Raw genomic sequence first — 53,977 nt, 5'->3', positions numbered from 1 at the left:
GCGCGGCACTGAGCGAAATAGATTGTTCAGAAGTTTCCATACAACTATTTATATAATCCAGTTAAAGATACGTCCCATACCGTATCCCGAATAAACAAACATGTCATTACAGATAATTATCCAAACAAGAAATTCCGTTCCGACAACTCAGATTCAAATATTATTACAGCAATTGTTTATCTGCTTCTAGACCCCTATTCTGTTGACTTTCTGGCTGTAATGCCAGAGGACAAGATCTACAGACAACTATGCCCCAGACGCTTGTTCTCGGCAGACAACTATTTGTTGGGGGCTTCTAGAAACTTATTCTAGCCTCGCTTTCCTAGCAAATAAGCATCCTAATTACCTGTCACATACGTTAAAATAAAGTCAATACATAAAATGTAAAGGTGAGCATACAAGTTTGATAATAGCATATAGAGTTCGAATAGTTTACGCATAACCAACACGTACACAGCGGAAAACGAAGCATGTTAATTATCGACATGGACCTATCGATACCAATGACTGCGGGTTGACCGTCCGAGACGGTTCGCAATACATGATTACCACCGTAATCCATGCAAGTAATTGTCCTTAACAACCCCCGTGTGAACGGGTGCTGAGTCCAAACTATAGTACTACGTCGTTAAGGCAGGTAGACAACATTCCACGTGTAAACACAATCAACAAGCATTCATTAAGTCACGTATTACATGCATATTGGTTAGCGGTCAATAGTTTGAGTAGTGTAATCATTTGTGTTTTGATATAAGCAACGTATGTAACACCCAAAAGTGCTAAGAGCAAAAAGGGATCGAGTATACTCACAGTGATTGATTATGGATTGAAGGGAGCGCTGAGAGTAGGGTTAGCCTGAATAGTTCGATAGCACAACAATGAGTAACGTGGAAAATAAGACAAGTGTGAATGGATCGAATAGGCTGGTCGATCGAACGGCAGGTTCGATCGAACGGTCTGTTCGATCGGCTGGTATATCCGATTGGATAGTCCTGTTCGATCGGCTGGTAGGCTCGATCGGCTGGGCCATTCGAGTGGATTGTTTCTTCCTCTAGTGTGTTTGTGTTTGAGGTTTTGAACTTTTGAAGTTTTCGTTGTAGTATATGAGAACATAAAAATGTCCTTACCTTTCAGGTCGATCGATCGAACGGTCCGTTCGATCGGCCGGCTTAATCGATCGGCTGGGAACCTTAGAGTGATGCTCAACAGGATGTCGCTTGATTGAACGGACAGTTCGATCGGCTGGCATTCCATACTACGAACGAGTTGTAAAAACGATTAAGTGTTGAAGCATAGTATCTCATGATCCGAAGAGTAATGTTTACCAATCGAGTAGCGTATTCGATCGAACATCACTTCGTCTATAGCATACTTCATAAAATTCGAAAAGTGTGGGACCATGTGCTAGCCGATCGGCTGGCATGTCCGATCGGCTGGGCTGTTCGAATAGCCTAGCCGTTCGGCCAGCAAGTCTGACCTGGTCGGCCTTTCGTCTAACTCTTGGCTGTTTAATTACTTGTCGTCATATCGAGGTAGTTTTGATAACGAGTTGAACTATGATATCCTCCGTTCCTACTCGTTTCTTCGACTCGGACAGGAATCACCCAAGTCCGGCCGGTGAACGGTTCGGAACGTCGGTTTAGAGTTTAACCCATCGTCGGTGAACCTAGTAGATAGAATCCGAATCTTGAACCTCTTAACTGTTAGAATGATCAGTTAGCCGGTTCAAGCTCCGTTTCTACCGGTTTTAAGGTTTTGAGTGTAAAAGGTTGAAGAAAGTTGGAAATTGTTCATAAAATGTTAAGATTTGTAAGAATCTTAGTTTGTTTATGTGGAAATCGGTCAGATCTAAGCTATTCACGGTTGAATGAGGCCAAAGTTTGGTGTTCTTTAAGAACACCATGATGACATCACCCAAGAACACTTGGATCTTGGTGATTTCACGGTTAGAAATCGAGTTTTGAAAGATAGAAAGGTGTAGAATCATGTAGTGATAAAAAACGTACAAGAATTAGAGTGAAAACTTACCGGAGTTGAGAGAAATCTGAGAAAAGGTGAAGAAGAAGGCTGGTTCGGTCAGAGCTTTCCAAAAATGGAAAGTGTGACAATGACAGCCCTATTTATAGGCTCCAAAAGAGGAAAGTGGCAGCCGATCGGCCAGGAGCTCCGATCGAATGGGCTGCTCGATCGGCTAGGAAGATGCTAGCCGATCGGCCGGCCTGTTCGATCAGGATGCCTCCTGTTCGATCCGCGACCCATTTTGAGTATTTCGCGACGATTTTCAATGTTTCGATTTCGATGGACGATGATGCGAATACGATAGAGTTCCTAGTCAAATTACTTTCAGTCCCAGCTACCATATCTAACATACAATCTTCTATAAGTCACGTTTCGATGTCGGTTTTGATTGAGTTTGATTGCTTTTCGAGTTTCGATTCGATTTTCAATTGATTCGCTTGAATACCATACCAAACATATAAATAAACACGCACAAGTAACACGTAAGGCACACACACACGTAATACAATACCAGGGTTCACATAATTCGAGTCTCGAGTTTGATGAATCGATTAGCTTGATTATTGATTGATTAACTTTATCGCATTGTTACTTCCTACTATTCACAGTCGTATATCGGTCGTATTGATTGAACATTCGATCTTTTCATAAGACAACACTTACTCCACATAATACAAAAAGGTAAAAAAAACCTTAACAGTCAAAGAAGTCAAAGTTGACTTGGACTTTGACTTTGACATTCGAAAACACGGGGTGTTACAATAGTTACCACGCCAGCATCAAGGCTGCTCCGTGGTGTTCACAACATCTTTCATGTCTCGAATCTGAAAAAGTGTTTATCAGGTGTGACCCTCATTGTTCCTTTCAAGGAACTCACTATCGATGAAAAGTTGAGCTTCTTCGAGGAACCGGTGGAAATTATGGATCGGGAAATGAAGACTCTTAAACGAACCAAGATGCCTATTGTTCGAGTTCGTTGGAACTCCCATTGTGGCCCAGAGTTCACTTGGGAATGTGAGGACCAGATGAAACGTAAGTACCCCAGTTGTTTAAGAAAAGGAGTCCAGTACTGAAGCTACTTCGGAATTTCGGGATGAAATTCCAAACCAACAGGGGGATGATGTGATACCCTAGGAAAACGTATAACACAATTAGCTTCCTCAGTGAGTACGTGCTAAATTTCGGGACGAAATTTCATTCAACTTGTGGATGATGTGACAACCCGTAAAGGACTATTTTTCACAGCAGTAAAAGCTGCATTTTTTCTGCAGAAAATTTATGTTACGCTTTTCGTCATAACTTGTAAACTGGATAGAGTTAGGTGGTGAATTTTGTACAGAAGCGGGGCACGGATGTTGCCGAAAATCTCAAACTTGAATTTCACCAATCGGGCTGACGATGATTTTTAAATGAATTGTTCCGTGGACTGCAGTCAGAAAGTGACGAATTTGACTGCAGCCCAGTAAATGATTTTTATTAAATAATCGGTAATGAAGTAGGTTCCGAGATTTTTACACAAGGTGACGTGCACTACTTAGAACGTTCTGCAAATTATTTAGAATTTTTGGAATAAGATAACTATTTTATAAAAATACCCGAATACAGCTCAGTTCTGGACGTAAGAGCTGAAACATTATCAGTTGTTATTTGCGTATCTAAATGTTGTTTATGCTATCTGATAATGATCCAACTTGTTTAATGTCAACGAAAGTGTTATGTGAAGTATTGTGTGCTTGACCATGAGTAAGTTATACTTATAGGTGGAATATGTATATGTGCGTAAATTGTCAAAGTGAGTGCATGGTGTGACAACCGGTAATTTACGGCTCCTAATGACGCGCAAAACGAGGATTAGAACGATAATGAATAGTGTTTAATTCTCATATAAATTTTTGTTGAAAACCAACTTTGTAATCATAATAACGTATTTTTGTATCGTAAGTTAAGATTGCGAGTGCCGGTAACAATTTTGTAGAAAAAAAAAGAGAGTTGTACTAAACTAACATATATTATTTTATATATGTCGTAAACTATACGAGTATCGACACCATATTGGTACGTACCGTGACGAACCAAACTGATTTCGACTGAACAACATCGGTGCTGGCCATAGTAGTCTGGTTATTGGCACTTGTTTTATGGTTTTCGATTGATTTAAAGTAGGTATCTATATCCTTTTGACATATCACGACTTCATTTTTTTTAGTTCTCATTTTATAACGAATGAAGAAACGAACTGAAATGATTCCATAATATTATATGGTCTTGAACTTTATAATATTATTTCAAACTTAAATATTATGTAAGGCCATATTCTCCTTCATGACTCATGAGACATATTTCATACAAACACACTTGTACTTGTACTGTATTATTATTTGCACTATACAACCCAAATACAATTTCCTCTATTGTACTCCTATTGGCCGAATTAATTACAACATATTCATAATCACCGTCTTTTTTTTTTCTTTGGATAACTCTTATACACAATGTACCCATGAGCTTTCTAATCAAATAAATGCATAAGACACTGAATTGTTTAATCAAAAGCACTTCCTTTGACCCCCTTCTACACGTTATCATCATCACTTCACAAGCTTTCATGCACACAGGTCATTATTGTATTAAACAAATAGAAACCCCATGCCCCATCCCTTTCTACGGTTTCACCAAACCGAACAACCACCTTTTAACCAAAGTTTAAGTTTAAGTGGTTAGTGTTGCTTACAACTCATCCATTCTTTACCCCTGTAAATACTACACTACAAAACAAACCCACACCCTCATTTCCCTACCAACATCATCAGCCGACACCCCTCTTTATCTCATCTCTCTCTAAACTACGACCACCGGAGTAATGTCCGGTCGCCGCACACCCTAACTCCTCCGCCCTCATCCACACACACCCGTTTCTCTCTCCCACCCGATCGCGGGTTTTGTTACCGGCGAACACCCAACCCAACCCACACACCAGCACCGGCTCTCTACCTCCCTCGTTTTCCGGCGACGATACACAGTGGCGAGTGGCGAGAAGACAGAATTCAGAGAAGAGAGAGAGAGAGAGACCGAGGAAAGAGTTTGAAGGCGAAAAACGCCGTTTTCGGCGACGATCTGCCGACGGTTACGGCGGCGGTAGTGCTCTGATTTGACAAAAATTCACGGTAAACCTCGTCCCCCGTTCTCTTCGTCTCCTGTTCTGTTTTTGATGAGGATACGTCCCCTGGCCGGACCGAATCATCGCCATAAGCAAGAACCGAACCGCGATACGGACAAAACCGGACCTCGCATCATAAGACAGGACGAACGCTATAATGGTCCGGTTTAACTAACTGGGTCCCACTCCCATAACTGCCATGATAGCGACTGGTCCGACCCTAACTAACTCGCCACATCAGCACACCCAAAAGCTATAAATACCCCGCCAAGGTCTCCAGCAAGGGGTAATCGTTATTCTCTCTCTCCCTGACTTATTTCCTCCTCACAAATACTTATTCTCACGCCCGAGCTTGGTCACAGAGAGGCCCCCCTCCCTGTGACGAGGCTAACGGCGTGCTTGTCTCTTGTGATCTTGCAGGTCTCTTGTTGGATCATCTGAAGTTCTACTCTGGCCAGTCCGTACCAACTGGTTTCTGAGTCTTCAGTGGCGCCATCCCCTCGAATTCACATAATTCATTTCGTTGTTCTCATTTTTTCGAAGTAATGGCAGAATTACCAACAGTAGTCTCCACCAGTCCTTTCCCATCTTACAATGATATATGGGAAGGAAATGCTAATTCCACAATCGCCTCAGCAGCCCCGACAGGCTCCACATCGGCTTCTACAGCTGCAAATGTTGTGGGTGGAAGTTCTGTCGCCACACTGTCCGTCACTGCTCCAGTCGTCACGCCACTACCGAGTTTCGACAACGCTTTCCTCTTAAGGAACGCTGATCTGTTGCGACAGTTACAGCAGCAACAGCAAAGAGATGAGATGCTGCAAAGTCTCCGAACAAACTTGTTTACCAGTGCTTACTCAGGGGGAAACCCTGTCTCCATCGGTCCTTTTGCTTCTGGATCTCTGGTAAGTTCTATGATCTCTACTTCTGTACCACATGTTACACAATTCTCATCCGTAACAAGTGCTCCGATGAATAACGGTCTAAACGACCTGTTTCTCCAGGGATCTCTGGGATTAAACCCCCAAGACCAAGAGTTGCTCATGCCATATCATCCCACGTCTATGACGTCGCAGTCAAAGTTCACGCTACGGATTGTCAATGCTCCACTCCCAGCTAAGCTGAAGATGCCTCCCACGTTAAAATTTTACGACGGTACGTCCGACCCGGACGACCACATGTTCGCATTTGCCGGAGCAGCTAAGGTCGAGCAATGGCCAATGCCGGCTTGGTGTCTTATGTTCGCCCAAACTCTCACCGGATCGGCTAGAGTTTGGTTCGATGGGTTGCCGGAGGGGTCGATCGATCACTTCGAGGACTTCCGACGTATATTCTTGCAAAACTTTTGTCAGCAGCGTCGCTGCAAAAAAGATATTACTGAGGTACACCACATCAAGCGCCGCGACGGAGAGTCCGTAGAAGATTTCATAGACCGTTTCAACCGAGAAAGTATGCAGATAAGTGGAGCAGTAGACCAGCTCCGAGTATCGGGTTTCTGTCGTGGTGTACGGAACAATCAATTGGTGGAAAAACTTCACGAAGATCTCCCAAAGACCATGGAGACGCTCATGGAACGGGCTCGAGCTTTTGTTCGAGGGAAGAGTGCCTGCGGCCAACCGAACGAAGCAACTGCTAGGAGCTCCAAAGCCCGAACCACGTCATGGAGACGGAACGCATCGCCACCAAAAGATAGGAGCAGTAATTGGAACAGAAACCGTGGTCCGTATCAAAAATCTGATCGAAGCAGTTTCCGAACAGGAAACGTGCGATTCAACAGTTTCTCTGAATTATCAAAATCACCGAGCGAAATTCTCAGCACGGAAAACACTCGATTTCCTACGCCATCAAAGCAACGGCCTACCTCAGATAAGCACTCCAAGAAATATTGTGAATACCACCGCGACAAAGGCCATACAACCGATGAATGTTGGGCTTTAAAGCAAGAAATCGAAAAGGCCGTCCGATCCGGTAAACTCTCACATCTTGTAAAGGAAGTAAAAGATGGAAAGAAGCCAGCAACAGTGGTTGACAATCCGAACACCGAACCAGGAATCAATATGATCCGGTCAGTAGAACCGAGAGGAGTTAAACGATCGAACCAACATATGGCAGCATGGATGCGTCAGCCGATGTATTTTCCTCCGGTCGATCCCGAAGATGCTCGGGACGGACCGATCACAATTTCAGCTGTTGTCGCCGGGCACATGGTCCGACGTATTTACGTAGATGGGGGAAGCGCCTTCGAGATCATGTATATCCAGTGTTTCCAACAGCTGAATCCCCAAACAAAAAGGAAGCTGATCGAAGTATCTACCCCATTGATAAGCTTTTCAGGAGAAGTAGTCCGTCCGATAGGACAAATTACTCTTCCAACCACATTCAAAGAAGGTAGCAAAAGTCGGACGGTGCCACTAACCTTCCTTGTTGTTCGAACTCATTCTTCTCACAACATAATACTTGGGCGCCCCGGATTGCGAGCTCTAGGAGCAATCAGTTCGACAATACACGGAGCTATTAAGTTCCCTACCGAAGCCGGAGTCGCAACCATCTGTTCAGAGTCGAATTCATTGGTCGCCGAAGTAAGACATACAGCCGAAACGAGCTCTAAGAAGTCTGAAGTACCTACCGAGCTATGGGCAATCAACCCAGACTTCCCCGAACAACAAGTGGCTATCGGGGCTCAGCTCCCAAAACGAACAAAGAAACTTTTATGGGAATTGCTAAGTAACTCGATAGATGTCTTTGCGTGGCAGCATTCTGATATGCAGGGAGTCCCCAGATCGATGGCACAACATCACCTGAATGTAAAAGATTCAGTCAAGCCAATAGCACAAAGAAAGAGACACATGGCACCGGATCGAGCAAAAGCCATAGCAAAAGATGTTAAAAGTCTCCTAGACGCGGGAATCATTCGGGAGGTTCGGTATCAAACATGGGTATCAAACCCCGTGATGGTACAGAAAAAAGATAACTCATGGAGAATGTGCATCGACTTCACCGATCTAAACAATGCGTGCCCAAAAGATTGTTTCCCTCTCCCAGAGATCGATGAGAAGATCGACTCCGTTGCAACATTCAGGCTAAAATGTTTTTTGGACGCTTACAAAGGCTATCACCAAATACAAATGGCGGTCGAAGATGAGGATAAGACGGCCTTCGTCACCAATGAAGGGGTGTTTTGTTTCAAAAAGATGCCGTTCGGCTTGAAAAACGCCGGTGCTACGTACCAGCGCCTGATGAACAAAGCTTTTAAGGACCAGATCGAACGAAACGTAGAGGTGTACGTCGATGACATCGTGATAAAAAGCCATGATGAGGCCGCCATGCTGAAAGATATACTCGAAACATTTACTCGGCTCCGAAGCATTAACATGAAGTTGAATCCGAAAAAATGTACATTCGGGGTGGAAGAAGGCAAGTTCCTCGGGGTCATGGTTGGGTCAAAAGGCTTACGAGCCAACCCCGACAAAATTGACGCCGTTCTTACAATGAAGCCCCCGACGTCAGTTAAAGAAATTCAGTCCTTAAACGGACGATTAGCTGCTCTCCATCGCTTTTTATCAAAAGCTGCAGACCGATCGCTCCCATTCATGGACGTTCTCAGAAAAAGCTTTAGATCGGAGTTTAAATGGACGGGAGAGGCCGCGCGAGCTTTTGAAGAACTTAAAGAATGTTTGGGCACCTTGCCAACCCTCACCGTACCAGAAGAAGACGAAGTATTAACGGTGTATTTAGCTGCATCATTCGGAGCCATCAGCGCGGTATTAGTTGCTCACCGAACGGGGAAACAAATCCCCATTTACTATGTAAGCCGAACGTTGAAGGATTACGAAACAAGATACTCAAACTTGGAAAAATTAGCCTTGGCCTTAGTCCATGCTTCAAGAAGGCTTCGTCGATATTTTCAGGCCCATCCAATCGAGGTACGAACGGACCAAAGAATCCAACACGTTCTCAGACGACCCGAGGTCTCAGGCCGAATGGCGAAGTGGGCAATTGAGTTGGGCGCATTCAACATTACCTTCCGAACCAAAGGTCCGTTAAAAGGACAGGTGATAGCTGATTTTTTGGTCGAAATACCGGAAGAGAAAGAAACTGAGGGGGCAGGTAAAGCTCCGGAGAAGCCATGGTCTTTATATACCGATGGTGCCTCTAGTGCCGAAGGGTCAGGAGCGGGCCTAATTCTCACCGACCCAGACGGAACGGATGTAACGTATGCGCTCCGGCTAGAATTCAAAAGTTCCAACAACGAGGCCGAATATGAAGCTCTCCTGGCCGGCCTACGCCTAGCACAAAAAGTCGGAGCCAAGAATGTTGTGGCCCATGTAGACTCGCTGCTCGTAGCAAATCAGGTAAATGGAGAGTACGAAGCGAGGGAGCCAAACATGATCGAATATCTCGAGCAAGTAAGGCAAGCAATGGCTTTGTTCGAAGCATGTAGGGTCGAACATATCCCCCGAAGCAAAAACAAAAAAGCGGATGCACTAAGCAAGTTGGCATCAGTGTCATTCAGCCACTTGGCCAAAGAAGTAAGAGTGGAAGTTTTAGCTACACCGTCAATCGCAGCTCCGCAAGTAATGCAAGTTGAAGTTCCATCACAAACATGGATGACGCCAATAATTAATTATTTGGTGCATGATGTTCTGCCAACTGACAAAGCGGAAGCAAGAAAGGTCCAGATCAACTCCCTCCAGTATCAGATGCAGGAAGGAGGCTTATACCGAAAGACCTTTCTCGGACCATTGCTAAAGTGTCTGGATCCGGAGCAAGCTAGTTACATCATACGGGAAATACACTATGGCATCTGCGGTATCCATGCCGGGCCCAAAATGATCGTAACAAAGGTAAAAAGCGCAGGGTATTACTGGCCCGGAATGCACGAAAGCGCCGTGAAAGAGCTCCAGCAATGTGACGAATGTCAGAGGCACGCACCTATCAGTCTCCGAGCTAAAAATGAAATGATTCCAGTAACCGCCGCCTGGCCCTTTCAAAAATGGGGCGTCGATATAGTCGGACCTTTCCCGAGATCGAGCGGAAGTGCACAATACCTGTTGGTTGCAGTGGATTATTTTACTAAGTGGGTAGAAGCTCGTCCATTCACAACCATCTCCGGCTATAACGTGACACGATTTTTCTGGGAACAAATAGTATGCCGATTCGGCCTGCCGCTCTACATCATAAGCGACAATGCAAAACAATTCGCGGAAAATCCCTTCAAACGGTGGTGTGAAAGTTTAAAAATCAACCAAGTTTTCTCCTCGGTTGCTCACCCCCAGGGCAACGGGCAGGTGGAGCAGATTAATCGTCGCATCGTTGATGGCATAAAAAGAAGGTTAGGACAGGAAGGAAAAGGCTGGGCGGATGAATTACCGAACGTCTTGTGGGCGCACCGAACATTGCACAAAACTAGCAACGGTGAAACACCGTTCAGCCTGACCTACGGAACTGAAGCAGTGATTCCGGCCGAGATTGGACTCCCAAATCAAAGGCACAAGAATTGGGAAGAAAACGAACGCGAACTCCGATCCAACCTTGACCTACTGGAAGAGCGCCGAAACATAGCCGCAATCAAAGAGGCTCGGTACAAGGAAAAAATCGAGAAGTATTACAATGCACGGGCTAAAATCTACAAGTTTAAAGTCGGAGACTACGTGCTCCGAAACAACGACGCAAGTCGCGTCGAAGCCCCCGGCAAACTTACCCCAAAGTGGGAGGGGCCATACCGAGTCAAGGAAGCCAGTGAGAAGGGCTCGTATGTGCTAGAAAAGCTTGACGGAACCCCAGTGCCTCGAACATGGAATGGGGTACACTTAAAAAAGTGCTTCATGTAAGCAACCAGCTACGGCTGAGGAAGATCGCTAATTTACATTTTAGTATTTCCAAATTTCAATATGTAAATCGGGAGGGCATACCCCGATAATTTGTTACTTCCTTTTGTAATCGGGATGTTTTTTCCCCGAATTAATGAATAAAGCGATCTATATCTTTATAAACATAAAGGTAGCATACATACAAGTTCGAACAAAAATTCTAAACGTGCACGAACGGGCCACGACCCATGCCTCGCGCTGATCGAGAAGGCTTAAATAGTTAAAAAGAAAATTGAAATCTATTGAGCAGGTGAAGCACTTCATCTGGTGCGATCACCAAGATTAAAGGTATACAGCAAAGGTTTGGACGCAAACCGATGCTAAGTAACTGAGTTAAAAATAAAAGATTTAACACAAAAATAGTTATACATCTTTGATTGAACGATCAAATGTACTTCAGGCAAAGCAAACTGATGAGACACATTGTACGGTTACAAAAAAAAAAGAAACAACATTAAACATGAGCTATATTATCATCATCTCCAACAATGGGAAGTTTACTTCTTTGTTGAATAACCGATAGGGGCTCATCTAATAAGTCAGCCACCTTGTCGAGAACAGAGATATTAAGCTCATCGAAAGCTTTCACCGCAGCGTCTAGGGCACTCTGAGCTCCAGCATCATAACCTGGAACCTCTTCCGCAGAGCCAACTAGATTCTGCGCGGCCTTAAAACCCTGTTTTATCCCCTCATTCGCCCCAACTGCATTAACACTGTTGACAAGATCAGAAACCACCTTCTCTAATTCGGGGCTCTGATGCACCAGCTTAACAACCCATGCGACCCCATCTGTCAGAAACCATTGCTTGGTAAGTTTCAGCTCCGACAGTTCCGCGTATGCTTCAATTATATCACGCTCGCACCGGATCAACATTCCTCTAGCTTCATCAATTGTTGTCTTGTGCGATTCGATCTCCCTGTCGCGAGCTCTCTCAATTTCGCCTTTAGCTGCAAAGGAACGACGTTCAAAAGGATCAACAATGACAATATAAGAAGAAGAAGAAAGAAGCAAAGATCATGAACATACCATCAGATAAACGGTGGTAGTCAGCCAGAAGTTGGTCATGAGACGCCTGCATTTCTTTAAGCTCGGCTGCATGCTTCATCTCTACACCGGTTAACTTTTTCTCCAAATCATCAACTTTCGACTTAAAAATCTCCAAATCCTGAAGAGCTTTATCTCGAGCCTCGTAAGCGGCCGCAGCCGACGCTTGGGACGACTTGTTAACCTCCTTGGCCTCTAAATTTTGTTCTTTCAAACGATCAACCTGAGCTCGAAGAGAATTCAATTCCTGTTTCGTTTTCGAACGGATGTTATCTTCTTTTTCCAAGTTAGCAACCTCACGTCGAAGCTTGTTGCAATTTGACTCCGATTCAATCCAACGTTTATACGTTTCCACCACCAATGAGTTAGACTGTGCCTGATTCACCATAAGGGCGTTTCCAAGTTCCGGGCCACTCATCTTTCGATAATGAGAGTGTTCTGCTGGAGTCCCAAAATGGAACAGTGCCATCTTCGCCGATAAAGCGTCCACTATCCGATCCTTGTTCGCCAACGACCACTCCGGGATATACTTCTCCAATGCCCTAGCCGAATCCATATCCTCAATGCCGCCCGAACCTAACTCCCGTGATAAGAAAACAGCTTCAGTGTTAAACCATAAAGGGGACGAAGAGGCACTGTCCCCACCATCAACAGGTTTGGGACTCGGCCTTGACACGTTAGAGGCAACCCCCGTGGTAAACTTACCCGAAGGAGACGGTTCGATTCTTTTAGGATCGGAGGTACGAACATCAGTAACAACTTTAATGCCTCCTCCTCCAAAGGACAATGGACTAGACGGAATGTTTTGCGGATGGTCCCTGGGGGTACGACCCTCATGAAGATGAGCATCCAAATTTTCTAACACACCCCCAGCAGCAGAAAACCCAGTAACTTGGTCATCATCATCATCCAGAGTAATAGTTTTAAGATCTAACTTCGTTTTCTTCTGTTTAAGCTTCGGACCAGATTTAGACGAAGCCCTCTTCCTTTTTAAAGTAATATGAGGCTCCCCACCTTCATTTTCATCCTCCTCATCACCATCGTCGCCCCCCTCCAAGTTCTCGGCACGCTCTCCTTCGTCTCCCACCGATAAATGAATTCCTTCATCCTCAATTATAAACTTAGAGCCCGATCCTTTTGACCCGATCGAAGCACCTCCTTTTCCTTTACCCTCACCGCTGCCAGTTGCCGTCACAATCTGAGCCGCAGTAACATTCCCTATTGGAGCCGAAGGGTTCGGGCCCGCACTCCCTTGGACGTTTAAACCTCCTCGATCATCCAGAGCTTCCGGCTCCCGAATCTGATAAAGATTATCGTTCACCACGGTTAGATACGGATGATCGCTCTTCGGTGTCCTCGTAGCGCGAAGCTCAAGCTCTTTGGAGTCAAAGGACTTCAACCTTAACGCCTCTCTCAAACCCATAACTGCAAAAAAGATAAACAAGCAGCATACAAAGTTCGGTACGGTGTATATATATAAAAAAAAAAAAAAAAAAAAAAATTTTGAGAGACGCGGCAAGTGCCACGACCAAAAAGTAAGAAGCGTGACTAACCCTCTCCGTCCCACCTAAGGGTAGGATACCACGCCAGCTCGGACCAAATCGTGCTGATCCGTCCCATAACAAGAATGTGTTCCGGATAACTTTGAATGCGACCTGCTTCCTTAATCAAGGCTGCATATAAGGTCCTATTAAAATCGAAGTCCTTAGGGAGAGAAGACGGGAGTTTCATCTTCTTAGTCCTCCAAACCATGAACTCCGGAACGCATCGGTCATCAACGTAGAAGAATCGTTCTTTCCAGTCCTTTATACTAGTAGTAATCCATGTATAGCAGCAGGAGTCCTTATCTCTGACCTCAAAGGTATACCAGTTACCGGACCGATTCAACTTGTAAAAAGCCCGGAACACATCCAAGTCCGGTTCGGATCCTAAGCCACGACAAGACAGCTCAAAATGACACACCTTGGCAAGGCCAAAAGGGTTCATCTGAGTAATATGCACCTCGTGAAACGTGAGAACCCCGACCAAGAACTTCGTCAGAGGGAGGCGGTAGTTACAATAATCAAATAAGCGCGTGTACACCCCAATCTTCCCCGGAGGAAACGGAAAAATAGGGTTATCCTTTTTAGGGAGGACAGGGTGCAGAGATGCAGGGATTGCATACCTTTCTATATACCAATCTAAACCATTTTTAGTTAAAGTATTAAAACAACCGGACAGGTTGTTTTTCGACGCCATAGTAGAAAGAAGCTAACCTGTATTTGTAGACCGCCCGTTCTCGGAGAAGAAAAGGTAAAGAAGATGAGGAAGATAAAGAGTAAAAAGAAAAAAGAAGTGAAAAGGTAAAAAACAGATTATTCTGCCCCCTTTATATAGGGATAAAGAAACCGACTTCGAACCACCAATCAGGTGGCGACACGTCATGATGGATGACACCCATCAGCCATCACATCAGGCGGGAAAAGTAAAAACGACCGTCGGTTACCCAACTATGGTCACCGCCTTGAAATTCAAAATTCAAAAAAAAAGAAAAAGCGACAAAACCGGAGACGTTTAAACCGCCAAGATAACACTGCTATAGTTCGAAGCTGTTATCTAAGAAACACCACGAACTAGGGGGACTTGATGAGGATACGTCCCCTGGCCGGACCGAATCATCGCCATAAGCAAGAACCGAACCGCGATACGGACAAAACCGGACCTCGCATCATAAGACAGGACGAACGCTATAATGGTCCGGTTTAACTAACTGGGTCCCACTCCCATAACTGCCATGATAGCGACTGGTCCGACCCTAACTAACTCGCCACATCAGCACACCCAAAAGCTATAAATACCCCGCCAAGGTCTCCAGCAAGGGGTAATCGTTATTCTCTCTCTCCCTGACTTATTTCCTCCTCACAAATACTTATTCTCACGCCCGAGCTTGGTCACAGAGAGGCCCCCCCTCCCTGTGACGAGGCTAACGGCGTGCTTGTCTCTTGTGATCTTGCAGGTCTCTTGTTGGATCATCTGAAGTTCTACTCTGGCCAGTCCGTACCAACTGGTTTCTGAGTCTTCAGTTTTGATGACAAAAGATGATGATTATTGCTGATTTTTGTTGAAGATTATAACTTGGTGGCTGAGATTGATAAGGGTGTGCAGTTTTAATTCCAGTTGGTTCAGAAATTGCGGCTCGGGAGCATCGGTTCGGCTCAACGGTTAACCGGTCAAGTCATGGGTCTCGGTTCAGTTCAGATGTCGGTTCTGATCTTGTATATTTCGGTTCAGATTTTGGGTGCGGTTCCAAGACGGTCAACAGCTGGTCAACAGTCGGAATTTTGGGGTTCGGGTCAACTGTAGTTCGGGTTTGTTTCGACTCGAGTTATGTTTGGTTCGGTCCAAGCTGGTCAATAGAAGGCTCGGTGCAGTTTCGGGTCTCGATTCGGCTCGGTCATTTAGTCAACGGTCAGATTTGGTGCTTGGCCAACTTCAGTCAACAGACAGTCAACGGTCAACTGTCGGGTCAACAAGCAGTTAACACACGACCCGGTAAAGTTTAACGACGCGAAATTAACGTAGATTTTTATAGATTTTGGACTTTATATAGTTAAACGCGACCGAGCTCGACCCGTTTCGTTTTGGTATTAGTTTACATTTATTATTACTTGACGAAACTATATATATTTGATTACATTGCATTGGATTATTGGTTGAATTTTGAAAAAATATAGCGACACTTAGATGTCGGGATCGTCCAAAAACAGAGGAAACTCTGTCCGATTTTCATAAAAATCCAAAACCCGAAACGTATTTTATTCCAACGACACTTATCAAAAAGTTGAGTTTTTTTTCTTATCAGATAAAGTATAAAGTGTATTCCTCATTTTGGCGATGTTTACTAGTTAACGAAAACTCATACGAAATTAATGTTACTATGTTTATTTTAGACGTGTAAGTTTATAAAATAAAAATAATTGTTTATATTTATTTCAACGCCGTTACCTCGTGTTATTTTATAAAATAAATATAATCGTCTATATTTATTTCGAACGTCGGAATTCTAGATTTATATACTTCAAACATTTAATATTCGAAAATCTTATAAAATAAATATAGTTAATTATATTTATTTCAATCGTCTAGAATATGAATCTATTTTTATAAAATGAGTATAGTCGATTATATTCATTTCAAACGTCGAGTTTCCGAATATATATATGTTGATCTATTTATTTATTTCCATCCTACGAAAACTACAACGGTATATTACCGTATCATATACGACACAACAAGACACGCCCTTATCCGTATACGTATTTCTATTCGCGACAACTACCATGACTTTGTAAAAATATTTATATTTATATATATAAATATATGTATTCTAAATCACTCAAAAACTAAGTCGTTCTCGAGACTTGGTATCTGTCCCGCTTAATGGGATCAAATAACCATAAATTGGTTATTTCAAAACCAAGACGATAACACTATACTAGAATCGTTTAGTTAACGATTCGGTAGAGCTCGGACACGTAGTTTAGCTACGTCGTTTATTTAGTAACTTATAAGTATTCCTTCGTAGGAATGTTAGAGGTTGCATGCTAGCACGTTCACGTTCTTGGAACGACATCACAGAAATCACTTTTAGCTAGCTTTGCACAAGGATATCAAGGTGAGTTCATAACCCCCACTTTTTACTGTTTTACATTTTTATAAATGTTTTCGGGGGTGGAAAGACATGCAAAGTTTTGCAAAGTTAAACTATATTTCGATGAACGAAAACTCACATTTCTAAACCAATTTGAAATTAAATTTCAACAAACTCGAATGGTTTACGAACAATTTATACAAACATACCGGTTTTACAAAACGTGCATGATTTTCATGACTAGTGACAGGAATGTCCTAGTTACTACAACGGGACTGGGTTGTTCTGCGTACGAACAACGAGACAACCCAATGGGTTTATGTCCCCCTTTTTCTTTTGAAATACATATTAACTAGGGTATGATTAAGCTATGGAATGAACTCTTGGATCACGTGCGAATAGGCGCTAACTTAGGCACCATTAATCCTTTTAAGGACCACGGAACAGGGGGTAGATCTATCGGGTACGGGCGAGCCCCACTCACGGTCCTTGTGCGGCCACTTAGAGTGCTTTTGTGTCCCTGTCGAAGTGAATCGACACTTAAATCGTCTACCGGGTTGAGTGCTTCCTATGTCGACACACATATTAATGTCTTAGCTACACATTAATGATCAACATGTTCATAGACGCATTACATACCTACTTATAAACTGAACTTTCAAATGTTTTTAAGATTCATTTGATGTAAACTCACAAATACATGGATTTACAAACTTTGGTAACGTTTTTCAAATTATACTTAAGTGAGAGGACGCACTGATCCTGCTTACAAAGGTTCGTTTGGGCTCGGCCCATTCTCTCGTGCAATGCACAAAGACTCTTGTGGACTAGACTCACAATTTTTCATATATCATGCCAAGAAAATAATTTTACTATATTTTCTCAACAACTTTGAAACCGGTTATCAAAAAGATTTATTTTAAATCTTTTCAAAACAAACTATGAACTCGCTCAACTTTATGTTGACTTTTTCGCATGTTCTTTCTCAGGTTGCATTTTTAAGACTATGGAACGGTTGGAATAGGAGAACCCACGGGATTTCGAGTACTTAGTGGGCGTGCATTGCTTAGAAGTCTTAGCTTATTTGCTTCCGCTGTGCAATGAAGATACCGGTCCAGTCACGCCAGCTCTGATATTTCGGGGTGTGACACATGGTACGTGTTAGATACGTGTAGGAGCTTTGTGCAGTATTTGAACATACTAATAAACTAAATGGTAATCGTGTTAGGACGTGATTGACCTACCTTGACTCCTAACCATTTTTAGAGACCAACCGAGCAATCAAAGGTGAGTTCACACTTTTCATCAAAGCATGGGATTCCCGGTGGTTTGGGAATGGGTTAAATAACAACTGTCCCCTTGGGTGGGATGCAACCTGCGCATTCTCCTTGCAGGCCCGGTGATAAGTATGGGCAGGTAGGGCAATGGACCCAGGCCTAAAGTTCTTGAGGGCCCAGAGTTTTTTAAAAATATCCTATATACTATATGTTTTTGTTATTGGGCTTAGCAGTCAACCTAATTATTATAGTCAGCCTTCATTTGTGATTGACGTGAAGACGTAATGAGCGGGAATCCGGAATAGAATACGAAGCGACGACAGAGTAACATGCAACGCACACACAAAGCAATTAGAAATCAAAGATTCAAATCGGGTCGGTTCACTGTTCAGCAGCGCAGCGGCCACGAAATCAGTGATTCGGAATCGCGTTACAGGTTAGTTCCTTGTTCAGCAGCGACGATTTTGTTTGTTGTAAAAAACGTAAGTGATTTATTGTCTATTTGTGTCTATTGTCAAAAACGATTTTGTTTATTGTCAAAAACGTAAGTGATTTTGTTTATTGTAAAAAACGTAAGTGATTTACTGTTCAGCAGCGACGATTTTTGTTTATTGTCAAAAACATGCCCACGAAATCAGTGATTTATTGTCTATTTGTGTCAAAAACAGGCCCACGAAATCAGTGATTTATTGTCTAGTTTATGGTTGTAAATTGTTCAAGTGTGATTAGAAGTAATCGCTTTGTGCTCAAGTGTGATTCGGGTTGTAATCGCTTTGTGTTCATGTGTGATTCGGGTCGTAATTTACAAATAGGGTTAGGATTGTTTGGTATTGTTAAATGTTGATTGTTGAAAATTATATGGGCCCGATTTATTTTTAGTGGCTCCAGGCCCAAAACGTTTCGAGATTTCTCGGAGACGGCACTGTCTCCTTGGGTAGAATACGTACCTCCGCCCTCCTTAGGAAGGGTGACAACCGTTATAATACATGTCTTAAGCATACTAGACAACATCTCTATCTTACTTAAGTCCCCCATATTTTATATCGACTTAATCGCCGTGCCAATGACGAACGGGTTATTAGTTAAATAGCACTATTAGGTTTGACAAGCTTCACACCGTGCCGCAGAGGACGGGCGTGGACTAATATACTTGGGCACTTAGTCAATGATGATAAACATTGACTTGGGGTACTCAACATAACTTCAATCAGTAGTCGATATGGTAATGGGTCTAGTGGTGTAAAACAGTGGGGTAGCTCCCCATGGCATGTTTTTATAAAAAACAAGAAACTTAACAACTTATGGTTTTTGGAACAACATTAAAACGAACAACCAACTGTGAACTCGCCAACTTTTTGTTGACACACTACTGCATGCTTTGCAGGTTGCTAGGTACATCGATGGAGCTTGCACGAGGAGTGGACGTTGTGGCTAGGAATCAACTGTTGGATTCCTAACATTACACTTTATGCTTTTAAACTATTAATGGTTATGCTTCCGCTAACTTTTAAACTTGGTTTTGGACTTTGGTTTTGTGAACACTAAACGTTTTGTTTGCGTTGGTTTTACTTTACTTTACTTAATGTTCAGTATGATTGGTGGTATGATCCTGTTCAGTCACACGCCTCGTGGTAATACTACGCTTGTGGATTTTTGAGGGTGTCACAGAACCGGTTATCGGATATAGTCGGGTACAAATCGGTTCCGATTCCAGGTTCGGGTTTTGGTCCTAAAATGAATACCCTATGCGTACCCTACGGGTAGGGTCGGTTTCGGGTTTGGTTACTAAATACCCGGTTATAAAAATACCCGATTCCAGGTTTTTTCCCAGGTACAGTTCCGTTTTTTTTGCACCTCTGCATGTGGTCCAAAGTGTAATTTTAATGCTTACATTCTAAGCCCTTTAGACCAGAGGGTATGGGCTCCGTCCTCCGGCCCGTCCTCCCGCCGCCGCCCCAAAAAGACCACCCCCCATGCCCGTCGCCGTCCCAGCCCCGTCCAAATCGTCCTCCCCAATCCGATGATGGCGGGCCAACTTCCTCTCTCCTCACACACACACACGCGCGCACACACACGCGCGCGCGCACACACACACACACACACACACACACACATATATATATATATATATATAGGGGGCTGCTAGAATGAGAACCACCTCGAGTTGTAAGAACCGCGAGAACTACTTGATCCGGGTCGAGGTGGACCAATTTTTTTTTTCAAAAACGTAGATCCATGTATTATAAACACATTCGTAAAAAAAAATTAAAAAAAAAAATGTCCTGCGTGTAGTTTTTTACACCACAAGTTTGTGGTTTACGAGTTCCGTAAATTTACGGAACTCGTAAACCACAAACTTGTGGTGTAAAAAACTACGCGTACGGCATTTTTTTTAAATTTTTTACGAATATGTTTATAATACATGCATCTACGTTTTTGAAAAAAAAATTTGGTCCACCTCGCCCCGTACGGTGTAGTTCTCGCGGTTCTTACAACTCGAGGTGGTTCTCATTCTAGCGGTCCCCTATATATATATATATATATATATATAAAGGGGTTCATCCCCCACCCATAGGTCCATCGTCTCCAAGCCTCTCCTACGTGGCGGTGACGTGACAGCCTATACTCATGGGGATGAGCCTCCCATACCCACTGGTCTTATAAATTATATTAGTAATTTAGCATTATTATTTCATAGCTTTTGTAATCAAATTTAACACAATATAAAAATTGGAACAAGAAAAGATTGACAGACCAAAACTCACATAAAATGTATTTTTTTAATGGAAGGATCACTAACGGACCAGTAGAGTATCATCGTGCTACTAGCGGAACTACCCGATCATATCCATCTTCACTAGGCAATAATGTCTATACACTAATTTAGGAGAAAACCCAATAAATCTGGAAAAAAAACCCCTATGAGAATCGAACTCAGGACCTGTCCCTAGGCCTTATCCCACCCAAAATGCCACTGGGCTATAATGGCATGGTCCACATAAAATGTATTTTTAATTGCATGAAACCTCTTAAACCTTTTCATTAAAAAAGTTCGATTATTATTGAAATTATATAATCTTGCATTTTTATTTGACCTGTATTCTTTTTAGCATATATTTCTTAATAACCCTTTTTACGTGTTAGCATAGCATAGTAATTAGTCAAAACGTGTTCTAGTCAACATGAGAAATTTTAACGACTCTAGTCGTTAATGGTGGTCACTTGTCACCGGCTATAGTTGGTCTGCACAACAGGGGTGGATCCATGGGTGTTTTGGGGTTCCTGGGAACCCCCTCGGTTTGAAAAAAAATGGAAAAAATTAGTGGAAGCCTTGTATGATTTGGAAAAAAATGTTGAAAAGTATTGAGAATCTATCAAAAGGAACCCGCTGGAAAACGTTTCTGGATCCGCCACTGCTACACAGTATGTGCTTATCATTTGTTATGGTTTATGGGTCATGTTCCACAAGTTCTGTCCATTGGGTGCTACTACTAATGGACCACTTGGATGCTACTATTGTCGTATCAGTTAAGCGCTATGGTTGCTACTGTAACCATTTTCCACATAAGTCATACTTCAGTTGCATATGGTTCATAGCAGATGTAGATCAGTTCATTTTGGAAATAAAACTACTTGTTTTATTAATAAAGTGTTGCCCTTTACAGCCAAAGACACTGTGAGAGATAACAAGAGCATTATTTATAGGCTTATAGCCAAATACACCATATGCTTCTAATATTCCCTTCATGCATAAGTTCCGGCCTTAATGAACGCTGCAAAAATGGGTTAAACTTTAAAACCAAATTCAAAAAAAAAAAAAAAAATTAAATAAATAAAATAAAAAATTAAAAAATTAAAAAAAAAAATCAAGAATTAAACAGAAGTGTAAATTTGAAGTTTAAAGTTCAAACATACGTGGAGCAGTCGGTGCTAGGGCTGATCTTGTAAGGGATGTTGACGCCACATTTCCCCGGGAGGCTGCTTGCAAAGCCGAGATTAATGCCAGAGTTGGACGCATACACACTCTTTAAGCATCCGCAGGCAGTCTGACGGTCAGGAGTCGACTTTGCAGCATTATTGAGTCCTTTAACTCCACCACAACAAGCCGGTGGCACAGGACCCCCTTTCATTAGGTACCCTAAGCATGGCGCCAAGGAGCTGACCACCTGACCGCAGCTAATAGCCTCAGCACATGGTGCCACCACCACCATGCAAGCGAGTACAAGACACACAACCGTCATGACCATCTTCGCCATTTTGCTAGTATATCGACACTAAAAGTGTATTAAACTTAGAAGTTATGTTGGTGCATGATGCATTGTCACAAGGTGCATATTTATATTGGTTTTTTTTTTTTTTTTTTTGCATGTTCATGTGAGGTAGGGACCAACATAAATGAGACATTTAATGTTTATGATGTATGATCTTTCCTAACTTTGTGTAAAGTTAATTGAACTTGCTGCTTGTGTTAGTAATCTATTTCAACGATATTATTAATGGTTGAATCCAATTATAGATGACAAAAACCTATCCTTACTGACAAGAGTTTTCTAGTCTTTATTATGATAAAAACTTTTTAATAACCATATTAACACAAACAATCATTTAATAACATAAAGAACAAACACATTGTATACATAAACATAGTCTGCTAGTACAATTTGCAAATCTGAATAAAAAGAAAGGTACATTTGCCGACACAAAATCATATTTAATTTATCTGAAATAATTAAAGATTTTTTTAGATTGTAAGATTAACTGGTTTAGAATCAAAAACTCCGAAATGAGTACTTAACACAATACTTTGAGACAACACAAATTCCGTCATTTGCCTCAAGAGCTTCGATCGCAATACGATACTTTCGTTTTCGTAGATGTTTAATCAAGAACTTCGTATACTCGAAAACAACTTTACGTTGCTGGTAATAATAATATCATCAACGTAAACGAATAGAGGGATAAACAAATTATTATCAAATTTCACAAACTAAAAATAATTACTTTACACAAACCAATTGCTAGCAACATGTTACCTTCTTATTCTATTTTATTAAAGCTTGTTTTAAACCATACAAATGTTTAACTAACTTACCATCTTGTGTCTCATTTTTATTACAAAAAATACCATTCTAGACATATACACATCTTTAGACAACTTTCTATACAGAAACAAGTTATTACAAAAAATACAATTCTAGACATATACACATCTTTAGACAACTTTCCATACAGAAACAAGTTAATACAAAAAATACCATTCTAGACATATACACATCTTTAGACAACTTTCCATACAGAAACAAGTTATTAGGCTATAGGGTACGGTCATGACCCTCATGATCAGCATGACCCTCCACATCAATGCCATGTCACCTACTTCTAATCCATCATCCAAAACCACTACCCTAAGGGTGTGGTCATGACTCAAACCACTATTATCTTACTTTAATTTATTTTTGTGAAAAGAAAAGAAAATATTAAATATGGAAAGTAGGCTCATGGTTGTCATGGTTTAATCCATGGGAATCATGGTGGATGAGACAAGGGGATGGTGTAGCAATTCATTAATGGTCCTACGTGGCGATTAATGACCCAACCATGCCCCTCACACCCTATAGCCTTAATGCAGTGACCAACCATTTCCCATGAGTAAAGTAGTAAGGTCTCATCCATTGGCGAAGCTTTGAAGGGGCCGGGAGGGGCGCCCGACCCCCCGAACTTTTTGCTCAGTAGTGTTATATATGTAGTTTTCGTATAGAAATTTTTGGGTATATACGTTTTCGACCCCCCGATTCTATAGAAATTTTGGGTACATACGTTTTCCGACCCCCCGTCGAAAACGTCAAGCTTCGCCACTGGTCTCATCCAAGTCTTATTAACTCAAAGCCTACTTTTTTTTTCATCACAAATGTTTGTTATGTGTTCATCACTGCGGCTGAACAAGACTACCATAGTCTGAAGTACCTTCATTAGGAACTTTGATAATATTTAGAATTTTTTTTTTATTATAGTCGGTTTATGAAACATAATCATAGACTGAAGCAATATATTTCTTTGATAATATTTAGATTTTTTTTTTAATTAAAGTCGGTTTATTATTATTATTCTCTAATTTGCAAACTTTTGGCACAAAGATCCAATTCCATTCAAAGAAGGATTATTATTATTATTCTCTAATTTGCAAACTTTTTTTTAGAAAAGATGTACAGTTGTCAAGTTACAAATCATGTTGCATAAGGTATAACCCTTATTGCACATGCATATTTTGTGAGGAGACATATACTGACATTTGACAGGTAAAAGTGTACTAGTGTTCCCTACTTTACACCTATACTTTGTCATCATGCAAGGGACTCTACCTCTGATCAAGCATCCACGCGAACGATAAAACAATATCTCCGCCTCCACACAATTCATTACCAGCAACGTTAAGCCAGAAGTTGTGTCAACGGCACCCATTATGCGCCCTGTTTGTATCACTTGCGCTTCAAACACCCGGCATCAACCATGTCGCTTGCAAACACCTACCATCTCCGGCGTTAACCACGTCGCGCGCAACAACTAACCTGCCAACTCCAGCGCATCAAAACCAGTTGTCATCTACAGCATCAACCACGGCGCGCGGACACGTTCCGGCCACCACCTCCAGCTCGTAAGCCTCCACATCATCTAATGATTAAGGCTCATGGTACGTTGTAATTTCCACTCCTCGATCATATGGCGTCAGGGGCGTACCCACATCTATTTTAAGGTGGGCGGACGCACCCCTTGAAAAAAATAAAATTTAGTGCTAAATTCCCAGTAAAATCCTGACCGCACCCCTTGAAAATTTTCGTTCGCACCCCTTGGAATTTTCGACCGCACCCTTAGGAAAAAAAATCTTATGAATTTTTAAAAAATTTACGTAAACACTGATTTTTTTAAATACAACTTAATTAACTTTCCACTTAACTAATTACCTTTCATTTAACCCAATTAACTTTCTCGTAACCTTTAACGCAATAAACACACCATAACTCAAGCCCAACCCAATCTAACAATCTAATTTGAACTAAAATATAACAACCCAACCCACCGCAATTTCGGCCACCAAACTCACGAAAACAGCATCTTATCACTATTTTCGGGCATGGTTCGATTATTTTTTTGTTTTCTTGTTTTATTTGGATTTTTATGAGAAATACAATTGTTAAAAAAGTTTGAAATTTTAGTTGTTTTGTTGTTTTTTGAAACTTTAGTTGGTTGATTTTGTTGTTTTAGTTAAAGTTTAGTGTGTTTAAATGGTTAGTTAGAAGGAATCAACAACTAAAACTAGGGCTTGATTTTAAAGTTGAAAATTATGAAGTTTGGTGATATAATTGTTTAAGTGTTTAGTGTTGAAATTAGTTGTATATCTTATACAGAGAAAGACTTCCTTAGAAAAAGTAGCTCTAGATGTTTTGATAGATTTCAAAAAATGAAAACTCATAGAGCGACATTTTAAATATGTTTGTGACGACGTTTGACATGTTTTTGATAATTATATAAATTTTAGCTTGATATTCTTTTGTGTTACATGACCCGACCCAATATGAACTGAATTTTTTTATATACCTAGGGGTCTAAAATCTTTTAAAATATTCCGCACCCCCATAAAAAAATTTCTGGGTCCGCCACTGTATGGCGTAAGTTGTCTTCAAACCAGGTACAGCTTTGCCTTCATCTATATTATGTCTCAAACAAGGTACAACCCCCGCGTTGCTAGTCTTCATGCGCGGGTACGACCCCGCCGCATGAACAAGTTATACATGCGCGAGGCCGTTGCGCGAGCAAGATCTTCGTGCGCGGACACGACTCCCGAGTTACTAGTCTTCATGCGCGGGTATGATCCCGCCGCATGAACAAGTATGCATGCGCGAGCAAGATCTTCGTGCGCGGCCACGACTCCCGCGTCGCTAGTCTCCATGCGCAGATACGATCCCACCGTATGAACAAGCACTTCATGCACGAGCAAGTTCTACATGCGCGGGTACTCCCGCCGCGTGAGCATGCTCTGCCCGTTCGCCGGACAAGATCTGCCGCGCGGGCACATTTATCCCTTTGGCTGACACGTCTTGCTGCGCAAGCATACTCTGCACGCCATAAGGCATTGTCAAACAGTCAGTAACCCTTGCGCCAAATGTTTGATCGTAAAACGGTAGAAAAAGCTAGAAAAGCTCTAGTCTTTATTTTAAAGGATAAAACGCATGCCTGAACTCATTTTTGAGTTCATATGTTTTCTTTTTTTTTTTTCAAACTTGCAGAACCACTTTCGAGTTTTCACACAAAGTACCCACTTCAAATATTAGACAAGGACAGTTTACTACTTTTAGTAATTATCACTTTTGTCATGAACCAAGTTAGTGGTCCCACTATCTTGTCATAAATCAAAATAATAACCGACAAAAATTGGATACAATAGAATTTCAAGAATATTATTATTCTCATTACAACAAAGAGTTGCTTTAATCTGCCATACTATAGTAACAAATAGGTCGATTATACACCAACTGAAGAAACACGGGTTCACCGCCGGGATGACTTGACCGCGCTCTACATGAGGGTGAAGAATCACACCTTGTTCTTCCTCTTGAACCTAGACCTGCAATGGAGAAGAGAAGAAAGTGGAGCTGTAGAGATTGCCGGTAGGAGAAGATTCTCCTCTTTCCAGCTACAAAAAGTGTGGTGGCTCCATATGCCCTCCCCTATTCAAGAGGTGAAGACCTCTTTATATAGGGGGATAAGGGCCTCCCCTAACCTCAATGGGCCAGGCCCAGTTAGGGGTTATCTCTACAAGCCCCGACCCAAAGTAGAGTAAACTACAGCGCGTTGGGCCTCGCGGTTGGGTTAGTAGCAACAATAATAAATAATTAATATAAAAGCAATAAGTAACGGGAAGTCCGACCGCTCGGGTCGGGTTAAGTACCGTACCCCATCAAGTCCCCCAGTCTAGTGCTGCTCCGCGTGCAAGCGTGGTAGGAGTACTAGACTTGTTAGGAGTGCTCGAAAGTAAAGATTGAGTTTTAGGCTTACCAGTCACCCAGATGCGGGAAAGTTGTTGTCCATGCTTGTTGCGTCTGTCCTTCACTGTGAGTAGAGATAAATGGGATAATGAATATCCCCTGGTTGTTCATCATGGAAATTGATTGCGCAAACAAGGCGGAACCGTCTGATTGCGGGTAGTTGCTATTGGCGCATTGCCATGAGCTTGTCAAGGTTGCGCATACGTAACTAGTTTTAGGTTTGTTAGTTAAGTAACCCGTGTTTCGACCATAAGGGTTAATCTTCTTAATCCTTCCTGAGCTTAGCTACGGTCCTTCCTGTGTATGAAGGACCTTATCTTTAGTCGGAGTAGTTTAGGAGATGGGCTGAGGGCCTTCGTTCAGGGTGTTTCTTGATTAGTCAAATTAATATATAAGTAGTATGGTCCTTCGTGCGACCTGATTGGTCGGCGCGGCTTTTTGGGACCATAACCCTTCAAGTCCCCCCAGTCCAGTGCTGTTTCCATGCGCGAAGTAAATGGTTGGAGCTCTGGACTAAGAAAAAAGAGCGTATTGGTCTTTGAAGCATTTGTTAGGTTATGGTAGCCGGTGCGCGTGTAAGTGTTTGTCAATTAATACGGCGCGGCCACCAGGCTTGCTTACTGATCGGTGTTGCTTTTGAGGGTTGGGGCGCATGATCATCGACTGATGATGCATACGGCGCAACCCTTGCTAGCTTCAGTGTGAAGTCTCGTTGTAAGTTTAAGCGGGAAATTCTTCGAATTTTGAATTATGACAGGTTGGTGCAAATGTCGTTTGATGGCGACCCTTGAGTTGACTACTGACACAACGATCATCATGCTGACACTGACAATTCGTCTGTCAGGCGAATGTGGCCCAGCTTTAGCGGTGCGCACAGTCGTGTGGCTATTGTAAAATATTCACCCTATGGCGTGACCTCTGCTGGTTAGCGCAAGGTGCGCGCGTGTCTTAAGCCATGAAGCATATGTATATAGTGTTTGGATCTTTGTAAACTGCTGTCTACAATAGTTGCACGTGTTAATCCACTTTGAACAGGTTATTGCGAATGAGAATTGGTATAAAGTTGCGTCAAGAATAATGAAGTGGAGACCCGAGCCTGCGCTAATCCTCCGTTGTGCCATAACAACAATGTGGCGTGAAGCAAGGAGATGTGGCTTGTCTTGAAGATTGTAGGTGTAAACGAAACTTTACTTCAGCCAATGTGTTTTTGCGTATACCCAAAGTGGTGCGTGCATTTGTAGCACAGTTTACGTTTTGTAATCATTTTCATATATGGCTAAGCATGCGCGCGCGGGCAACACACACGCTCGTGTGTACAGTAGCAGGGTCACGTGGAGATTAGCGTGCTTACATGTGTAGCAGCAAGGCTCGCATGGAGGCTGAGATGATCGTAAGTAGAACAACAGACTCGTATGGAGATCGACGTTTTGGTATGTAAAAAAGCTTGCGTACATGATGATTTACGTGCTCGTAACTAATGGAGTATGCGCGCGAGGCGACTAACGGGATCGTATGTGGAGGATCATGCGACTGCTAGCGCATGTGTGCTCACTCGTAAGTACAGGAGCATGCGCGCTTGGCGACTTACTTGCTCGTATGTAAAAGAGCATGCGCCAGTCGGCGACTTACGTGCTCATAAGTAAAAAAGCATGCGTGTGTGGCGGCTTACGTGCTCAAATGTAAAGCAACTTGCGCGGATGGCGACTTAGGTGCTCAAATGTCAAAAAGCATGCGCGCGTGGCGACTTACGTGCTCAAATGTAAACGAGCGTGCGCGCGTGGCGACTTACGTGCTTGTATGTAAAGCAACTTGCGCGGATGGCGACTTAGGTGCTCAAATGTAAAGGAGCATGCGCGCGTGGCGACTTACGTGCTCAAATGTAAAGGAGCATGCGCGGATGGCGACTTACGTGCTCAAATGTCACGGAGCATGCGCGGATGGCGACTTACGTGCTCAAATGTCACGGAGCATGCGCGCGTGGCGACTTACGTGCTCAAATGTAAAGGAGCATGCGCGGATGGCGACTTACGTGCTCAAATGTAAAGGAGCGTGCGCGCGTGGCGACTTACGTGCTCAAATGTAAAGGAGCGTGCGCGCGTGGCGACTTACGTGCTCAAATGTAAAGAAGCGTGCGCGCGTGGCGACTTACGTGCTCAAATGTAAAGGAGCGTGCGCGCGTGGCGACTTACGTGCTCAAATGTAAAGGAGCGTGCGCGCGTGGCGACTTACGTGCTCAAATGTAAAGGAGCGTGCGCGCGTGGCGACTTACGTGCTCAAATGTAAAGGAGCGTGCGCGCGTGGCGACTTACGTGCTCATGTGCGGAGCAGCAGGCTCGCATGGAGGCTGAGATGCTCGTATATAGAGCAGCAGACTCGTATGGAGACTGAGATGCTCGTATGTAGAGCAGCAGACTCGTATGGAGACCAGCGCGCACACTTGTAAGTAAATGAGCATGCGCGTGTGGCGACTTACGTGCTTGTATGTAATGCGTCCCCAAACCTGCAAAAGTCATTATCAAATGCTGGTGTATCATGAGACGCCCAGTCTTTTATTAGTACTTCTCGAACTTAAAATAAGTTGACAAGATATATTGTAAATAAGAGTCTTGCATATGGAACGCACTGTACCGAAACTTTGTCCTTAGGAGGAGTTCGTTCTATACATCCATACACCGTAATATGGGAAAACAATTTTGAACCTTGAAACGGTGTTCCTCCATGCTAGTATCTCAGTTTATAGCTACTAAGTAATGTTAGTAGCATTGAAATCATGAGCAAATATAAAACAATTTTTACAAGCCGAACACTCGTTTTTATCCCGACAATCAATGTTCACTAGTACATGAATCATGCTTTTCGCCTTAACCGCGTTGTGTGTGCTTACAAGGAATAGGTCCCATCGTGACACTAATGTTTCGACCTCTTTAAAATAAAGGCTTTAATAAATGCATCGGTTAATATCTTTTTCATACCAAAGAATTAGGCCAGTGGCCTTTTACGAATTGAGTTTGAAATGATTACTTCTTTTCATGTGTGAACCTTGTTTAAAATGAGGGGTTGTGTCACAACTAACCATGTTTATGAGGGTGGTTTTTGTAAATACTGTGATATGATAAAAGCTCCTTTAAGTCGGTCTCTGACAAAAAGGTTTCTGCCACTAATGAGTCAGAAGTGTCATTTCATAAAAATTTAGGAGGTTGACTTTTGTGCATGGAATTGCAAGTTGTTGTGAAAGTTCAAAAACAAAACTTGCGGACTCAAAAACAAGTTCATGCGTGCCTTTTAAATTTTTAATCCTCCATGATAAAGACCATAGCTTTTCTAGTTTCTTTTACCGTTTTATGATAAAACATTTGGCGCAAGGTTTACAATTGTTTGATAATGCATTATGGCGGGACAAAGCATGCTTGCGCAGCAGAGCTTGTCCAGCGTGCTCGCGCAGCGGAGCTTGTCAGGTAAAGAGCGGAGCATGGTCGCGCAGCAGAGCTAGTTCGGTGCATGGGAAACTTGTTCGCGCATGCAGAAGTAGCTCGCGCAGGAGGCGTGTGCTCGCTCGGCGGAGGTTATGCCTTGTTTGATATTTATAGTAAAGATGGAGTCAAAGGTTGTACCTTGTTTTGCAGCTTACTCGCGCAGTCGCGCAACATGTCAGAGAAAAGACGGTTCATCGTGCGCAGGGTGACGTTTCCACTGCAGGTTGCGGGGCACTCCCGCTGTAAGAACGGTGACGTTTTAGTCTCATTACGTGTCTCGGACATAGTCTTGCGCATGAAACACTTTGTCAGGTAGATAAATATTGTTCCCTTTGTAGTTGGTCTATAGTGACGGTGGTGAGTTGTGCTTGGTGGCAGTGGCACGTCTTGCTGCGCATGGTAGCAGAGGCATGTCTTGTTGCGTGTGGCTGGTTGCGCGGGGATAAAAACCGTCCGCCCTAAGTTGCTAAATCGAAGAGTCACTGGCATAAAATTAGCACTACTGATATATAAGCATATGCGGAGCGTGAAGATTTTATACCCGAGTGTGTTGCAAAGATAGCATTCCTCAAAACGAGAGGATAATACTTATGGACGATGTCCTTTTAAAATAGAAAATATATAAAATAGTGGCTACTACTGGCACTAACAGTACTCTAGGTGCCTGTCATGTATTCAGAAAATGTCTCCATGAGCAAGACAAATCGTGCAGCATGAATTGTACCCACTGCAAAAGCACGTGATTTGTTCTTATAAATCATATATCAATGTTTAGAAATATGATTAAAATAATATGGGTGGAACATAAGTTGTGCATTATAGATTTTTTTTTTCATTTCATTTGCTACTGTGATACGTCAAACGATGACGTTTCTTATCACTAACATAAAACCCACCACATTTTAGTACATGTGATTATGGGATAAGGATAACACAAGATCCTAGAAAAAGGTTGCAAAATAAATTGCAATAGAGAAAGAAGAGACCGGATTCAGATCTGGAATATGCAGTTGTGTATCAGAAACATAAATCTCGTTTCTTGACCACTGAACAGATCCATGAAATGTTTATCGATAACTTCCTTTTTTGAGCTCTAATAAAACAGATCTGGAAGTTTGTAAGAAGAATGAGATCTGAAAATCGAGTAGAGAGAAACGAGGTGTGATTGTCGGATCTAGATTTTTAAACACTAAAATCAGTGAAATACCACAGATCTAGAAGTTTTGGGAAAAGTAACACAGATCTGTGGGGTTTCTCCGTTCGAAGATTGAGAGTGTGACTCTAAGAACACAGATCTGAAGATCTGAGGATAAAACGAGATGTGATCAACAAATGTATAGCATATACTCGGTGGGCGCCAATGAAGAAACACAGGTTCACCGCCGGGATGACTTGACCGCGCTCTACATGAGGGTGAAGAATCACACCTTGTTCTTCCTCTTGAACCTAGACCTGCAATGGAGAAGAGAAGAAAGTGGAGCCGTAGAGATTGCCGGTAGGAGAAGATTCTCCTCTTTCCAGCTACAAAAAGTGTGGTGGCTCCATATGCCCTCCCCTATTCAAGAGGTGAAGACCTCTTTATATAGGGGGATAAGGGCCTCCCCTAACCTCAATGGGCCAGGCCCAGTTAGGGGTTATCTCTACAAGCCCCGACCCAAAGTAGAGTAAACTACAGCGCGTTGGGCCTCGCGGTTGGGTTAGTAGCAACAATAATAAATAATTAATATAAAAGCAATAAGTAACGGGAAGTCCGACCGCTCGGGTCGGGTTAAGTACCGTACCCCATCACCAACTAAAATGGGGCTTTGACTTTACAAGCATGATTGTCATCATAATGTCATAAAACAGACAATTTAATAATGATGTTAAATGCGATACATTATTTATGAGCATACTTTGCCGCGCTAGTACATCGTCGCGCGGGTAAACTTTGTTACACGAGCATACTTCGCCGTGCGGGTAACCTCTGTAGCACAAGCATACTTCGCCGCGCGAGTACTGGTTCACGCGGGTACACTTCATTACGCGAGCATACTTCGCCGCGCAAGTAAACCCTCGTCTCACAAGTAAACTTTGTAGCACGAGCATACTTCGTCGCGCGAGTACTTCGTCGCACGAGTAAAATCTGGACATTTTTCTTTTTAGTTACCTAATTTTTAACTCTTATAATTTTGAAAAATTGACTTTTGCAATTATCCATGACACCAAGTGAGTGACGTTGGTTTAAAGTGAATATTTTATCACGCTCCAATAATTAGACTCGGATACATTGGCAACCACTCATGCCATATACGAAGTTTATTACTTAACAATCTAAAATACTTGCTTTTATATTCAAATGCATTTGAACTGGTGTTTTCTAGTATCATTTCATCTTCTAGAAAGATGGAAAATGGAAGCCATTTAAATATATGAACTAGTCAGATATACATGTCATACAAACAGTTTATGGTTTCTGACTTTAGGGACATGCCTATCATCATGATGCCATTACTTGACATTCTTGAGGGACACATGTCCTGTCCTCAAAGGCAATTTAACAATTATGTTAGATAAAAACCACTGGCAAACATGTTTTTTTATCTCATTTCAAGAACCATGCCATATACACGTTACTTGCGGTATGTTTATATAATGTACATTTGTTGCTTATCCATATTATTACAAAGCTACTAACATCTATTTAGCCTCAACGAACTGAATGACTAGCATGGTGCAGCGCCCTTTGGGGGGTCAGAATTGCTTTCACATATTGCGGAGTATGGATGTATAGAACGAGCACCTCCTAAGGACATCGTTTCGGTACAATGCTTTCCATATATCAGACTCGTCATTACGGCTTACCTTGTCAACTTATTTGTAGGACTGGTAATACATTCGATCGGTAAGACGCAACGAGTGATCATCACGCACGCCGCTGAAAGCCTAAAAAGCACCCTTACATACGAGCACGCTGGTCTCCATACTAGTCTGCTGCTCTACATACGAGCATCTCAGCCTCCATGCGAGCCCGCTGCTCCACATACGAGCACGTAAGTCGCCACGCGCGCATGCTCCTTTACAAGCGAGCACGTACGTCGCCTCGCGCGCATACTACTTTACATACGAGCACGTAAGTCGCCACGCGCATGCTCCTTTACATACAAGCACGTAAGTCGCCATCCGCGCATGCTTCTTTACATACAAGCACGTAAGTCGCGATCCGCGCATGCTCCTTTACATACAAGCACGTAAGTCGCCTCGCGCGCATACTACTTTACATACGAGCACGTAAGTCGCCATCCGCGCATGCTTCTTTACATACAAGCACGTAAGTCGCGATCCGCGCATGCTCCTTTACATACAAGCACGTAAGTTGCCTCGCGCGCATACTACTTTACATGCGAGCACGTAAGTCGCGATCCGCGCATGCTCCTTTACATACAAGCACGTAAGTCGCCGTCCACGCGCTTGCTCCTTTACTTACGAGCACGTAAGCCGCCATACGCGCATGCTCCTTTATACGCGAGCACCCTAATCTCCATACGAGCCTGCTGCTCTACATACGAGTACCTCAGCCTCCACGCGATCCTGATGCTCCACATATGAGCACGTAGGTCGCCACTCGCCATACGCGCATGCTCATTTATATATGAGCACACTAGTCTCCAGGCAAGTTTGCTGCTACACATACAAGCACCCTAATCTCCATGCGGCCCTGCTGCTTTACATACGAACGTGTGTGTGGCCCGCGCGCGCATGCCTAGCCACATAGGTAAACGCTTACAAAACGTAAACTGTGCTACAAATGCACGCACCACTTTGGGTATACGCAAAAACACATTGGCTAAAATAAAGTTTCGCTTACACCTACAATCTTCAAGACAAGCCACATCTCCTTGCTTCACGCCACATTGTCGTCGCGGCACACCAGAGGACTAGCGCAGCCTCGGGTTTCCACTTCATTATCCTGACGCAACTTTATGCCAATTCTCATTCGCGATAACCTGTTCAAAGTGGATTAACACGTGCAAATATTGTAGACAACAATTTACACAGATTTAAAGACTATATACATACGTATGCTTTATGGCCTAAGACACGCGCACCATGCGAAGTCACAAAAGGTGAATATTTTAGAGTAGCCACATGGCTGTGTGCGCACTGCTACAGTTATCCCACACTCGAAAATCACCCGAAAGGGAGACACTCATTTAGTCCAGAATTTCACCCACTGGAGTGGTATGGTCCCAAATGCTGCATCAGTCATACGCATGTTGGGCCCTAACCACACTCAACCGTGAAACACTCAGCCAATTCCAAGACTCGTGCACAAGACCTAACCACGTACGCGCAACCATGACAAGCTCATGGTAGTGCGCCAGTACAATTATACGCACGCCATCAACCAGGATCAAGCAAGCACCATCAAAGCATCTAACTTCTTTTTTCTAAGTCCAGAGCTCCAACCATTTACTTCGCGCATGGTGCAGCACTGGACTAGGGGGACTTGAAGGGGTATGGTCCCAAAAAGCCGCGCAATTCTTCCTCCAGGTCGCGTGACGGACCATACTCCTTAATCAACTGCATTTTGATCTCCACCTCGCGCGGGTAGGGCAACACTCGACAGCGTCGCGCGGGGTCTAAAGAGGCCAAATCAACAACTTAGCATCCTGAAGTCAAGCCTCCAAGCGCCCATACCTTGCGCAGGCCAGTATCATGCGCAGCAAGGGTCGCGCGAGGATGTGGCGTAAAGGCATCTTAAAAGTACAAAGGGTACAAATGGCAGACGAAAAGAGCCAATCCGCATCCTCCAGACTCTGCTCAATCATGCTCCACGATCATCCGACCTGCAGGAGACAAAAAGTACTCAAGGACACCTGCGTGTACCAATCACGAGGCAGAGACACCTGCCCCACGATCTCCACAACTGGCTGATGACAGAGACCGACAATAGCAACCGCCTGCAACCAATCAGCGTGCGCCAGGTTTGCCCAACCAGTATCATGTAATATTCACCGCTCCATTATATCTACTTACAGCGAAAGACAGACGCAACAAGCTTCCCGCACCCGGCCGACTGGTAAGCCTAAAACTCAATTCTTACTTTCAAGCACTCCTAACAAGTCTAGTACTCCTACCACGCTTGCACGCGGGAGCAGCACTAGACTGGGGGACTTGATGGGGTACGGTACTAGACCCGACCCGAGCGGTCGGGCTTCCCGTTACTTGTTGCTTTTATATTAATTATTTATTATTGTTGCTTACTAACCCAACCGCGAGGCCCAACGCGATGTAGTTTACACTACTTTGGGCTGGAGATTTGTAGAGATGCCCCCTAACTGGGCCTGGCCCATTGAGGTTAGGGGAGGCCCATATCACCTATATAAAGAGGTGTTCACCTCTTGATTAGGGCAGATGAAATGGAGCCGCCACACTTTTTGTAGCTGGAAACAGGAGAGTCTTCTCCTACCGGCAATCTCTACAACTCCATTTTCTTCTCTTCTCCATTGCAGATCTAGGTTCAAGAGGAAGAACAAGGTGTGATTCTTCACCCTCATGTAGAAAGCGGTCCAATCATCTCGGCGGTGATTTCGTGTTTCTTCAGTTTATAAAGCATAATCATAGACTGGAGCAATCTATTTTGAATGTGAAAATAATTACATAAAGTTTTACTTCTCTAGAAAACATAACTAACTTTTTTAAAACTTGTAACCCTTTTTATATATAATTAACCAATTAAAACACATTTGGCAGTATGGCTATTAAATTATTAGAATTTTTCATACAAGACAAAGACACAACTCACAAGCAACCAAAGTTTCTTAATGCTACAGAGAAGATTTAAACACAAAAAACTTAACTAGGAGACTTTCTTAAAAGCACGAAAAATGAATTAGCATATATTCATAACTCACATCAGGAACTATACCATAAAACATAAGTGACCAAGGTGTCTATGTTTCTGTTTTATAATATCATTATATGAGGAATACATCGTTATTTATGAGAAAAAAATTATGCTACATGATCAAAAGTAGATAAGTGGTCAAGATTCCATGTATCTCATGGTTATATGTGTGAAATCATTATAACATGACTATATAGATATAACACAGTGAAAATCGATATTTTGTCATCAACTATTATATTTGTTGCTGCAAAAGAATACTTAGAAGGCGTGCTTTTACACAAGTTCCACTACTAGGTGGCGTTTGAATCATGTTCAATTTACCCATCTAATAACCAGTGGCAGTGGCGGGTTTGATGGTGTGCGGGGAGGAACTTCGCACAAGGCTGTGATTTCAAGGGGCACACGATTTAAAAAAATCTAATATGTATATGTTATTTTTTTTTTAAATAGTAGACACACACCAATTTCAATATAGGCCCATTTACTAATAATTTTTTTGGTTTAAAATTTAGCCCAATTGGCATTAGGTTTATTGAGCCCAATACTAATTTGATTATTATTTTTTAAATAATAATAAAACACTACGCAGTGGGCCTTCGGGAGGGAGGGTTTTCCCCGGAACTGGTGGCTCAGGTATACATCCAACTCTGACCGTTATGGAGGAGAGGATTGTAACGCCCTGCGACCCTAAACTTTAGGATTTTGGCAAGTTTAGTCCCTGGACTTTGCCTATTGTCAAGCTTTAGTCCTTAATCTATGTAATATTGATACTTTTGATACTTGTGAAACTTTGTGAGTCTATATGATGCTAGAATCTTGATTCTTGATACTTAAACTATGATTCTATGAGACTTGATTCTTTACTCTTGATTCTTGATACTTAATTGGTGCTTGACTCTTGAGACTCGTGAAACTTGATTCTAGGTTGAACGAGAGACTGGAGTTTTGTCACTAGCGGAATCTATTAAACTTGGAAACTTTTGGTGTTTATGATGTAATCTAGTCATGTGATACTTTTACCAACTAATACGCAATGCAACGCTTAATCTAACACAAAAAACGAATCAAAGACGAGGACGCGGAAAGGATAGGATTGACCAAGTGGCAATCCGATCGGATGGCCACTCGATCGACCCGCCATCCGATCCGCTGCACACCGCCCTAGTCCTTCTCCCACACTATAAATAGGCCTGTCACATCAGTCCTTCACTGATGTGACAGCCTCACTCGACTCAGACGCTCGCACACTACATTTCTTCGATTTCTCGGCGATTCCGGTACGTTTTACACTAGAATCTTGTACTTTCTTGATCTACACTTCATTCTCTACGTGATTCTCCTTTGAAATCACACTTTTTCACCGTGAAATCTCTTAAATCTGAGTTCTTGAGGATGACGTCATCATGGTGGTTTGTACAAACTACCAAATGATGTTATTCCTGGTAAGATCTAGCTCAGATATGAGGAATTCCATGTGTTTTTCACCGAATCTAAGCTAGAACTAGGTTTTTTCATAATAAAAACTTAAGTTATCTTCATCTTTTCTTCAATCTTTCACTTTAAACGGTGGGATCCGGATCTAAACGGACTGTAGACTTGATGGATAGTCTGGAGTTGGTCTGGGAACGGATTGTTGCCAGAGATGACGACCATAATACGGATTCCGACATAAACTCGTTATGAACAGACGACTGATCGGACAGGGGTGAATCGCATCCGATCAGAACAGTTGTATATTGATGAGCTTACCATTGTCTCAGTACGTACCGTGCCATCATCATTAATCTAGAAACTTGGAAACTTCGCAGAATTTTAGACAGAACAAGGATCACTCGATCGAGCTGCAATCCGATCGGATAGCCATCCGATCGAACAACCACTCGATCAGGTGACACTTGTCTCTCAACCTTTCAACACATAGAAACTTTTTCAGAAACTTGAAACTTTGGGACCTTTGATCGAATGACAATCCAATCGAACAGCCATCCGATCAAAGTAACCAAGACACTTAGCAACAATTACACTTGAATCGAGTGGTAATCGGATCGGATAGCCATCCGTTCTCTCACACATTGGTCACTTCAATCGACTGGTGATCCGATCGGACAGCCATCCGATCCAGTGAATAATCCGATACTTGTGCAATATCGTTGTTTTTGTTCGACACTTATCCGTTGTAATCTAATCAGGATAATCTTAAAAGTGCTCCCTTTGATCCAATAACGGTCTTAACTGTTAAGCAATCACTGTGAGTATACTCGGTCCCTTTTTGTTTTAAACTTTGGGATGTAACATGTATTCTATAAACTCCGAAACTTGATACTTTTGAATCTAAACTCAATCCTATGTGTACGTGAAACTTGTGATTCTTGACTCTTGATTTTGTGCTATGTGACTTTTAATCCAGAGTGTGTAGTTCCGCCTTAACAATAGTAGCGCTATAGGAGATGCACTTCCCCATTATTCTCAGGGGTATTGTTAGGAGGATTCTAGTTTACCTTGAGTCTTGGGTAAACACAAAAGCATCGGGATACTTGGACTATCACTGGTTGGACTGCGACACTAGCACGGCTGAAACTATTTTATTACTCACATTGTGGATATGAGTTGTTTTAATCTATCACTCTATATACTCAAACTTGTATACTCGCCGGTACATTTTGTACTGACTCTATTTTAATACATGTTGCAGGCTGATAGGATGCTGTGGAAACAAGTGAATCAAGCTAGGGTGATGCTTAGAAACCCACGTAGTTAATTAAACTTTGAACAATATTTGATATTTGGTGTAATTTGATACTTGATGTGATGGTTATTCGTTTTAGACAATGTTGAATCAGTTTAATCTATTATGAAATTTCTAGTGTTATGGGATCTCATGAGCAATCTGAACGCTTAGTGCTCGCACTCCAATGTTTCCGCCATCGGTGGCGGTGTGACAGATCGGTATCAGAGCCATAACTATAGGGAATTAGGATAAGTAGGAATACTTGCCCTAGTCTATAGTTCTAGGAATCTTGACTCTTATTTGTTGTTTAAGACTAATGCATTCTACCGTATCTGCTTCCTAGCAGCACAATTCTCTGTAAAACTTACATGCCTTTCCTAAGGCTGATACAATATACACTTGATACTTCGAAGACACTGTTAATCAGTGTTTGCATTTTGCACGAGACTTTCCCTCAAGTCAGGAGTGACATCCGAACCTTGATGGAAAATCTCCATATTATTCTAGTAGGTCTTGTCTGCGGATAAGTACCAACGCTATTGGGGTACGATGTTGTCAAGTTAGAGGTGAAACTCAGATCTCGATAACTAGTCCCACTCTTTGATTTTTATGTCTCGCCAAAGTCTCGAAACTTCCGATCAATTAGGAACGTGAAATGAACAAAAGGACGAATATCGTAGGCCTAACATCGATGACGTATTTGTCTAAGTAAGTCAAGACATGTTACCTCAATTCGATTATGATAAAACCTATCCTTACTGTCAAGAGTTTTCTAGTCTTTATTATGATAAAAACTTTTTAATAACCATATTAACACAAACAATCATTTAATAACATAAAGAACAAACACATTGTATACATAAATATAGTCTGTTAGCAGTGGCGGATCCAGGAATTTTTTCATGGGGGTGCAGAACATTTTTAAAACTTTTAGGCCCCTAGGTATATAAGTAAAAGAAATCGGTTCGTATAAGATCGGGTCGGGTCACGTAAAACAAACGAACATCAAACTAAATTTATATAATCATCAAAAACATGTCAAACCTTGTTACAAACATAATTAAAACGTCGACGCCCTACGGGTTTTCATTTTTTGAAATCTATCCAAAACATCATGTAAAGCTAATTTCTTAAGCAATTCTTTCTCTATATAACATAAGTTAATCGCTCCATAACATTATGTTTCAATTTTAATTTTAATTTTCAACTATTCAAGCCCTATAAATCATAACGTAAGTTGTAATCACCTTAAAAATATATAAACAATATAGTCACCCTAAAAATCATCTAAACAACGTCAAAACACACAAAATTTCAAACCTATTTAACAACTTTATTACCCTTTTTTCTCCTATAATATCAACCAAAATCATCAAAATAACAAAGAAACTTACCCGTGTTCGGATTCCGGTAAGATTTGGTATCAAATGACGGTGGTATGGTGGCTGATTACGGTGGTCGCCGGCTGCTGGACTGTTGTCGGTGGGTGATGTTGTTCGTTGGTAGTGCAGGGACGCAAGAGAGAGAGAGCGGGAGAGAATTTCTAAAGGTTTTGGGCTTTAATTATTTTATTATAGTTTGAAATATTGTTGGGTTTGGTTAATGGGCTAAGACTTAGTGGGCTAGTTAGTTAAGAATTATAAGTGGGTAAAGGTATGGATATTTGGGTTTAGTTAGTTAGGTATTAAAACTTATATAATTTAGGTAGTAGTTTTTTTTAAATAAGAGTTTACTAAAAAAATACAAAATATAAATTGATAACACTTTTTAACTAAGGGGTGCGGACGAAAAATTTCAAGGGTGCGGTCGAAAAATTCCAAGAGGTGCGGACGAAAAACTCCAAGGGGTGCGGACGGGATTTTCGATGGAACTTAGCACTAAATTTTTTTCCCCGGAGGTGCGCCCGCCCACCTTGGGCTGGGCTTGGGTCCGCCCCTGTCTGTTAGTACAATTTGCAAATCTGAATAAAAAGAAATGTACATTTGCCGACACAAAATCATATTTAATTTATCTGAAATAATTCAAGATTTTTTTAGATTGTAATATTAACTGGTTTACAATCAAAAAGTCCGAAATGAGTACTTAACACAATACTTTGAGACAGCACAAATTCCGTCATTTGCCTCAGGAGCGTCGATCGCAATAAGATATTTTCATTTTCGTAGATGTTTAATCAAGAACTTCGTATACTCGAAAACAACTTTACGTTGCTCGTAATAATAATAATATCATCAACGTAAACGAATAAAGGGATAAACACATTATTTTCAAATTTCAAAAACTACAAATAATCAGCTAACACAAACCAATTTCTAGCAACATGTTACCTTCTTATTCTATTTTATGAAAGCTTGTTTTAAACCATACAAATGTTTAACTAACTTACCTTCTTGTATCTCATTTTTATTACAAAAAAATACCATTCTAGACATATACACATCTTTAGACAACTTTCCATACAGAAACAAGTTATTACAAAAAAATACCATTCTAGACATATACACATCTTTAGACAACTTTCCATACAGAAACAAGTTATTAATGCAGTGACCAACCATTTCCCATGAGTAAAGTAGTAAGGTCTCATCCAAGTCTTATTAACTCAAAGCCTACTTTTTTTTTTTTCATCACAAATGTTTGTTATGTGTTCATCACTGCGGCTGAACAAGACTACCATAGTCTGAAGTACCTTCATTAGGAACTTTGATAATATTTAGAATTTTTTTTTTGATTAAAGTCGGTTTATAAAACATAATCATAGACTGGAGCAATATATTTCTTTGATAATATTTAGATTTTTTTTTTAATTAAAGTCTGTTTATAAAACATAATCATAGACTGGAGCAATCTATTTTGAAAGTGAAAATATTTACATACAGTTTTACTTCTCTAGAAAACATAACTAACTTTTTTAAAACTTGTAACCCTTTTTATATATAATTAACCAATTAAAACACATTTGGCAGTATGGCTATTAAATTATTAGAATTTTTCATACAAGACAAAGACACAACTCACAAGCAACCAAAGTTTCTTAATGCTACAGAGAAGATTTAAACACAAAAAACTTAATTAGGAGACTTTCTTAAAAGCACGAAAAATGAATTAGCATATATTCATAACTCACATCAGGAACTATACCATAAAACATAAGTGACCAAGGTGTCTATGTTTCTGTTTTATAATATCATTATGATGAGGAATACATCGTTATTTATGAGAAAAAAATTATGCTACATGATCAAAAGTAGATAAGTGGTCAAGATTGTTGGATATCAAGAACATAATTCGAAGAACATTAGGATCATATGATATGCAGAGATCGAAGGAAGGAACCGTTTTATTGATTAAAGAAATAAGATACAACCAAAAGTATCGATTATGTTTACATGAGAAGGGTATATATATAACCCTAAAACTGAACCGACGTAACCGTAAGGAATAACGGTTCGACTTTCCTCCTAATTTGATATAATTAATATCTAAGATTATAATATAACATAATAACATAAAAGTATAGTTTATATATTCTAACATCCTCCCTTAAACTAGACTTTTATGTAACTAGTTTAGGATTGAGTTGAAGCCTTCATTCTTTTGTTTCTTCCCGAACCATAGGTTGTGTGATGAATATGTTTGATTGCTGCATAATCCCATCAATAAAACCATCCTTTCTGGTCACTTCTTGTGTTGCAACAGGTGAACATTGTTGTAAACTGGTGCCGAAACCGGTCCCGATAACGTTGTTTTGTGGCAAATTACATTGTCATTTGCAACTGGACTTCTGAACGTAAGCCCGTTCATACCATGCAGATTTTCACTCCTCTTCATCTTGTTTGCTGCAGCCGAACATTCAGCCTCATCGATCATCTTGTTCTTATTATTCCTTGGCGCCATTGTTGAAGAGTTTATTAAAAAATATTGTTGGGTGATCGAGAACATATTCATCACCGTTCCTCCTATCCTATTCCTGTCTCTTCTTCTCCTATTGTTACCATCTTCATCATCACTTCTGTTCCTGTATCTATTTCTTCTATCAGAAACCTCTTCGGTATCAGATCTGTCCCTATCTCGGCCCCCGTCTATCACCGTCTCTTGTTTCTTGACTTTGTATTAATCAAGTCCTACATATGTCGTTCTTTTTCTTCTTCGATCGATCACTGAAACTTCGTTCGTATTATCTCCATTCATATATGAGAGTATGAACTCGGTGTCATATATGAATCGATTAATTCCTTTTTCCATATATGAGAGTATGAACTCGGTGTCATATATGAATCAAATTAATCCATGTTCTTCGTCTCGTAATTCCTTTTCCTTTTCTCCTTCCTCTGTTTCTTGATCGATCTTCTTCTTTAATTTTTTTTTCTTGCGATGATTTCCTTTGTTTCATTCTTATTTCTGCGATAACTTTCTGGGTCGTTTTCATTAAATTCTTGATTCTTTTCTGATAGATTGACTTTTGGTTGATCATTTGATCTAAATTTCCTGCATATATGATTTCTTTCCTATACGGAGTGATCAACAAAAAAAAAAAGATTTTATAACCGTGTTTTCCTGTCTCTTCCTTCGATTTCTTTAAATCTGATCCGTCTCCTGATTTTTTGTGATTGCAGCGGAATTGATTCTTTCTTTTTTCGATCAGATTCTTCGTCCTAATTTCTTCAATTCGTTGTTCTTGATTTGATTTTCAGATTGTCACTTGAATTTGATTCTTGATGTTCCGGTTTGCGCAACATTTCGAAATCCCTAGAATCGTTTCCTGATGCTCTGATACCACTATGTTGGAAAACCGAAACATCACCAAATACATTTGCAGCGGAGGATTTATTGTGATTTGCAGACATGATTATGTTTATGCACAGACAATGAAGAACAATATGAAATATGCAGTGAATATCGAAAGGAAATGAATGGACAATTTCGGTAACTTGAAAATGTCTTGGTGACCGGAAATGTTTACCGACAAATAACTATTTAAACTTATATATTGGCGGTTAATTTTGGCGGGTAACTGCCTTGGCAGTTTGGTAAACCCGCTTATAATTCTAATCCGCTTATCATCCTAACTATATGATATAATATCCTAATTACATATAATAAATACATACAAGTTCGAATAATGGAACATAACTAAAGTTTAATAATGTTAAATACTTCTAACACAACCCCCTTAAACTTTGGTTATGTTAGACCCTTGTTGCATGACACTCCGATTAGCATCGTCTACCGCTTTCTTCATGCGGTTAAAATTAAACCGCTTCCTCTTCTTGTGTACGTTCCAATCATCTTCCCATCCTTTCCCAGCAAACAGTGCAAATTGTGTTGTATCACCATTGTTGTGATCATCATCTGCATCATTGTAAACATTTTCTGCACTCTTTGTCTTTCTATGGCGGCCTCGCGAGGGTTCAGCATCATCATTCATCATCTCCTTCACATGCACATCTTCTTGCACCGATTTGAATTTGTAATAGTATTCCAGAACATCGAGATACATGGCGTATATGATCCTCATGTAATCTCCATCTTGGTATTCAAATCCTAGGTCTTTTGCTATAATTGGCCATGTGTTGTCGGTAGTGACGTCTCGGTATCCGCCATCTCTTGCAACCAGGATAAACAGACTTAACAAGTCAATTTTCTTTTGACTCGGTGAGTAAGGAGGGACTGGTCTAGATGTTATTCCCATGTATACATACAGGAACCATCGAACCATTTCTTCAAATTTCTTTTGAAGATCAACCTTGTACTTAAAAACATATTCTCTATCATCAAGCATGTTTATTAATGCTTTACAATCTGCAAATTCGTGGAATTCTAATGCTCTTAAAATCAGCAAATTCCAATCATTTTCGTTTTCATTCGAAACATTTAAAGTTTCAAAATATGAATTCAGATATTCTTCCTTGAATTTATCATCAACGTTTCCCAGTTCTTGCAGCCTACGCTTCTCATTTGCACCCAACTCTTCTTCTTTCGTCAGACCAGTTGCATCATTTATTGAATTTATCACAGGAGTTGAAAACATGGGATATATTTTACATTTATCACCGGATTTTCTGACCGTGAAGCCTTGTAGCGTTAATTGATCAAGGCTTAGTACATTCCGGTCGATCTCCGGTGAATAAAAAACACTTTGAATGTTCAGTGTTTCATTCCCTGTTTTCAATTCAACCGATCCTACCCCTCTTATAAACAGAAAATTATTCATACCAGATCTTGTCTCTACACCCATCATTTGTTTCACCCTTTTGAAAACATTAATATTGCCCGAAAAATGATGATTGAATGTCGGATTAACGTACCATACTCCTGCCCATTGTCCACCTTCGGTGCCTGTGACAATCATTTCATCTTGGCAGTGTACATTGTCTTCCTGTCGTCTAATCCCAACGTTGATAGCCTGCTTTAACAGTTGCGTCGCTTCATCATTATCTTTGGCCTTACAATTTTAGATTTGATGACCTGGTAAGTGACAATACTAACAAAGTCGAATGCGAGGGATTCGCTTGTTACTTTCATTTATTTCGTCGGTGCAGTGTTGGCAAGGAAGAGTGGTAGAGTTTGATTTGATTTCTGATCAATTTCCTGAAGTGGCTCTGATACCACTATGTTGGATATCAAGAACAGAATTCGAAGAACATTAGGATCATATGATATGCAGAGATCGAAGGAAGGAACCGTTTTATTGATTAAAGAAATAAGATACAACCAAAAGTATCGATTATGTTTACATGAGAAGGGTATATATATAACCCTAAAACTGAACCGACGTAACCGTAAGGAATAACGGTTCGACTTTCCTCCTAATTTGATATAATTAATATCTAAGATTATAATATAACATAATAACATAAAAGTATAGTTTATATATTCTAACAAAGATTCCATGTATCTCATGGTTATATGTGTGAAATCATTATAACATGACTAAATAGATATAACACAGTGAAAATCGATATTTTGTCATCAACTATTATATTTGTTGCTGCAAAAGAATACTTAGAAGGCGTGCTTTTACACAAGTTCCATTGCTAGGTGGCGTTTGAATCATGTTCAATTTACCCATCTAATAACCAGTGGCGGGGTTGATGGTGTGCGGGGAGGACCTTCGCACAAGGCCTGTGATTTCAAGGGGCACACGATTTAAAAAAAATCTGATATGTATATGTTATTTTTTTTAAATACTAAACACATACCAATTTCAATATAGGCCCATTACTAATAATTTTTTATGGTTTAAAATTTAGCCCACTTGGCATTAGGTTTATTGAGCCCAATACTAATTTGATTATTATTTTCTAAATAATAATAAAACACTATGAAAGGGCATATTTTTTCAAGCTCTAACAAGGTACATGAATTCTCGGAGACGCCTCTGCTAATAACTCATCGTTGGGAGTCTAGTGGTTAGTCACTTGGTTTCTCTTCTCGAGGTCCCAAGTTCAACTCCCTCTAGCATCACTTTGAAGGATATTGGTGGTGGCAGTGAAGTTTAGAACTAGGCCTCTCTCAAGGTCGCCAGTTCGAAACCGAGCCGAATCGGTTTTTACCGCAGTGGGCGTTCGGGAGGGAGGGTTTTCCCCGGAACTGGTGGCTTGGTGGCTCAGGTATACATCCAACTCTGACCGTTATGGAGGAGAGGATTGTAACGCCATGCGACACTAAACTTTAGGCTTTTGGCAAGTTTAGTCCCTGGACTTTGCCTATTGTCAAGCTTTAGTCCTTAATCTATGTAATATTGATACTTCTGATACTTGTGAAACTTTGTGAGTCTATATGATGCTAGAATCTTGACTCTTGATACTTGATACTTAAACTACGATTCTATGAGACTTGATTCTTTACTCTTGATTCTTGATACTTAATTGGTGCTTGACTCTTGAGATATGTGAAACTTGATTCTTGGTTGAACGAGAGACTGGAGTCTTGTCACTAGCGGAATCTATTAAACTTGGAAACTTTTGGTGTTTATGATATAATCTAGTCATGTGATACTTTTACCAACTAATACGCAATGCAACGCTTAATCTAACACACAAAACGAATCAAAGACGGGGACGCGGAAAGGATAGGATTGACCAAGTGGCAATCCAATCGGATGACCATCCAATCGGATAGCCATCCGATCGGATGACCGACCGATCGGATGGCCACTCGATTGACCCGCCATCCGATCCGCTGCACACCGCCCTGGTCCTTCTCCCACACTATAAATAGGCCTGGCACATCAGTCCTTCACTGATGTGACAGCCTCACTCAGACGCTCGCACACCACATTTCTTTGATTTCTCGGCGATTCCGGTACGTTTTACACTAGAATCTTGTACTTTCTTGATCTACACTTCATCCTCTACATGATTCTCCTTTGACATCACACTTTTCATCGTGAAATCTCTTAAATCTGAGTTCTTGAGGATGACGTCATCATGGTGGTTTGTACAAACTACCAAATGATGTCATTCCTGGTAAGATCTAGCTCAGATCTGAGGAATTCCATGTGTTTGAAAAACAACTCGGATTTCGTGAATTTGAATCTCAGTGCATTCATTGAAAAGATAGAAGCTCATGAATTGGAATTGTTGAAGATAAGAAAGATGAATTCAGCAAGTGTACAACAAGATGTATCTTTATATTATAAAGGTGGCACACCTGTTACAACAAATCAGAGTCCAAAGATACAAACGGGTTTCAGTGCTAATACAAATTCAAGTGTTTCTACAAATACTCCACAATCAAACAAGTCTTCACCGTTTGCGAACTTTGAGCCAAACTTCAAAGCTCTAGAGCAGCAATCACCTCAAAGCTCTACAAGTTCCAACAATCAGGCTTATGTTTTTGGGGTGCAATGCAACATCACGGTGAATATTAAGAATGGAAATGAAATTACTGAAACAGCCGCGAAACAGCACATTGCTTTACTGGCTTCCGTTTTAGAGGCGTATGAAGGTTTAGTTGCGGGCAGGATCGGCAATCCGGATATGATAAAAGAGGATTACGACCAGATCGACCCCGAGGAGCTTGAATTGATTGATATAAAATGGTGTATGGCAAGTTTGGTTAGAAGGGCACAACGCTTTATGGAGATCACAGGCAGAAACAGTCTTTCAGGTCCTGATCAGAAGTTAGGGTTCGACAAATCAAAAGTTACCTGCTTCAAGTGTAAAGAACGTGGACATTTCAAGAGAGAATGCCCGAACCGTGAAGTAAACAACCATCAGAACCCGTTCACGAATGATATTACAGGCAGGCAATCTATCATCGACCTAACCAACAACCTGCTGTTCAGAGGCCGCAAATCGAAAACAAACCGGAGAAGGCTATTATCGTGAATCAAGACGATGAAAAAGTAGCTGAAGGTTTTAGCTGGGATAAATATATCCCTGGAAGTGATGGGCAAGCCATGATGGCAGAAGTTGTTGAAGTACCGGAGATGGTGACTGAGTCTGAAATAGTTGCTGAAGATGTTTCAGTGGTTGTTGAGGATATTCCTGTTGAAAATGTGATTGACATTGAAGAAATCGCTGCAGAAGTTTACTATTACCAGTCAGAACAGGAGGTATTGGCAAGTTCTATGAAATCGATAATGCCTCCTAAAGTGTTTGAATCTTTTGCAGGTTATTTCGAAGAACCGATGACTGGATCGTGTCCAAGATACGAAGAAAAGAAAGAAGTTGTCGAGGAAATGATAGACGTGACAAAAGAGTTGACTGGAGAGACATTGAAAGATATCGCTAACAAAGCTCTCATGGGAAAGCTAAAAGAGGTAGATTCAGAACTCAAGAAGTCAGAGTCTGTCAGTACCGTGTCAGTCAAACAGGAGTCTGATCAGAAATCTGGAGTTCAGGAGGTCAAAGTGTCTGAGTCTGAGTTGAAAAATGTCGGTAAACAAGATGTGAAAATTGTTTGTGATGAACAGGTTGTTGAGAAAATCGTTTTAATCCCTGAAACACCATGCCAGAAGTGTTTATAACCGTGCATGGAGTATCTTGAGAAAGACACTAAGTATCAGGAATTGAAACATCATGCAGATATGTTAAAATTTGACCTTGGACAAGTCAAAGAGGCTTATGATACTCTTGCCAGGTCAATTAAAATGATCCAAAAAGAGAGTGCTGAAAACGACAAAGCAACAAAATTGGTTAAAGCAACACTATTTGATAAACAAGTTAAGGTCAATTTTCATCTAGACACGATCGCTTCACTAAAGAAAGAGCTTGAATTAGCTAAAATTGAAAATGATCGAATTGATAAAAAAATGATGAGTTATGTGGCTTCATCCTATGTCCTTGAACAGATCGTTCCACAGCAGCCACATGCTGCTCCAGTCTTTAACATCGTTCCACCCCCAATGTGGAATCATTATACACAGAAATATCCAGATGGGGTGGAAGCTGCTTTGAATCTCAAGTTGAGATCAATTGAGGATGATTTGCCTGAAAGCATTGATGTTACATTCTCTGCATCAGACACCGACAACGAATCATAGGTTATCAAAACCGTTGTCGATCAGGTGTTGGATGAAGAGAGTGATAACTCTGAGAAATCTCAATCTAAGAAATCTGGTATAGAATCTGAAGATGAGGGTAATTTCTTGGATCGTTTCATACCGAAATCGGACAAGAGTGCGAATGATGATCCGATTATGGTGGTATACACTATGATTGGAACAGACAAACTTTACTCCGATTTCGAGTATCCTCTTCAGAACGTGAAGATTGAGAATGTTGAGAAAGTTTTCAAGTTGGTTGAAATGAACATTGATGAGGTTAATAACAAAGAATTCTTTTCAAAATTTAAAAAATCTTTTGTTACATCACGTCCTACTAGCTCGGGAAAGAAAGAGTGGGAAGGTAAGGGTAATAACAAGAAAAACAATTTTAAAAACAAAGGGACTGGTTTTGAGAAGAAGACGGCTAAGCAGATGGTTAAGCCAAAAGAGAAAATGAATGATATCTTTGTCGCTGGACCGAGTGTAGATGATGAAAAGGACTACATCTTTAGTCAAAAAGCCGTGGATGATTTCAATGCAGCGAAAAAGCTGAAAGAGGAGACAGTCAAATAAACTTTTGTCGAATATGACAAAAGAGTCTGTTATTGCTGTAATGAAATCGGGCACATGGAAAAAACAATGCAAGAAAGTGTTTGAAAAACCTGTTCAAAAACAAATTGTTAAAAAACAAACTGTTCAAAAAACAACTGTTCAAAAACCAACTTTTCAAAAACCTCGACCAAAATCACCGATTGATACAAAAGGTAAAAAACCAATGGTTTCCCCGATTCGCATTTTAAAGAGAGGTGAATCTTTGAAGTCGGAAGAAAAGCCGAAATCGACCTTCGAGGTTGGCGAATCTTCCAAGTCTCGCAAGACTTCAAAAATTTATCCGAAAACAAAAATTTTTGATAACCAATCATGGGTTGCGAAGTCGAAACCATCAGTCGAGGTCAAAAAGATGGAAAATGCGTTAAAAAATGAAACAAAGGTTTTAAAAGATGATGTTGTAGAATTTGAATCTGAACTTGACAAATTTCTTGCAGAGTTTCCCCCGATTAACAACAAAGTAAAATCAGTTGTGAAAGATGATGTTCCTAATGTCACATTTAACTTTCCTTAAAATGATGAGAAGTGTGATGTAGTGTTTGGTACTGTTTCTGAGGTTAAGAAATCATGGGCGTCATTGTTTGAATAATTTGATTTGATGTTTGCAGGGGCTGCCCAGGTCTATCCTTTCGAAGTGGATCATGGACAGTGGTGCATCGAGACATATGACAGGGACGCTAGCTCTTCTTTACGATGTCAAATCAATAAATGGAAGTTATGTGGGCTTCGCCGGAAATCAAGACGGAAGAATTGTTGGACAGGGAACGTTGACGAATGGTGTTATCTCATTCGAGAAAGTGAACTATATCGTAGAGTTGGAAAACAATTTACTTAGTATTTCGCAAATATGTGATAAATCTTTCAGTGTACATTTCACAAAGAACGAGTGTGTGATTTTAAAACCAGGGTTTAAAATCCCTGATGAGATGGTGTTGTTGCGCGCTCCGCGGGAGGACGACCGTTATATTCTTGATATGAGCGTCGCAACACCAACAACTCATCAAAAACAATGTTTTGTGTCAAAAACAAAAGCAATGGAAAAAGAAACAATTATGTGGCATCGAAAGATGGGCCACATTCATATTCGTAAAATGAATTTTCTAGTGCACAATGATTTGGTAGAAGGTGTAAACTTAAAGAATTTTCACTTGTCTGATGATTGTGTAGCTTGTAAAAAAGGGAAGCAGACTCGGAAGTCACACCTACCGAAGATACTTATTTCGATCAGGTTACCTCTTGAGAGATTACACATGGATCTCTTCGGGCCTGTCAACGTAAAGAGCATCAGTGGAGATTTGTACTGCTTAGTGGTGACTGATGACTTTACAAGATTCTCGTGGGTCGTGTGCTTAGAAAGAAAGGATCAAACTTTTGAGTCGTTGATGGTATTGTTCAAGAAGATGGAAACGGTGTATAAGCTGCCGATCTGAAGAATTCGTAGTGACAATGGAACGGAATTCAAAAACAACAAAATGTACGAGTTTCGCAATGAAAATGGAATTCTTCATGAATTCAATGCGCCATACACACCACAACTGAACGACGTTGCTGAAAGAAAGAACCAGACCCTAATAGAGACAGCTTGCACAATGTTGGCCGATTCCAAACTACCGATCTTCTTCTGGAGCGAAGCAGTATCTGCAGCCTGCTACACATTGAATTGTGTACTCATTGTCAAAAATACAAAAAGACATGCTTTGAGCTGCTGCACCGATACAAGCCGAATCTTGAGTTTCTGGAGCCATTTGGGTCTCCGTGTACGTTTATTGATGAGAATGGAAAATTTGGTGCTAAATCAAATGAGGGTTTCTTTGTAGGTTACGCAAGCCCGTTGAAGAGGGTGTTCGTACCGTGCCTGGGGATAGTGATACAAGTTCAGCATGTGGATTGTCAGAAGCACACCCCATCTCTACAACTTCCCGGACAAAGATTCCTGTTCGATTATGACAAGCTCTGGGAGTCGTTTCGACTGCCGGTTCAGCCGAGTGACGAGGAACTAGCACTTCTGTACTAGTATCAGCAATCTATGTCACAAGAGCAAATGCCTAGACCTCTAGTGGTTTCTCAACCCACCAAGGGTACTCACAATGATGAAGCCGGACCGAGTGGAACAACTCACGAAACACCAGAGGAACCAGCTCCAACATTTGACAATTCTGACGACTCAGAGGAGGAATCTACTCCGACCTTTGACGAGGAACCAAATGTTACTTCGACGGAAGCTGAGGATCAAACCGTTGATCTTGATATATCGAACTTGCAATCGGAAGTGAATGTGCCTGACATCCTCATGCCTCGAACATTGTCTTACCATCCGTCAGATCAAATAACTGGTGACCTGCAAAGTGGTGTCAAAACCCGAGACCAAATCAATCGATCTCTTACATGTTTTTATTCTTCTGTTGCTCATTTGCAAGAAGAATTCTCATTAAAGTGTTTTATTTCACAGATCGAGCCCAGAACTTACAAAGAGGCGTTGACTGAGGATAGCTGGGTAAATGCGATGCAGGAAGAGCTGCAACAATTTGAAAAGCTGGGTGTTTGGAGACTTGTCGATCTGCCACAGAATCAAAAGTTGATTAAAACAAAGTGGGTTTTCAAGTGCAAAAGGGATGACAGAGGAGTCGTGGTGAGAAACAAAGCACGACTAGTGGTACAAGGCTTTAGTCAGCAAGAAGGCATCGACTACGATGAAGTTTACCCGCCGGTTGCTAGACTCGAGGCGATTCGGATATTCTTGGATTTTGCGTCATGGAAAGACTTTAAAGTGTACCAGCTGGACGTCAAATCTGCCTTCCTTTACGGAAAAATCAAAGAAGAGGTGTATGTGGGACAACCGCCGGGGTTCACAGATCCACTGCACAAAAACAAGGTCTATCTGCTGGACAAAGCGCTTTACGGACTACACCAGGCCCCGAGAGCCTGGTACGAGACGCTTTCCCAATATTTGTTGGCCAACAGGTTCACAAGAGGGATAGTAGATAGTACTTTATTCACAAAGGAAGTGGCAGGCCATTTGTTGATCGTGCAGATTTATGTTGACGATATCATTTTCGGTTCCACCAACGACGATCTTTGTAAAGAGTTTGAGAAAGTAATGAAGAAAAAGTTTGACGATATCATTTTCGGTTCCACCAACGACGATCTTCGCAGAATTTTTGTTGGTGCAGGAATGTCTAAAGCCTGCGTCTTAGTCTTAGTCAAGCTTGTATAGGGTCTAGGGGTCATATGTGTTATTTATGTATAGTATAGGGGGCTGTTTGTAAATTTTGGAATGTAATGTGATGATTCCTCTCCTAATGACATTGTGTCATTTGGGGCGAAATCACAAGTTAGTGATTCCGCCCGAAATGACATAGTGTCATTAGGAGCGGAATCAGAGCCCCTATATATAGTCCGTTTTGTTTTCTCATTTGTAACTGAATGTCGACCGTGTAGCTGAACTGCTGCCGAATTTTTCTGAGAAGTATTAATGAGAAAACGTGTTTAAAGTAATCTGCATTCTGTTTCTACTCCATTCTACTTTGATTCAAGCTGTTTGTGTATTTCCGCTGCATAAACAGTGGTGTTTAGCTCTGATTGACTCATTCGATCGTCAATAACGATCCTACAATTTTAGACAGAACAAGGATCACTCGATCGAGCGGCAATCCGATCGGATAGCCATCTGATCGAACAGCCACTCGATCAGGTGACACTTGTCTCTCAACCTTTCAACACTTAGAAACTTTTTCAGAAAC

The 53,977-nt window shown here is 41.3% G+C and overlaps 3 protein-coding genes and 1 long non-coding RNA gene across 5 annotated transcripts; 2 read left to right on the top strand and 2 right to left on the bottom strand.

Moving 5' to 3' along the window:
• Window positions 1-5,721: 5,721 nt before the first annotated feature.
• Window positions 5,722-11,007, top strand: LOC110866656. The gene has a single exon (XM_022115798.1). The coding sequence runs from the start codon at window positions 5,722-5,724 to the stop codon at window positions 11,005-11,007; it is 5,286 nt and encodes a 1,761-aa protein (XP_021971490.1).
• A 375-nt stretch (window positions 11,008-11,382) lies between these two features.
• LOC118480605 lies at window positions 11,383-14,635 on the bottom strand. Of its 2 annotated transcripts, XM_035975726.1 has the most exons (4): window positions 13,645-14,635; window positions 12,797-13,516; window positions 12,074-12,667; window positions 11,383-11,994 (listed from the first exon to the last, which is right to left on the bottom strand). In XM_035975726.1, the coding sequence occupies exons 1-4, from the start codon at window positions 14,327-14,329 to the stop codon at window positions 11,501-11,503; spliced, it is 2,493 nt and encodes an 830-aa protein (XP_035831619.1). In that variant the 5' UTR covers window positions 14,330-14,635; the 3' UTR covers window positions 11,383-11,500. The 2 variants fall into 2 exon arrangements, with proteins under 2 accessions (XP_035831619.1, XP_035831618.1); XM_035975725.1 differs by having other exon boundaries at window positions 11,450-11,994; window positions 12,074-13,516; window positions 13,645-14,632.
• Window positions 14,636-21,613: 6,978 nt separating this feature from the next.
• Window positions 21,614-22,320, bottom strand: LOC110868035 (non-specific lipid-transfer protein-like). Its single transcript, XM_022117118.2, has 2 exons — window positions 21,914-22,320; window positions 21,614-21,771 (listed from the first exon to the last, which is right to left on the bottom strand). Exons 1-2 carry the CDS (start codon window positions 22,252-22,254, stop codon window positions 21,762-21,764), a joined length of 351 nt encoding a protein of 116 aa, XP_021972810.1. The 5' UTR covers window positions 22,255-22,320; the 3' UTR covers window positions 21,614-21,761.
• A 1,996-nt stretch (window positions 22,321-24,316) lies between these two features.
• On the top strand, window positions 24,317-39,280 carry LOC110868036. Its single transcript, XR_002552136.2, has 2 exons — window positions 24,317-24,686; window positions 39,098-39,280. It is a non-coding gene; the product is annotated as an uncharacterized LOC110868036 (long non-coding RNA).
• The last annotated feature ends 14,697 nt before the right edge of the window (window positions 39,281-53,977 follow it).

This window comes from Helianthus annuus, chromosome 7 (assembly GCF_002127325.2).
Source record: "Helianthus annuus cultivar XRQ/B chromosome 7, HanXRQr2.0-SUNRISE, whole genome shotgun sequence".
In the NCBI taxonomy this organism is placed as follows: domain Eukaryota; kingdom Viridiplantae; phylum Streptophyta; class Magnoliopsida; order Asterales; family Asteraceae; genus Helianthus; species Helianthus annuus.
The sequence above is the reverse complement of the archived record's forward strand: the minus strand, read 5'-3'. Positions and strand labels throughout refer to the sequence as shown.

What these genes read in the sequence shown, in the direction of transcription:
- LOC110868035 (XM_022117118.2), bottom strand. Translation starts at nt 22,254, where the DNA reads ATGGCGAAGATGGTCATGACGGTTGTGTGTCTTGTACTCGCTTGCATG.
- LOC118480605 (XM_035975725.1), bottom strand. Translation starts at nt 14,329, where the DNA reads ATGGCGTCGAAAAACAACCTGTCCGGTTGTTTTAATACTTTAACTAAA. An exon ending in CCTTAGGTGGGACGGAGAGG is followed by an intron (nt 13,517 to 13,644) that starts GTTAGTCACGCT and finishes TCTTTTTTGCAG; the next exon opens with TTATGGGTTTGAGAGAGGCG. An exon ending in CTACCACCGTTTATCTGATG is followed by an intron (nt 11,995 to 12,073) that starts GTATGTTCATGA and finishes GTTCCTTTGCAG; the next exon opens with CTAAAGGCGAAATTGAGAGA.
- LOC110866656 (XM_022115798.1), top strand. Translation starts at nt 5,722, where the DNA reads ATGGCAGAATTACCAACAGTAGTCTCCACCAGTCCTTTCCCATCTTAC.